The 70,492-nt window shown below is 37.9% G+C and overlaps 6 protein-coding genes, 1 long non-coding RNA gene and 1 pseudogene across 11 annotated transcripts; 7 read left to right on the top strand and 1 right to left on the bottom strand.

Moving 5' to 3' along the window:
- The first annotated feature begins 255 nt into the window (after positions 1-255).
- LOC131781547 (uncharacterized) lies at positions 256-7,600 on the top strand. Its single transcript, XM_059098219.2, has 7 exons — positions 256-760; positions 2,980-3,215; positions 3,523-3,649; positions 3,752-4,052; positions 4,706-4,745; positions 5,116-5,203; positions 5,891-7,600. The coding sequence occupies exons 1-7, from the start codon at positions 433-435 to the stop codon at positions 6,859-6,861; spliced, it is 2,091 nt and encodes a 696-aa protein (XP_058954202.2). The 5' UTR covers positions 256-432; the 3' UTR covers positions 6,862-7,600.
- Positions 7,601-10,096: 2,496 nt separating this feature from the next.
- LOC131781515 (uncharacterized) lies at positions 10,097-15,748 on the top strand. 3 transcript variants are annotated; one of them, XM_066158690.1, is made up of 8 exons: positions 10,097-10,621; positions 11,265-11,491; positions 12,247-12,370; positions 12,863-13,152; positions 13,264-13,412; positions 13,607-13,646; positions 13,712-13,817; positions 14,095-15,748. In XM_066158690.1, the coding sequence occupies exons 1-8, from the start codon at positions 10,321-10,323 to the stop codon at positions 14,862-14,864; spliced, it is 2,007 nt and encodes a 668-aa protein (XP_066014787.1). In that variant the 5' UTR covers positions 10,097-10,320; the 3' UTR covers positions 14,865-15,748. The 3 variants fall into 3 exon arrangements, with proteins under 3 accessions (XP_066014787.1, XP_066014786.1, XP_058954166.2); XM_066158689.1 differs by having other exon boundaries at positions 11,262-11,491; XM_059098183.2 differs by having other exon boundaries at positions 10,099-10,621; positions 11,262-11,491; positions 13,730-13,817.
- Positions 15,749-17,922: 2,174 nt separating this feature from the next.
- On the top strand, positions 17,923-23,926 carry LOC131781493 (uncharacterized). Its single transcript, XM_066174606.1, has 8 exons — positions 17,923-18,353; positions 19,315-19,547; positions 20,238-20,361; positions 20,822-20,964; positions 21,075-21,223; positions 21,437-21,476; positions 21,550-21,637; positions 21,922-23,926. Exons 1-8 carry the CDS (start codon positions 18,077-18,079, stop codon positions 22,458-22,460), a joined length of 1,593 nt encoding a protein of 530 aa, XP_066030703.1. The 5' UTR covers positions 17,923-18,076; the 3' UTR covers positions 22,461-23,926.
- Positions 23,927-25,727: 1,801 nt separating this feature from the next.
- Positions 25,728-29,933, top strand: LOC136276967 (uncharacterized). Its single transcript, XM_066158489.1, has 6 exons — positions 25,728-25,925; positions 26,453-26,582; positions 27,411-27,546; positions 27,673-27,712; positions 27,783-27,864; positions 28,815-29,933. Exons 1-6 carry the CDS (start codon positions 25,764-25,766, stop codon positions 29,483-29,485), a joined length of 1,221 nt encoding a protein of 406 aa, XP_066014586.1. The 5' UTR covers positions 25,728-25,763; the 3' UTR covers positions 29,486-29,933.
- An 884-nt stretch (positions 29,934-30,817) lies between these two features.
- On the top strand, positions 30,818-36,451 carry LOC131781468 (uncharacterized). The gene is made up of 8 exons (XM_059098123.2): positions 30,818-31,145; positions 31,898-32,136; positions 32,818-32,950; positions 33,666-33,868; positions 34,620-34,762; positions 35,075-35,114; positions 35,221-35,314; positions 35,802-36,451. The coding sequence occupies exons 1-8, from the start codon at positions 30,818-30,820 to the stop codon at positions 36,449-36,451; spliced, it is 1,830 nt and encodes a 609-aa protein (XP_058954106.2).
- Positions 36,452-38,385: 1,934 nt separating this feature from the next.
- Positions 38,386-49,096, top strand: LOC131781557 (uncharacterized; annotated as a pseudogene).
- Positions 49,097-50,743: 1,647 nt separating this feature from the next.
- LOC131781542 (uncharacterized) lies at positions 50,744-52,648 on the bottom strand. The gene is made up of 2 exons (XR_009339965.2): positions 52,387-52,648; positions 50,744-50,999 (listed from the first exon to the last, which is right to left on the bottom strand). It is a non-coding gene; the product is annotated as an uncharacterized lncRNA (long non-coding RNA).
- Positions 52,649-61,794: 9,146 nt separating this feature from the next.
- Positions 61,795-70,121, top strand: LOC136276736 (uncharacterized). Of its 3 annotated transcripts, none has more exons than XM_066158571.1 (9): positions 61,795-62,271; positions 65,788-65,999; positions 66,605-66,758; positions 67,165-67,238; positions 67,465-67,509; positions 67,884-68,077; positions 68,559-68,602; positions 69,238-69,357; positions 69,606-70,121. In XM_066158571.1, the coding sequence occupies exons 1-9, from the start codon at positions 61,923-61,925 to the stop codon at positions 69,890-69,892; spliced, it is 1,479 nt and encodes a 492-aa protein (XP_066014668.1). In that variant the 5' UTR covers positions 61,795-61,922; the 3' UTR covers positions 69,893-70,121. The 3 variants fall into 3 exon arrangements, with proteins under 3 accessions (XP_066014668.1, XP_058954224.2, XP_058954223.2); XM_059098241.2 differs by having other exon boundaries at positions 65,752-65,999; positions 68,571-68,602; XM_059098240.2 differs by having other exon boundaries at positions 65,752-65,999.
- Positions 70,122-70,492: the final 371 nt, after the last annotated feature.

Here is a 70,492-nt window from a genome sequence, read left to right as displayed (position 1 = left end):
TATCCGTGGCCGCAGGTATTATGTGGTCAATCATTTTTCCTAAGAGTGTTTTCACTTTTATAAAGATAAAAGCGAAGAGATACCAATGGAAATATTGGCCGCCATATTCTGTCAGAGAGCTGTCAATATAACGAAAACACTTGGTAGTACAAGAGCTTGAAGTACTATTTACCGAAAATGGTAATCGGAGTTTGTGTTTACAACCTGTATTAGCTGGTCACCAAGCGGATGCGGTCACTATGTTATTCTAAGATAATGTGTATAATGCCGTAAACGCAACTCGTTAATTCTCGAAGCGACACGAGCGACATAAATAATACGACGTAATTGTTTCAGAGCCCGCTCCTCACAAAGTCTTGTGAAAATCTCCTCCTCGTCCTTTAGGTAATAGCAAAAGCTAAGACTGGTTTACTCTCTATCAGAGAGAATAGCATGTTGCGCAAAATGGAAATATTTTGGACCGAATTGATCATAACGACTTTGATTTCTTTGAGCGTAACTGCGATATCAGAAGAGTTTAAGATTTTCAGGAAACGTCCGGATGGAGAAGATGGGTGGTTAGACGGTAGAGATACGTTTATCATTCCTCCATCGCAGTGTCAAAGTGGACACATGACAAATTGTCGTCGATTCCGCGCCGATTTAAAGACGCCTATTGTCGATCGATGCGCTTGTGTATGCCCACGTGATAGAGCGACGTTTTTATTCCATAATGGTAAATGGGAATGCTTGGACAACAGTCAAGTCCGAAGATTGTTTGGTGAGTATCTTGCCGCAAGATCAGTTCGTTAATTAAGCAATTAATTCGACTACCGTGCCGAAAAGCTCCCTAACGCAGCACAAATTCGATCATCCGTTTATGAGAACCAAAAGTTAATGACCCGACAGTGTAATAGTTTTTTTTATTAATTTTTCACATCAATGTCATTTTTTAGATGATCTTTTCGTTGTTTCCATCAGCAATCATCAGTTTTCGGTTCTGTTACCCCCTTTGGTTTTTGCTTTTCCCGTTTCGGATATTCATTTTTCGGTGTTATAATCGAGACTTAAAAAAAATTTTTTTTAGATTTTTGTTATTCGCTTGTCAATTCACATGCCTCCTCATTTTGATCCTAACCTTTGGCGGTTTTTTTTCTCTTGAGCCCTCGTTTTCCAGTTTAACGGGTCTATTCGACTGAAATTCACGTTCAGCTAAACGGCTTTTGAATGGTTCCAACCTTCCTCTCTTTAAAGATGTCTTACTGACGTACAATTAAAAAATTTCTTTTTATGATTTTCTGCATCCATTTGCCACGCTCAATGAAGGTAAAAATATTTTGCAGCACATCAATATCTTCTTTGGTAAGGGTAGTGATCAGTGAAAAGCAAAATCTACTGGCGGATTTCCTTGAGTACGCCCGAGTGTCATAAAACTCTTTAATGTTTGATATTGCCAAATAGTGTAATTTATCAAATTATTATATTACAGAAATTAGTTAATTGTGAGAACTTTGATAAGATTTTAAAATTCAAGCTAGAAGTTGGCAACATTATCGCCAAAGGAGAATCATTTCAACCCTTAAATGACGAGGAATTCAAGAAAGAGGAGACATTCATGCCACTGAGCTCAACATTGCTAGAACATTATAATTGATTCGAGATGGACCCTCAATAATCAGTAATAAATATTAGAGGATTATAAAAATTGCACAAATGAAATTACATGAAAAATATTAGTCATAAAAATCCCAACAATTTCAGTTCCAATGAATATAGATTTCCTTCTTAAAAGGTTCTAAGCAAAGTCATGCTATCATGAATTCTACGGATATTCCCGGTCGAGTCAATCCTTAAGAATAAACCCTTGAATTTTCGTCTCCTAATAACTCGAACCAAGCTCCCAACTCAACTTACGATTTCCCTTGTACAGCCGCCGTACTTTATACCAAAATTTTGTGAGGGCAACCCGAGCCCTGGGGAAATCAAACCTCGTGGTTACTCAAACCGATGTCTACCTCTGGTTTTCCGTCAAACATTACTGTAATTTTACCGTCGCTTACTTCGCGTGACCCTATCGCGGATTCAAGGAAAGCAAAATTCTTTTCCCCTTAGCTCATATCTGAACAATTTTACAACCAATAACTCAGTCGAACTATTTTTTGTCAATTTTTCAGAAGTCAGAAAAAGTTGAACTCTACTTTTCATTATCTAAATTCTTTTAGGAAGCACCGTGTACTTTTTTCGCCTTTTTTGCAATTAACCTCACACAACATAAACCAGTGATCATCTCCATATTTTACAAACATCCTTCGTGAACCCGACCTTCAAGGTTTACTGTCGTGATGCATCACTGAGGTCATCCAATACATTCCACTTGAGCTCGAGAGAGATTCAGAGATTGTAACTGCTTAGTAGTTCTAGAATTTCCGGCATTTCTGATTATAAGGTGCTAAGATTGATCGTATGATCACTACATATCTTATGTAATGTAAATGAAGAAAATTAACCAAATTGTGAAGGAAATCTACGATATCAATTAATTTCCAGCAAAAATTGGAATTTTTCTTAGTGAATCATCATGTCAAAACTTGGTAGAGGATCGCACAATTTTAAAAAATCAGTTTGTATCTATTTTTAAAGTAAAAATCATATGACGTTTCAATATGGCAGTAATTCTAAACAAGTGAGATGAGGTTAAAAGCAAAATTGTCCGCAGAAACTAAATTTAAAACGCAAAAATTAGATACCCATGAGCATCCATGGAGAAGTGAAATACAAGGCGCAGCAACATTCTTTTTACTAAAACGGCCTCAGTAAGACTTAACTAAATCAGAAAACCAACACTGAATTTTTGACCTTTGTTTTAGTTAACGTATTTGATTAACACAAAGAAACGGCACTAAACATATTACAGAGGCCCCTGGCAAAGAATCCTAATTCTCAATTTCATTCACGCCTGAGTTCAAGGAATCGATAAAGTATTATTTTTTTATTTAAAAGGATTTCGGAAGCCCCCGTTCGTCACTTTCGACGGAGAACCAGCTACCAGTCCGTTAGGGATGGTTAACGACACCGACAGTAGAAGATTGAGTTTGTCAAATGTGCAGAACTGCAAAGTAGACTCTGCAAATTCCTGGTCTCTTGGATGCTACGGTCCTGCAGCACAATTTAGAAACAAGCCCCCGTTTACAGTCGAACATGGATCGGATGTTACTGATTTTCCATTCTTTCTTTCGGTGAGACTAAAAAAAATTTCATATGTTGAGATAGGTCTTGGTATCCTAAAGAAAGCACTTAAGTAAGAGTTATCTTCCGAACCAAACGCCTAACTCTACCTTTAGACCAAAACTGATCAATCGAAAATTGACAAAGGATAGTTGCTTCTTGAATTCAACAGCCAAGATCATCAAAGTGAAACTAACCAATCAGTTTCCAAGAATCAGATTGACAACATTCCAATTAAGACACAGGTTTTCCTTTGTTTCGGAGGATGACTTTCGCTAAGGTTGTCGAGACAAAAGTATTTTTCTGTTTATGTCACAGGTTGGTGTCAATGGCGTGTCCAATAAATCTGAGTTCAAGGGAAAGATTATCAAGTTGGGTATCTTATGTAACACCCACACTAGCATAGTGAGGTCGCTGCTGTTCAAGTATGAAGGAAATATCAATTGTAAGTCCCGGCAGAATCCCTTTCAATTTGCACTATTTTTCAGCCTCAAGGAAATCAGTGATTTTCAATCCTAAAATATGTTTCTTTTTACAAAAAATTCAGGTAACAGCACACCACCCACTCTTCCACCTCCACCCACGACTGAACCACCGAGTACCACCACGAATACACAGCCACCACTTCAACCAACAAAACTTACAGTCAGCAAGGTAGCCAACATTTCTGGAGGGCGACCGACCGATCCCGAGGGTCCACCGACCGATCCCGAGGGTCCACCGAGAAGAGATCAGGAGCGGGATACACATGATGGACCCTCAGTGGGTCTCATCGCAGCATTCATCGTATCTGTTCTCTTACTTACGATTGTGATTGGTTTCTCGTATCTTGGATCCCGTCATTTCAGGTAAGCAATCTAGTCAGGAAGATTGTGTATGATAAGTCAAATAAAGGTGTATGGAAGTTTCGTTCCATTGCAAGTTCGTCCCTTACCAGTTCGCATCCATCTTTACCAATTCGCCCCCCTAAATCTCCAGCTCGTTTCCTGGCATAGGTTGAGGCGAAGTTACTACATTTTATGGCCAAAAATTTTTGAGATAGGGGCGATCTGGAATCCTTCAGGCACCCTGTAAATTTCTTTTTTATAAATTCTACTCGAAACTTGAGATATTTTTAACACCTATTGCCTAAGAGTTTAACGCAGATCCGAAGTCGTAGGTAAAAATTCCCAATCATCGTCTAATATCTTGAGGACCTCGTGAGAGTGCAATAAGTTATCATTAAAACACTACGGCATCTTATAAATGTCCTTAATTTGCGACGCTGTATTCTAGGATCGAGCCTCGACTTATCAAAACATTTCTTCATCAATTTTGCATTTTGCATCTTAGATATAATTTTTGCTAATCCGAAAATGCAAGCTACAACGTTATATTCAAACTACGCTTAGACTACTTTTGGTCTTTAAGTATACAGAGTCACTGTATGCAAACTGTATTTAAAAAGGAGACTGATTTTTAGATACCCCTACACAATAGCATAATTTTTTTTTGTCTACAGAAAGAAGCCTCAGTTGAGACCAAAAAATGGAGGGAAAGAAGTAAGTTCTTTTTCTCCTGGGTAAGGGATACTAGTTTTTTCCTCAAACCAATGGAAGTAGTACTCCTGCATAAAAGTCAAAATTAAGTTCCGCCTAAATCTAACCCTTACAGAAAACCAGTCCCTGTGCAGCTTGAGATCTTCTAACCCTTAAGAGATGATCGCTTTTCTGAACAGCGAACAAATTGGAACTTCCATGATTTAAATGATGATATCACATGATCTAAACACAATACTGTGCTTTTGTTTCCATTCGAACGGTCTTAGGGTTACCCATGACACAAAAATCCGCGATTTACAGGCTTAACGAAGCAAGACGTTCTTGTTATACAGTCAGAATTGTCTAATATTTTTCATTACATGCATCATAGGACGCAGAAACAGCAAGGCATCGAGCCAGTTCCGCATATGAAGCAGATGATGAGAACGGATACAAGGCGCTTGGAATAAGAGGGCCTCGTAAGTAAATAACCATACTTATGAACCAGCATATAATTACAACCGAAACTTAACAGCAGGAATATAAAATCACGGTAACGCCACGAAATCTACGATGACAACAGGGCCCAATGCTTTACAAAGATAATTTGGTTTTATCACCTGAGTTTCATTATGTAATTGGCCACCATAAAGAGTTTCTAAAGCATACGCCTCTAACCTAAACCCTTCGTCAGAATGACGAAATCATCACGGTTGCCAATTTGCATTATCAACTCAGTAGATAGAACCAAACTCTCTTTTATAACTCCCCACCAACTCAGCAACACGTTTTTTTTACAAACGCAACCCCTCTATACTTTAACAGGAAACTGAATCATTTACAAAATAAATAACAGAGGTTAGTGACTCCGAAAGTTACAGCTACAGCTAGAGTTTGAATTGACAACGGTAGTCAAATTGACAGTGAGACTAAGGGGTTCAATGGATGATCTCTAACCAAATCGTGTTTCGAATAATAAACGAGCCGACATTTGTGAATTTTAGAGCAGTAAAATACATTCATATTTAATTGTGAGAAGTGTCACTCTTGATCATTTGACACCGTGGTGTGCTAAGATTAGCTAAGGTTGCATGAGTCGCTGCCTTTGTTGAAAAGATCCGACATATCTTGTTTTGCTTACTTCAACAAAACATTTCCATTTTTAGCAATTTACACATCAAACTATCAATCGCCGAATCCTAATAAGGCTCCACATACAACTATTGGTGACCTCGGTGGAAGACGTGTATATGCTTCCTCAAGCACGGCTGAGGAAAACAATATGCATGACCACGGAGGTAAAAAGACATCAGTACCCACTTTGGACACTAAAGATGTAGTCTACAAGGACCCTGATTTGGACCCTAATCTCAGGAGAGAACAGAGTGGTCCTGTTAGAATAAATCAACTCGTATACAATTGTATGGAGGACCTAAAGGCAAGGAGAGGAAATAACATGGACCCAGATTCTGGTCTTGAACAAGATCCGGACTACAAGGACCCTGATTACAGGGATCCTGACTACAGGGACCCTGACTTGGACCCCGATCTCAGGGACAAAAAGAGAGGTCCTGTTAGTGTAAATCAACTTGTATACAGTTGTGTGGAAGAGCTTAAAGTCGCGGTAGCGAAAGGACATAAACACAATGACGAAAATGATGCTCAACGAGAGCATCATGGCTTGGATGGACGTAGTCTTAATCACTCAGCGAGACCCAGTCAAAATGGTACCACGCCTCGAGATGGTAGCGATGAACTTTACCGTAATCTTTCAGCGAAACCTACTCAAAATGGTACCACGTCCCAAAATGGTCGTGTTTTGAGTAAACGCTATTTTGATCGTTCTTCGAGAGCCAGCGAATATGGTTCCATGTCCAGGGATGGTCATCACAATGGTTTGGATGGATATCATCTTGATCGTGTTGCAAGACCCAGTAAATACGGTTCCATGTCTTCGGATAAGAAAGTCTACAATTACACTTTAGAAAAGTATCTTCCACCACCAGTTCTACATGAACTTGAAGATTATGAAACGATGCACCCACAAGTCTCCAGTGCATTAGAAGAGGATGAAGAGGAGGAATCCAGACAAAATGGCCATACTTATGACGCAGCTTACGGCACCACAAAGTTCTAAGAAGCTGTGATTTCAATGACCAATCAGAGCAAAAAAAAGCATCACAAGAAGCCAATAAAAAAATTCACTAAAAAAGCAAGGTTACCACCGAATACCCTGTTCACGCGAGCTACAGACAGAGCCGTAATTGGTGTAACTCTTGAATCGGATTAGTTGAGAAGATGGTGCGAGTTTTGTCTAAACCAATCAATGTGAGACCATTGTAATCCTAGATCACAATCGTTGGCAATTTGAAAATTGTGCCTTTGATCTCAGTCGACCAAATGGCGGATAGATGGCCAGACAATTACAAGTCAACAACGTAACTATATTATTATTTTCTCAGTAGGTTTGTACTGAAAGAGATTATCTATAAAGTCGAGTGAAAGTTTCATAACCTGAAAGATATCCCATCTTGATAACCATAGTCAATCCAGTTGAGATTTTTTTTTGCTTCGAAAGAATCTAACTGTCATGCGAAGTCAGTTTTGTGGTTTTTTTAGTAGGAGGAGGACTATAGAAAAGTATGTCAGTCAGTCGGTTTACTTCATTTGCTTCAGTCTTCGTGTGTGTTAAAAGTTCTTTCTTGAGTCCGTACCAGAAATAGTTCAAGTATACATTGAAACAAAGTCTTTTTTACAGCGTGGAATTCTACGAATTTTCGGTCGCATTTATCTCATTGAGAAGTGTATCAGTTTTATCATAATGTTCGCATGCTTCATATTGAAGTTATTCAATAAAAAAAGTGGCAGCTGAAAATCGTTGCTAATCTCACCTGATTGTTCCTAACTTGTGACTCAAACAGTAGCTCTGGGGATTCATGATTTCTTTTGTCTCGAACTGACTGGCAGCCCCACCTCACACATGTCCCTTCTGAATACCACTTTGGGCCAATTCTTTTAAAATCACGAAATAGACCTAAACGTAAAAAGTTCTTAGTTTTTAATGGCCAACATAATGACCAGCTCCTAGTAGCCTAGTTGGTAAAGCGCTGCACCGGTATCGTAGAGGTCATGGGTTCAAATCCCGTATGGGCCTGAATTTTTTTCAGGCCTTATTTCAACTACTAGTTCAGTAGTGTTCATAACTGCGAGTATCAATTTTATATTCGTTTCTTAGTTTTAGTAGCAAAAGACGAGTATAATTCAAAATTGCACGTAGTTCTGGAAATGCTCTCTTTGAGAAAACAAACTGTTCAACACAATTATAGTTTAAAAATAATTTACACTGAGGATAAAATTAACAATAATAGGAATAACGCTAACCTTCTTATCTAAAAAGACTATTCCTGTTAATTGTATTATTCATTTTAGTTAAATTTGATGGTTTAGTCTAATCGTCAGAGAAGGACTGTTGTCGGTGGTGGTGACTGACGCCTCGATAACATGGGCGGAAGTCATCATCAAAGTCAAGTGAAGAGTTATTATCAGTCGAGTCGTATAATTCCGGCTCGTGTTGGCTAATTGGTCAGTTTAGTGGTGATATTTTGGTTACAGGACTCAAGTGTTCTGATTGGTCGGAAATTTTAGGTCGTTCCGTTTGATTTGTTTGTGGTTTAAATTGTTTGTGTGGTGCCGATAGTTGTTGACTCTTGCTGAGGGCAGTCCGTTTTGCGTCAGTAAACCAGCTTTCCAGAAAATTGAATTGAAAATATATAGTGCTGTAGGTTAGGCATTGCGAAGAGTCTCAGTCAATAATGTGGTTCGTAGAACGATAATGTTCAGCAATAGGATTGTTGATATCACCATTTCACGTCGCTCGCGAATGGTTTCTACCAGTCTATCTAAGGTAGGAGGTCTGACAGTCCGAGCACTTGATCTTGTAAACCGCTGACTGGTTGTCCTTCGCTTCGTCCTTGTCTGTAAAGTTGGTTAATAACTGACGTAGTGCAGTGATGTGTTTGTGGGTGACACTGATATCGAAAGGTTGTGAGATCTTCTCAGGACTACCTTCTCTTTCTAGTTCTTCGGTTCGTCCTTGTCTGTGGCGTTGGTAAATATCTGAAGTAGTGCAGTGATGTTTTTATTTGTGGTCGACGCAGATATTGAAAGGTTGTAAGATCTTCTCGGGACTATCTTCCCTTTGTGTTCTTCGGTTCGTCTTTGTCTGTGGCGTTTGATTAATATCTGAAGTAGTGCAGTGATGTATTTGTGGGTAACACGGAAAGGTTGTAAGATCTTCTCGGGAATACCTTGACGTTGGTTAGTAAGTGACGTAGCGGAGTGATGTATTTGCGGGCGATGCAGATATTAAAGGATTGTAGTCTATCTCAGTACTACCCTCACACGGACGATAAGACCACGCTAACGAATATTACTTTCGGTGTGAAACGATTTACTGTAGGTACTTAATCATAAATTGTTTTTTTGTGCGTGATGTCGAATTTACTTCGTAATATAAAACTTCAAGAATTGTCAATTTGACCAGCTGATATTTATCTCTGTGCGACAAACCAATAAGCGTCTTCGTAAATGCATGGAATTTAAAGTAGGGAAAATTTAAAAATATAACGAATCTCGCTAATGATGAGATAGTTTTCTACCTCATGATGTTCCTTAGTGGCGCACATTTGTAATTGTCCCTGACTCAGTCCAAACTGATCCCAAAATTAAAGCAAAGCATATGATCAGATATGTTTTATTTTGCTCGCGTGTTCATCAAGCTATGGTGGTGTCACTTTCATTCACTGTTGATCAAATATCAGTTTTTTTTAAGTGTTCCGAGCGTAATACGTAACATCATTAATCATTATTGTCGGTGATGGCTTTATTTACTTCATGTCATAACATGATGAGGCAATAACGATGATACTCAGACTTCTTGTTCCCGTCAGATATATTACACTCTTCCCTCTTCTGAAGCGTGATATCTCTTAAAGTTATGATGCTAAATTAGTGTAAACCGAGCGGATTTAAATAAGTTGAACAATATCTCACAATATGTCTGGGCCTAAATCAGAGACGTCAATGGTTCTTTCTTTAGCAAAGAAGTTTTTCTTTGATTGAGCGGAAACATTTTCATTTTAACACAGAAACTAAGCTTTACAGAAAACAGGGCGACAAATGTATAAAAAGTACTGAACAGTTTACAATAAAAGCAACTTTGCTTTACCTACAAAATAAAAATTCTTTTGGGCTGCGGAATTCGACGTTTTAATGCGGTTACGCTTCCGCTCTATCATTGAAAACAAATTAACTGTACTATTCTTGAGCCATAAAAGGGAACACAGCAACCAATTGTTATTCAAATTCTTTTGGTAGAAGAAATGTCCACGGTTGAGTGAAGAACATTAGTTTCGAAACCTCATTCGAGAGTTGGTTTGACTTTCTTAACAGTGCTCTTGTTTTGGTGGCCAAGAGAACACAACCGGCTGGCCTTTTGCTTCCGGGAAGTACAAATATAAGAACTTCTTATCAACGTTAGTGTAATCAACTCTGTGGCACTTCGTGTTCTTTCCCGCGAGATTTAAAGATCTGAAACATGAAGATGCATAATATTCTGCCTCTGGTGAGTATGTTAACTTGTGTAACAGTTGTTACAATGACATCGGATATCGAGATTACCAGAAAAATTCCAGCTGGAAAAGAAGGATGGACGATTGGGAAAGATATGTTCAAGATTCCTTCATCTTTATGCGGCGAGATCTATAATTGCTCAAGCTTTGACGCCGAGGCGACAAGTGTTGCCTGCACTTGTTCATGCCCCAGCCATTCTGCAACTTTCATTTTTCACAACGAGACAAGGGGTTGTCAAAACAACGAGGACGTTCGTGCTCTATTGGGTGAGTGAACTGTTTAAAAATTTGTAAGTAATAAATTCTGAAAGACTAAGAGAAGATCCCTCTTCTAATTCTATGAAAAAGCTAGATTAAATGAGTTTCCGCTATGGCTTACAAACGTCATGGCAAGCGTCATAGCGTAACTTTTGCGGTAAACAACCCTATTAAATGTTAACCGCAAAAGATCAGTGGTAAAACTAACAGTATGCAAACAGGATTTCAAACTCTGGATCTTTCAATATTCCTGTCAATATTTATGTAAGGGCGAGGGATTCTGAAGACGTAACTACTTGACTACCTAGTCTTTAGTAACAATGCTTTATAGTTTACCCCCTCTCTCTGCCCTTCGTTTCCAATCTCAACATGCACCAATGCTGGAATACATGTAGTATTCATCATTAGAACAAAAATCAAAAGTTGACCCTCCTTTGTCCTGAGAAAATAAATTTCTTTGTTGAATGATAATTTATGTGATATTAAGATTTAGATCCCCTTCGATGACTGTTCATTTTGATTATCGTTCTTCATTTTTCTTAAAACCACAATCTCGCGACACCTGTAGTCCCCCACGAGGCTTTACAAGCCTATTAGTTACCTCTCTCTGTGTCCTTATCTAGTTCTAAACTATCGGTGACTTTGTTAGCAGGAGGGGACGAAAAGACACCAGTCTATTTCAAAAACGAGAATATCAAAAAAGAACTGCGTATATTGAAAGTCGACGACAAGAAGAAAGTAAAGTTAAATGAGGACAGCGGTAGTTGTAATGTAAATGCACAGTACTCCAGCTATTTCAGATGTGATGGCGCTGGAGATGACCTTCCCGCAAGCAACACATTCAGAATCATTCGGGGAGATGATGATTACTCTCTTAAGGTAAAAGAAAAATTGACTTATAGTTAATTCAAAAAGATTTATGAATCATCTTGCAGCCTTTCACACCCCGCGAACCACAGAGACTTATGATAATTAGATGACCAAGCACTTCTGTCAAGACCCTATAATTATGACACAATTCTAAAATTATAGGAGTATAAGAAGTCAACGACATCGCAACTTAAGCCTTACTCACTTTTGTATATGCAAATAACATGTTCCCTAATTAAAAGAGTACTATACTTTGTCAGATTTCGCAGCATTGACTGGGAAAAACCCTTTCCATGCCGCATTAATTTATAAGAGAGTTTTCCGGTTGAGAACCGGTAAAACAAAAGATGAAAGAGAACAGAAAGACCGATTAGTAAAAAACAACTAAAATAGCAACCCACTTGTTGTACGGCAAAAAAACCAAGGGCAACCAACATACGATTTGTTTTGCTTTTACCTCTGATTGCTTCGGTGATTGAAGCGAGATTAATTTACAGAACTGATCAGAGAGCACAGATGAACGATAACAATAGACTTCGAGAAAATAGAAGAAACTAAAAACAAAATGAACGAAGAACTTTGCAAAAATACTTGGCTTGTGTATAATTTCTTCGATATTTAAATACGACACATCTCATGTAAATATTGATAATTATTGACCGCACCTTTATTTTGCGTGTAGGTGATGAACACAGTAAGCGTACGTAGATTCCGTAAAGGGTAAAATAATGTTATTATTGACCGAATCTTTATGTTCCGTCTAGGTGACTGACACAACGAGCTTTGATTCCATATCGGGTAGAATCATTAAACTGACAATAAATTGCAAGAGAGGAAAAAAGACCAAGAGCTTCGTTTTGCTGTTTAAGTATGAAGGATATTTCAATTGTAAGTTTAAGTTGATATTCTGTATCTCCCGTACTTTGTTAGATTTTTTTATCCCCTTTTACTTTCTAAAAGTATTTAACTCGACAATGAATTTCAATGTGCTAAGAAAACGTGTACCAGAATTTTCAGAATGTGCTAAGGCCATGCAAAAACTGCGTACAATGTGGATTCTTACTGAATGTAGGTGTTTCTATTCACGCCAATCATGTCCTTTTCTTGTTACTTGAACGGAAATAAATTTTATCGCAAAAGGAGCAAGGTTTATCTCAGTGTGTTGGAACTTGCCTTAACTTAGTTTACGTGTAGAAACACACTTTATAAGGCTCATTTGAAATCATTATCTGATTCGGATATTTCATTCCTACTTCACATAATTCTGATGAGAAACCAGTCAGGCCTTCTCTTGTTAAAAGCGTCTCAGTGGTAAATGCAATGAGTCATATCGCTTGCACGCTTAAAAATATCCATGACCTCAACATATTTCCATTTAAGGTACCATACCAACACCAACATTACAGCCCACAGCCACAGCAGAGCCATTGGGTACATCTTCTCTTTCATCTCCATCACTGAAAACGAGTGCAAGAGAACATGCAGCTTCGACGGTCGCCCAAAGTTCACCATCGACTTCCCATGTTCCGTCGACTATTCCTTTTACTGTATCTATGGTTACTGATCCGTTAAGGACACCATCTTCTACACTGCCAACAACCTTCGGTGTTGGCGAAGCTTCACCAACTACTTTAGCAAAGCGGCCGACGACATCAGATTCACCATCTGAAGTAAGAGTACATTTGATCTGATTAAACCGATAGACAATGGGCTTTATCTTGTACGTGCGACTAAAACTTCTTAGGAGAGAAGTTGTAACATGTTGTGCTTATCGTCTACAGGATCCTGTTGTCGGCCGTCGCGATCCTGGCTTAGAACGAAGAACAGGTGGAAAATCATCCCCTATGGCCCTCATCGCGGGTGTAACCGTCGCCATCTTGGTTATTCTTGTCATTATTGCCGTCCTGGTCTATCGACACCGACATTCAGTGTAAGTTTTCTTTTAAGAGCCTTACCACTGAGTGAGCCGCGAGTTGATACACTGTCGCAGGTTTTCTGGCTCACTTCCAATTCGACCTCGTTCCCAGGGCACCCTTTCCCAACTTTACAGGAAACGCCCTTCAAACATATAGATCTTTGGCTATGGATGCATTTTTTTAAAGATGCCATATATTTTTTTGACAGGGATAAGTTCAACTCTGGTAAAGAAAGCGAAGAGAAAAAGGTACGTTTAAATTATATACTTTATTCTAGTTTGGCCTCTTACTGCTTTTCAAGCCTTAAACTCAGCTTTTATTGTTGTCTCAGAAAACAGCAACGAGAAGTCTGGACGGAGTTACATTGGATACACTGGATAACGAGGATCATTACAAAGCGCTTACGTTAAGAGAACCAGGTTAGTAAAAACCACCTTTCATCGTCAATTAAGTTTGTCCTAATCTGTGAACACTGCAGCAACCACTACTAATTTTTTTTTCGAAGTGTTTCATGATTATACTTAGCACTGGAATAGACAGAGAGCCATCCTTAAATGGATTAAAGAATCCTACAGGAATATGACAGGAATGTGACCGACCTATTAAGAGATCCATAACAAGAATGCTTCATTCTGTATACATCATAGAGAAATGAACTTATCTGACTATTATATCTTAAATGTTTTGTACCTTAAGCTGTTTATGCGTCAGGCTATCAAGTATCTGTTCGCGATGGAGAAGCACACTTAAGGAATTCCAGCAAAAATGATCATAACGAAGGACATTTCTACGCTCCTTTGAATATTTCTGAAGGGAAAAACATCAATGGTCACAAAAACAACCAGGAAAAAGTAATCAAGGACACGAGGCCTAAAATGAGTGGCCCCATCAGCGTACACCAACGTGTTTATGATCTAATGGAGGAACTAGTCGTGGACCCTTTGAAAGAACCTGTCGAGGGTGGTGGAAATTCCAGGAAAAATGATCACAACGAAGGACATTTCTACGCTCCTTTGAATATTTCTGAAGGAAAAAACATCAATGGTCACAAAAACAACCGGGAAAAAGTAATCAAGGATACAAGGCCTAAAATGAATGGCCCCATCAGCGTACACCAACGTGTTTATGATCTAATGGAGGAACTAGTCGTGGACCCTTTGAAAGAACCTGTCGAGGGTGGTGGAAATGGCACTGAACCAGTGTACAACGTTTTGGAGGGGTCATGTCTCGATGGGTCTCAAAGCCCCGCCTACTTTGGTATCACGTCAGACTCTACAGACGGGCTACATTACAACTACATTGACAAAGGCAATCATCCTATGAGCAACGTTTCAGAGCAAAAAGAATCAAGTTATTATGCTACAACGGGCTTAACAGAGCCTGTTTACAACACGTTAGAGGCACCGGTCACTGAAAATGATGGTGACCCCGTGTACAACGTTTTGAAGGCTCCTGAAGATGCATAAGGCCCTCACCATTGGAGTGCTTGGTTTAAAGTAGACCCAATCCATCATCACGTAAAATAAGCTAAACAACACAAGTGGCTTGGACATTAGCATCGAACCAGTTTACGATATTCTTGAAGAAGATCCAATCTGAAACCGCTTTGATTGGTGACAATGAATTAGCTCTGGGAGAAAAGAAAGACCTTTTGCCTCTAATGACGGCCACGTATTTTTGTAAAAAGCAGTAAGAATGGCATAGCCAGAATATGGGATCCTTTCTGACATAGTGGACATGTATGAGTCGAACAAATCTTGCCGATAATTAATCACCTATTTGGAATGAATTTCTATAAAAAGATAATTTGTAATATTGCATCTTCATTTTTATCGACTATTTCTAATAACCTTAACTAGAAATATTTCAATGGAATCCTTTCTGTGATATATCTGTGACTAATTTTGAAAATTTTAATCTCTATTATTAAGTGTAGGTTTTTGATTGAAGTGTATTTTACATTTAGAGGGCCACAAGTTTGTCAGTAATTTAATAATTGTTGAATATTATCCTTTTTAAATAAAGTCTCTTACTTACTTAACTACTTACTTAGGAACTAAACTATATTAGGCCACGAATCCGTAAAATGCCATAAAGTAAGCGTTAAGATCCTCTTTACGCGTGTTTACGAACTTCTTTACACTCTTGTAAAGAATGTCTTTACGCATTGGAAATGATAGTACGTAAATATCACGGAGAGAGACTAAAAACGTTATCTTTAAGTGCCTTGTAAAAAGGCGTATAGAGAATATTTACGATATTTTACGGCGACTGTAAAGCGATCAGAAAAGCGATCTTTACACGTTATTAAACTATCGTAAATGGGCAATATTTATATGCCCATCTGTCATTTTGCAGTTGTCTAAATTTTTTGGCAACATTCCCTTTTGCTAATCAGACCATAACAAATGTGAGCTCGTGACAACATCGACGTAATGCGCTATCTCAACGCGTATTGCCGAAAGTCGTATCGAGAACGTTTGCGATAGTTTACGCTTCTGTAAGACGATGCCGTACATGCCTTTCAAGGACTGACCCATATATAACAACACGTGTTTTATACATTGAAATTTATTTTATTGTCATAACTCTTTAACTTGATTTTGTAATTTTCACAGTAACGTAGCTAGAGGTTTATATACACGGGAAAGAACTGAAAAATACAAATATCATAAATATCAAAATTTTTACATAGATATACAAAATGTCCCATTGGTTTCGCAAAGCTTGTAGGCACATGGACCTTCGAGTTACCTTCCTTTGATTTCGTTTCCTTGCTGCCCGAGTTGTTCCCGGCGACAAGTTTACAGAAAGAGTCCGCTTTGTTTGAAAGCTCTTCGAACTTTAAGGCATTTTCTTCATCGCGCTGCCTCAATTGCTCTCTTAATGATTGGTTTTCTTTCAAAGAATTGTCCAGTAGCACAGTAAAACTGTAGCTCACGCTAATGTGGCCGGAAATTCTTGACATTTTTAAAAAAAAAGAGTCCACTGATCACTTCACACGCCAAAAGTAAAGCCAGGAGTAATCGCAAACGACGCCAAAAGGACGCTAATATTCGAGCCATGAATACAAATATTCATTGTGAACACGATCCTTCATCAAACAGCCTGATCGAACTTGTCGGAAGAATCGTCCGAATTAAAGATGTAATCTAGTGTCAACAACTGAGTTGAAAACGTAAATTAGCCACCGTAAAGAGTTAAAAGGCTGACGTTTCGAGCGTTAGCCCTTCATCAGAGCGATTGACGAAGGGCTAACGCTCGAAACGTCAGCCTTTTAACTCTTTACGGTAGCTAATTTACGTTTTTAACTCAGTTGTTAACACTAAATTACCTGTTATAATCTCCCGTTGATCTGTGGCAACTTCGTTTCTATGTATTTTCGTCCCCAGGAACTCTTCATCAAACGTCTCGAGAACTAAAACAATGCCAGAACGTTGACAGTCGGGTCTTAAAGTTCGACAAGCTTATTATTACAAACATTAGAGCATCACGCTTCCACACGTCATTGCAGTGTCCATTTTTGGGGAAAAAAAACATGATTGTCTCATCACGACAATTCCCTGATCATGAGTTTCAAGGCGCGTTAAAAAAAAAGGTAGGTTAACATATTTATGCGAACAGAAAGTTTAGAACCGGTGTAAAAGACAGAATACAGATGTAAAGACTGGTTGTGCGAAGGAAAAGTTAAGGGTCGTTGAGGAACACCAAAGATTCATAAAGAGAATTAACGGCGCGTAAAGATTGATTTTGCATAAAGAATGTTAAAGAATGTTAAAGGTTCGTAAAAGGACAATGAGTAAAGATGCGTAAAGAATATTAAAGACGCATAAAGTGCTAAAAGTGAAACTGGTCAGAATATCTCGGTAATTCTGCTGAAGATGAATGAGCCATAATTATTCCACTTCTTTGAGTATTTCTCCAAATAGAAAGTGGTTTATGATATTCATCTTGATCCTTATCCTTTACGAACATTTAATATCCTTTACGCAGTCTTTAGGCTTTCTCTGCAATGACGCATCTTTACGGAACGCGGAACTTGTCCGTAAAGAAATAGAGAATAATACATGGGCGCGCGTAAATATGGAATTTCTCTTCGAGTGTTCAACTGGATGGATTTGAAAGCAATAAATCATTCAGTAACTTAAGTCATTGCGTGCTTTTTTTCCACGGCTGTTACAAAGTTGCGCTTTCGTATCTTTCGCCACTTTAAATCTTTACATCAGAATGTCTATTCTCCATACTGTTCTCTATACATTTTCTTTGGCATTGACGATGAGAATTTTGACAAAAATCATGATTTTTAAGTTTGTTATCATTTCCTTAATTCTCTTGAGCCCAATGCTTGATTCAGCAGTGATACCTTAGGGAGAAATTAGATGCTAGTCACCCTCAGGGGTTAAAGGGTTAAAGAAAACGAAATAGCTGTATTTACTCTCGAACCTGACAGGAAGCACATCAGGCAATAATTATAGAAAGTCTTAAGCTTGAGGAAATGGTTTCAGTTGGGTGAAGAACTTTCAATGCATAACTTTGTTTAAGCTTTTTTTTTAATGATCGAGCGAACTGTCGTTTGATGATCGAGTTAACTCTTCTGCCTTGTAGGTTCACTCCCCGCAGAAAGTAGAAATACACCGCCTGGAACTTAAAAATAAAAAAAATAATAAAAAAAAGGAAGATGTTTAATTTACAGCTGTTGGTGGTTATTTCGATCTGGGAGACAGTCTTCATAATGGCAGTGGATCTCGAAATTACAAGAAATGGATGGTTGAAGGGAGATTCAATCAAAATTCTTTCATCGTCATGTGATGAGGGATTCAATTGCAAGAGACTTAACAACAAGGAAAAAAGTAATAGCAGTGACTGTTCCTGCTTATGCCCCAGAAATTCGACATTCATTTTATACAATAAGACTTGGGGTTGCCGAAGGAACAGGAGAGTTCGCACTTTATTAGGTGAGTAAAAAAGGTCACAACTTTTGTGGAATATCATACTGAAAAATCTTAAAAATTTCATTTTTAATTTGAAGGTAAACACTGAAGTTTAACTTCGGTATGCGTTTTGCATAAATTATGCGGAATAATAATCATTACAACCCTTGCTGCGATAAAGCGTAAGTGAAATTAACTTCGAGAAATCAAACTTATTTTATGAGGCCATCCTTAATTTTTGTTAATTAAGGAGGCTCCATAAGGTTTTGGTTCAATGTTGGTGCGCGCGCCAGCGTGGTGTTTTTCTAGGAGATTTATGTTTTCGCTTTTCAAGGTCACTAAAAGCTATCAAAAAAAGATAAGCAAGGTTCGGACTATCGTTTGTTCTAGTAAGCATTGACAAAATGATTTTCGTTATTAAACTAAAGCTCTACGAAAGGAAACAGTCGCCAGTGACAATTTGGCTTTGCCTTTGATTTTCATCAATTTACTTAAATGAAATCTTTCGATTTAAAATCCGAAAAAAATAGGGGTTACAAAGGCAGTTTCCTCGGTTTTGCAATTTTTTGTATGCTTCCTCTATCTTTTTTTTTATCAACAGGCACTAGGAAGGGCACAAATATGTTTAGCGGTCCAGCAAATTTTAGAACATTCCATCAAAGGAAACGCCATAAATCTTGCTCGAAATATCTCTATTTCCTTTGTCGCAAATCATTACGTAATGGAATAGGACTTCGTCAAGATCTATATCTGAGTAATTTAAATACTGTTGAGTAATTCAATAATTTTATTAGTTGAATGATTATTTATGTGATATTAAGATTTAGATCCCCTTCGATGACTTTTCATTCTGGTTAACGCTTTTCATTTCTCTTAAAGCCACAATCTTGCGACACCTCTTGTCCCCCAGGGGTTTTACAAGCCTATTAATTATCTCTCCCTGTAACCTTAACTAGTTCTTACTTATCAGTGACTTTGTTTTTAGGTGGGAGCAAAAAGACACCAGTCTACCTAAAAAACAATAATAGCACGAAAAAACTGCATATGTTGAAAGTCGGCCACAAGGGGAAAGTAAAGTTAGATGAGGACAGCGGTCGTAATTGTTCTTTGAAAACACAGTCGTTTAGCTATTTCAGATGTGATGGCAAGCCAGAAGTCATTCGTGCGGGCACCACATTCAAACTGAGTCTGGAAAATAATGATTCCTTACTTCTTGAGGTAAAAGAAAAATTGACTTATTGTTTCATCACAAAGATTTATAAATCATCCAGCGGTCTTTCATACCCTACGAACCACAGAATCTTAAAATAATTCGATGACCAAGCACTTCTGTCACGACAGAAGGTCAAACGACATCGCCACTTACGTCTGACTCACTTTTGTTTATGCAAATTACATGTCCCCTAATTAAAAAAGTATTATACTTCCTCAGATTTCGTAGGGTTGATTGGGAAAAAACCCTTTTCATGCCGCATTATTTTTTAAAGAGTTTTCCGGTTGAGAACCGGTAAAACAAAAGATGAAAGAGAACAGAAAGACCGTTTAGAATAAACAACTAAAAAAAGGAGCCCACTTATTGTGCGGCAACAAAACCAAGGGCAACCAACATACGATTTGTTTCACTTTTGCATCTGATTGCTTTGGTGATTGAAGCGAGTTTAATTTACGGAACCAATCAGAGAGCACAGATGAGCGATAAGAATAGATTCCGAAAAAATGGAAGAAATTTAAAATTAAAATGAACGAAGAACTTTGCAAAAATATTTGAATACGACTTATCTCATGTAAATATTGATAATTATTGACTGAACCTCTATGCTGAGTGAATGCGATGGACACAGCAAGCATAGATTCCGTAAAGGGTATAAAATAATGATATTATTAACCGCATCTTTATGTTCCATCTAGGTGATTAACACAACGAGCTTTGATTCCATAACGGGTAGAATCATTAAGGTGACAATAAATTGCAAGAAAGGAGAGAATACCAAGAGCTTCGTTTTGCTGTTTAAGTATGAAGGATTTTTCAATTGTAAGTTTAAGTTGATATTCTGTATCTCCCGTACTTTATAAAATTTTTTTATCCTCTTTTACTTTCTAAAAGTATTATCTTTAACTCGAAAACCTATACCAGAAATTTCAGAATGTGTTAAGGCCGGGTAAAAACTGTGTATTACATAGATTATTATTGAATGTAGGTGTTTCTTCTATTCACAAATATTCATGTACTAACGTTTTTCGTCACTTGAAAGAAAATAAATTTTCTCCCAAAAGGACCAAGGTTTATCTCAGTGTGTTGGAACTTGCCACAGCTTAGTTTGCAAGCAGTGGAGTCATTATCTGATTCGGATATTTCTTTACCACTTCACATAGCTTTGATGAGAAACCAATCAGGCCGTCTCTTATTAAAAGCGTCTCAGTGGTAAATACAATGATGTCATATCGCTCCCACGCTTGAAAATATCCATGACCTTGACATATTTATCTTAAAGGTACCAAGGTCGCCCAAGGTTCATCATCGACTTCCCAAGTTCCTTCGACTACTCCTTTTACCTCATCTGTGGTTACTGATCTGTCAAGGACACCATCGTCTACATTAGCAAAGCGACCGACGACATCAGATTCACCATCTAAAGTAAGAGTGCATTTAATCATTAAACACGATAGACAGTAGGCTTTCTTTTGTACGTGCGACTAAAACTTCACAGGAGAGAAATAGTAACATATTTTGCTAATCGTCTATAGGATCCTGTCGTCGCCCGTCGCGATCCTGGCCACGAACGAGGAACAGAAGGAAAATCATCCCCCGTGGTCCTCATCGCAGGTGTTACCGTCGCCATCTTGGTTATTCTTATCATTATTGCCGTCCTGGTCTATCGACACCGGCATTCAGGGTTAGTAGGTTCACCTTTTTTTAGAGGTTTACCACTGAGTGAGCCTCGAGTTGATACACCGTGGCCAGGTTTTCTAGCGCACGTCCAAATCGACCTAGTTCCCAGGGCACCCTTTCCCAATTTTCCAGGGAACGCCCTGGAAACGGGACCTACTTTTGAAGATCATTGGCCACTGAAGCAATTTTTTAAAGATGCCATCAATTCTTTTGACAGGGATAAGTCCAGCTCTGGTAAAGAAAGCAAAGAGAAAAAGGTACGTATAAATTAAAGACTTTGGTTTGGCCTCTTATCGCTTTTCAATCAACTTTAATTTTTTGTTGTCGTAGAAAACAGCGATGAGTAGTCTGGATGGAATTACACTGAATACACTGGGTAACGAGGATCATTACAAAGCGCTTACGTTAAGAGAACCAGGTGAGTAAAAATCGCCTTTCAACGCCAATTAATTCTGTCTCAATCTGTGAATACTGCAGCAACCACTTCTATTTTTTATCAAAGCGTTTCATGACTATTTTTGGTACTCGAATAGATAGAGAGTCATCCATAAATGCTTTGAGAAAAGGCTTTTGGATTAAAGAATCCTACAAGAATATGACTGATCGAGTGAAAAATCCATAACAGCAATGCTTATTCTGCATACACCATAAAATAGATGAATTATTTTGACTAATTATATCTTAAATGTTTTATACTTGTAGCTGTTTATGAATCAGTTCGCGATGGAGAAGCACACATGGGGAATTCCAGAAAAAATGATCATAGCGAAGGACATATCTACGCTCCTTTGAATATTTCTGAAGGAGAAAACATCTATGGTCACAGAAACAACCTGGAAATAGTAATTCAGGATACGATGCCTAAAATAAATGGCCCCATAAGCGTACATCATCGTGTTTATGATCTCATGGAGGAACTAGTCATGGACCCTTTAAAAGGACCTGTCGAGAATAGTGAAAATGGCTCTGAACCAGTGTACAACGTTTTGGAGGGGTCATGTCTCGATGGGCCTCAAAGCCCCGCCTACTTTGGTATCACGTCAGACTCTACAGACGGGCCACATTACAACTACATTGATAAAGGCAATCATCCTATGAGCAACGTTTCAGAGCAAAAAGAATCAAGTTTTTATGCCGCAACGGGCGTAACAGAGCCTGTTTACAACACGTTAGAGGCACCGGTCACTGAAAATGATGGTGACCCAGTGTACGACGTTTTGGAGGCTCCTGAAGATGCATAAGGCCCTCGCCATTGGAGTGCCATGTTTGTAGTAGACCCAATCCATCATAACGTAGAATAAGCTAAACTAAATATTTCAGATAACGCGGATGGCTTGAACATTAGCACGGAACTAGTTTACGATATTCTAGAAGAGATCCGATCTGAAACGCTTCGGTGGATGGCAAAAAACTTGGCTTCAGGAAAAAGGAAAGAACTTTTGCCTCTAATAACGCCACGTATTTGAATAAAAAGCAGTAAGAATGTCATAGTCGGAGTATAGGATCCCATCTGATCTCGTGGACATCTATGAGTCAAACGTAGCTACCAGTAATACCTATGTTACTTGCTTACTTGATCATACTGTGAGGAAAGGAAAGAGGAGTGACTTGATCATAAAATATAAACAAAAATCAGCTGGTTGACGCTGATTAGAAAAGATGCTAGAATGAAAAAGAGGCCCGATATTGGACCAACGTTCGTCGTAGGTACGTTTAAGCTAAACAACCCATCTAGATTACTGTCACAGTTTAGATTTATGGAGACGGCATTTTTAATGGAACCAAAGCAAAAAAAAAAAATGGCCCTCGACTTCAATGTCAACTGAGATAACTAATGGGGTAATATTGCTCGTTGTTTCCTTGCCGACCTTAATTCTCTTAAGCCCAATGCTTGATTCAGCAGTGATACCTCAGGGAGAAATTAGATGTTAGTCATCCTCAGGGTTAAAGGGTTAAAGAAAACGAAATAGCTGTATTTACTCTTGTACTCTTACAGGAAGCACATCAGCCAAAAATTATAGAAAGTCTTACGCTTGAGAAAATGGTTTCAGTCGGGTGAATAACTGTCACTGCATAACTTTGTTTAAACTTTTTTTTTTATGATCGAGCGCGCTGTCGTTTGGTGAACAAGATAACTCTTCTGCCTTCTAGGCTTATTCCTTGCAGAAAGTAGAAATACACCGCCTGGAACTTAAAAATCAAAAATACGAAGATGTTTAACTTACAGCTGTTGGCGTTTATTTCAATCTTGGAGACAGTCTTTACAATGACAGCGGATCTCGAAATTACCAGTAAAAGACGACCTGTTGACAACGTATGGAAGAAGGAGAGAGATTCGTTCAAAATTTCTTCATCGCTATGTAGTAAGAACTTTGTTAGTAAGACATTCAACGCTGAGGAGACAATTATGGCGATGGCTGTACCTGTTCATGCCCCGAATTATATGAACTTGGTTAAGACATCGATATAAAGTTTAGTATTCAAGACTGGGTAATAACACAATGTTAGACAGTGGTAAATCAAAGAAGATCTAACGGTCCGGAATTGAAAACAATAAATTCATCAATAACTGAAGCCATAGCGTGCTTTTTGGCCCACGGCTGATACAAAGTTGTGCTTTCGTTCTTTCAGCCTTTTTACCTTTACATCAGAATGTGTATTCTCCACACTGTTCTTTATACATTTCTTTTGGCACCGACGATAAGAATTTAGATAAAAATCAAGATATTTTAAGTTTGTGATCGTTTCCTTAATTCTCTTAAGCCCAATGCTTGATTCAGCAGTGATACCTCAGGGAGAAATTAGATGTTAGTCAGGGGTTAAAGGGTTAAAGAAAATGAAATAGCTGTATTTACTCTCGCACCCTGACAGGAAGCACATCAGGCAATAATAATAGAAAGTCTTACGCTTGAGAAAATGGTTTCGGTCGGGTGAACAACTGTCACTGCATAACTTTGTTTAAACTTTTTTTTTATGATCGAGCGCGCTGTCGTTTGGTGAACAAGATAACTCTTCTGCCTTCTAGGCTTATTCCTTGCAGAAAGTAGAAATACACCGCCTGGAACTTAAAAATAAAAAATACGTAGATGTTTAATTTACAGCTGCTAGTGTTTATTTCGATCTTGGAGACAGTCTTCACAATGACAGCGGATCTCGAAATTACCAGGAAGAGACGACCTGTTGACAACGGATGGATGAAGGGTAGAGATTCGTTCAAAATTTCTTCATCGTTATGTAGTAAGAAGTTTGATTGTAAGACATTCAACGCTGAGGAGGCAAATTATGGCGATAGCTGTACCTGTTCATGCCCCGGAAGGTTTTCGACTTTCATTCTTTACAACAAGACTTGGGGTTGCCGAGAGAACGAGAAAGTTCGTACTTTATTAGGTGAGTAAAATGCCACGACGGTTGTGAAACATTATTCTGAAAAATCTCTAAAATTTCATTTTCAATTTAAAGGTAAACACTGAAATATATCTTCTGCAAGGGAATTCGTCATGGTCATGGTATGTGTTATGCGTAAATCATGCGGAATAATAAGCACTACAACCTAACTGCGATAAAGTGTGAGTGAAATTAACCTCGAGAAATCAAACTTATTAAATGAGGCCATCTTTAATTTTTGTTAATAAAGGAGAAAATTTCCATGTTTTCACCTCTTGAGGTCACTTAGAGCCATCAAAAGGCAATGAGCAAGGTTCGAACTATCGTTTGTTGTAGTAAATGTTATCAAAATGATAAACTAAGGCTCCAAGAAGGGAGCAGTTGCCAGTGATAATTTGGCTCTGCCTTTGAATTTGAATTCTTAAATTTGCTTCGATGAAATCTCTCAAAATTTTCATGATTCGTGAAAATTTTCCTTCCGATCATTTAAAAGCCGAAAAAATAGGGGTTATAAAGGTAGTTTCCTCGCTATTGGCAATTTTGTGTTTTCCTCTATCTCAAATTTGGCGTTATGAATTTTTTTTTATCAACAGGCTTTAGGAAGGGCACAAATATGTTTAACAGTCCAGGAAATCTTAGGACATTCCATTGAAGGAAACGCGATAAAAATCTTTCTTGAAAGATCCCTATTTCCTTTGTCGCAAATCATTACGTAATGGAATTATAGCACTTCGTCAAGATCTATGTCTGAACATGCGTAAACTTTCGAATCAATCGCCTTTAGGCAATCTTTCCCACGGTGTTTTCTTTTCGGTTGATCTCTTTTTCAGCAGTAGAACGCCTATGAATATTACGGGTGTAGTTGCTGGAAACCTTAGATTCCATCACATAAAAACTGTATTGTGTTTAACTGTTTTTAACATACCTATTCAGATAACAATCGTGCGATCGTATCGATCCACCATGTTTGCTTTGCGAAGTTCGCATCCCGACCTCGCGCGATCAGAAAACCCTATAAGACCTCCTTTACTTCACTTACCTTTGTGTGGTAAACTCAGGGATTTCGAACTCTTTACCCACTCTTTGATCATCTGTCAACAGGAGGCAATACAAGTACGTTCTTCCGTTTTAAGGACGAGAATAAAAGAAACGAACTGCACATGTTGAACATGAACGAAGAAAGAAAATTAAAACTGAATCCCAACAAGCTCAACTGTACCCAAGAGTCCGCGAGGTATTTTAAATGTGGTGACAGCGAAGATGTATTGCCTGAAAGAAGCCCTTTTGCATTGATAGCCAAAGATAAAAATTATTTTATCAAGGTATGACTCCCCGCTAATTGTATTCCATGCTTCAATCCTTTTCTCACGAAAAACAGACAATGATAATAGTCATTACCGTAAACTGAACAACATGTCTTGTTCCTGTTTGGTCAATGGGTTTTTTTGAGAGTCATTCCACCAATCGAATCTAAACTACCAATTAAAACTAAGGGAGACTCAAAATAAGCCAATGAGAATGTAGAGTGAAACAACAAACTTTCCCGAAGCCCTGGAAAACGTGAGAGACCCTAAGCTACCCTCTCTGGTTGAGAGGGTAGCGTGAGTTTTAAAGACCCCTCACAAAGCTCCAAAATGAAGCAAAAGCAATGCAATTCCAAAATAATTCCAATACGTGATTGAAAAATTGCTTGAAACAAGTTGGAAATGAAAAACAGAATCTAGTTTGTGTTTCATTTACGCCGTAATAAAGATAAGCCAACGTGCAAATGGAATTAGAAGCATGTGCACTCTATGGTATCCTCAGCGCGATAGAACATAACCACAATGTTGCGTTAACTTGCGTTAAGGTAGAGGAAATGACAAGCAAAGACTTCTTGAAAGGAAGAATAATCAGGCTCAAGATAACTTGTACTAACGCACGGAGAGGCTTGGCTAGAAGCGGGGTGTTATTGTTCAAATATGAAGGATCCTTAAATTGTAAGTTTTTAAAATCTTCCATACAATATTCGGAGTTTGTGTTATACAAGAAATTGCTGAGGGTATTTAAGTCAAATGAAATACGCAGTGACATAGAGTAATGTTGTGTCAAGGTGTTCCCCCACTCGAATTTAGAAAAAATTCGAATTAATTTAATTAGTTATAAATCTTTCTCATATGAAGACATTTTCAATGCCGTCATAGTGACCACCTACATGAATATGGCGATTGCCGTATTTATGTAAGTCTTTATTTTCTTTGACAGATTTGATAATTTTTATTTTTTCTTCAAAAATAAATAATCATCAACCGAGTTTAAGGCCCGTACCGTAAGCCACGAGACCAAGTCTTTTTCGCTCTGATTTATGACCCAAGCGCGAAGGGCGTGGGCCATGTATCGTGGCGGTAAAAGCGAGGTTCCGTAACTTACAGTTCAGATCGAAAAATTGAGGCTAGTAAGATTTTTGTTTTATCTCTGGGTTCAAATACATAGGTGGAAATTCCAATTCAAATACACGTTTGAATTTAGTGGGCTGAACAGGGAAATACGTCCCGCTAAGTTGACCAATCATGGCACACGTACCAACTGGAATATGATGATATTTTTGTAGAACCAATTCTATTGCGCCACCAAATACTGTACACTGCATTTGGTTCTTTCAGAGTGATGTATGAGTCGCATATGACATCGATATCCTCATATATAAAAGCAGAACATTTCAAGGTTCCTTCGGGATACGAATTATGCCTTATTTTGCTGTTGGTGTCACTGAGATAAATTCCATGACCGCAAAACTATCAAGTCTTATCAGAATGTTTTCTTTCAAGGTTCTATAACAATTCCCTTTAACCCAAACACGGATGGAAAACTACCCTCCACGCCCCTCATCGCTGGTGTTACCACTGCCATTTTGGTACTCCTTGTCATTTCCTCCCTCTTGGTTTATCGACGCCAATATTTAAAGTAAGTGAGTCAAAATTTTAAAGGGTATAAAAGACAAAAAATGTCATTGTTGAAAGTCTCATGAACTGTAAAATTAATAGTTTTTGTTTTCAATTTTTTTCTTTATGTCATTTATGTCTTTGATAGGAGGGACCCTCATCCTAAGGGAGAGAGCCACGACAGACAGGTACCAATAAAGAAATTATTCTGGTTGAAAATTTTCTATTTTTTCACTCCTTATTCAAATTTTTTTTCAGGAAACAGAAACACCGTGCGCAGATCCGGAAAATGGAACTGATAATGAAAATGGTTTAACCGAACTTGCTTACAGGGAACCAGGTTAGTGAAGGCATCATCACTGATACGGTAATCGAAAAGTGCTTTGAATATCAAGAATGAAGAATATAACAACCGTTGTACATCTGTAATTTGGAAAAAAGCGTTTCGTGATTATACTTGTCTACTGGATTAAAACAAGAGAAATTATAACATAGCTAGTAAATTTGTCTCATCAAATTCGATTGCGCGAGCGTGCTTCATATTCCTATTGTGCACGCTCATGACGTCAGCAAACAAATCTCTCGAGAAAAAAATATTCCTTCGGGTTGAAAATGTTATAAAACAATTGGTTAATACGTCAGCTGTGCGTTCATCGAGATATGAAGCACTTGGGAAGTTTGGAGTGCACTCAAGAAGCTAGAGTTTACGCATCTTTCGTTTTCTCCAAACTTCCCGCGTGCTTCATATCTCGATGAACGCACGCTGACATATGAACCAATTGTTAAGTGTTAATGAAAATGTTGTGGCGAAAAGCTTATCGTTTGTCTCACGATGTAGAGACAAGCTATTGACCGTGGACTAATATCAGTATCTCGGCAACTGCCCACCTACCCCTCCCCTAACCCAGCAAAAGTCAATTGATAACAAGTTAGGGTTAATGTTGGATTCGGAGAAGGGGTAAGTGGGTAGTTGCTCAGATACTGATATTGATCCCCCGCGAATCAGCTCAACTGTGTTGATCGCGATGTTTCAACCGCAATATTGTCAGTGTTCGTCAGGCAACGAGGTCAAAAGTACACTGGTTCGTCATTATTGGTGTGATCTGGCGCGTCGTCGTCGGTGAAGAGAAATAAGTCGAAACATAGATGAGAAAGAGGAAAATGATCCTAAAATTAAGGAATTCAGCCGACTCGGGATCGATTGCGGGAAATGATCATGAAATAGTTTCATTTTCGATCTCTGCATTTTCTGGAAGCGTTGACCAATTTATTTTTTAAACTTTGTTTTAGCTGTTTTTGCATCAATCTATCAAGCTCCTGTTTACGATAGAGAGGCACATTTAAGCGATGAAACAGAAAATAATGATAGTTCTAACGGAGAACACATATACGCTTCCTTGAACATTTCTGAGGGACCAAGTGTATATGGCCATAGAGACGACCAGGATAATTGCCTCATGAGTAAAGATCAAGCTGTTTATGGTCTCATAGAGGAACTCAATGTTGCCCAACCGGTGCACAACAGTTTTGAGGAACCACGCCGTGACGTTTCTCACAGACCTGGCCAGTACGGCATTGTGTCTTCCGATGAACCAGTCCACAGCACTTTGGAAGAGACTGCCCACTGCTTTGACGACGGTACCCTGCCTACACAAAGAAATCTTGAGGTGCCATATCTTAAAGATGTGGAGGAATCGATTCAATATCGTACCACGGGTCCTAAAGAGCCCGTTTATAGCACATTGGAGGAACCTGTTGGTGATGATGACAATGACCCTGTATATAACACTTTAGAGGCTCCTGAAGGTGCAGAGGATCCTCTCCATCCTAGTGCTATGTCTACAGAAGAACCAATCCGTCATACCTTGGAACAATCCAATCCAAATATCTCAGAAAAAGCAGATGACTTGAAATTTACGACTGAGCCAGTTAACGACATTGTTGAAGAGGATACTTCCTAAAAACGTTTTTGTTGAAGTCGGTAGTCATGGCTCTAGAAAAAAAGCTCTCCTTGCTTCGTATGCCATGCTAGTACTCAAGTAAAAGAAAAGGGAATTATAAAAATCATTGCAGTCGGTACATAGAAAATTATCCGTTAGATAATGTTTATGAGTCGATCGTAGCTTCCAGTTATACTTTTGTTTCTTACTCGAGCAAAATCTAGAGTCTGAGAGTGTAAATAAACAGGCCAGCTATGTGCATGAAATGGCTTAGAAATAATAAGGAGGTCAGACTGAAAAAGAATAATTCCTTAAATATTTTAAAATTTGCACTGTTAGATTTGAAATGATTATTTTGGAAAATAGGGTGTTCATATCTCAAAGATGGTTAATTGGTTAAGCATTAAGAACGATCTGATAAGAAAATTAGAAAGATTAAGTAGCTTGTTAGAAATTTTCCCGTGGTGAGACGCAGCCCCGATAATAATATAGTTCTTGTAATATATAATAATCGGTTAAATAAAATTATCCAATACTACTTTTATCGACTTGTTTCAAGTATTCCTTGATTTCAAAGGAGAAATATTTAAACCTCTTTCAAAGTTTTATTTACCAAGATGACTAACCACAAACTATTTTGCGATATACTCTGTGATTGTTCTAGTTTTATCATTTCTCAGTCATTTTATCTAATTTTCAAAAGGCGGCATTTGTATTGCTGCAGAGGCACCAAAATAATCAGTTCTTAACTTCCTTAATTTTCTTAATAGCCAAGTTATTTTCGTATCAGTGATGATTGTAAATCAAATTAGGTCAACTTAGCTATATTAAAGCTACTTTAAGGTTAACACATATATCTCCCACAAAACAGTGAGGAACCAACTAGCGGTAAAAGAATTGTTTTGCTAACGCCGAATACAGGCATGTTCATGAGTCCTATTTAAAGTTCATTGGAACGATTACCTTTTCAGTTTTGCTTTGGTTCAAGTCTATTTGAGGAACAGCAACAAAGCAATTGCCGAAAGCCAACAGAGAAACAATATACAAACAATTGAGACGTCAACAAAGATGAGAGCACTTGGCGTGGTTCAATAGACCCGTAAATTCTGCACGCATTATGACATGATTTTACAATTCAGCCGAAGCAATTCAGTGGATATTTATAGTTGAACAAGACCATACGTCGAAGTGTAAGGGGGAAAAATTAACTTTATGAGAGGAAATGTTACACGTCAAGTGACTAAGGAAACGTCACACTGAGTTTTCTGACGTCGACAAGAAAAAAAGTTGAACCTTTTTACGATCAGATAAATTTCAAGATTTCAAGCAAACGGTGTTCATTAGTGAAGAAAGATGAAACTATTCAATATTACGAAAATCGTGATTATTGCGACCTCCTTTATTACCATTATAAAATCAACGGAGCTCGAGATCACCAGGGTAAGACCAAAAGGAAGGAATGGATGGACGCAAGGCAGAGATTTCTTTAAAATTCAACCATCCTTGTCTACTCAGTACGGTGGGAACAACACGACTGTGAATTGTGCAAAATTCAATGCTGACGAGATTAGTCATGGTGGCGACCAATTTACTTGTTTATGCTCCAACGAGAATGGCACATTAATACTCGAAAACGATGAATGGAGATGCCGACAAAATTCTCACGTTCGTAAACTGCTAGGTGAGTTCATAACAAAACGATTTTTTCGATTATTTCAGTAGAGATAATCTTAACTAAGATAGGTAATATATTTAAAGTTAGTAACTTCTCTAAAAACAAGTTTGAAATAACAGTTATGTAGTCAGCGGTATAATTCATACTTTTGTTTCAGCCTTATCATTCATTCTTCTTGATTCTTAAAATCTCTTTTTATTACTTTATTTACTTAGACTACGAACCAACACACCCTAATTCAAATTGTAGACAGTCTTTTCATTTTGTGTGATATAAATCTGCTCTGATGTTCATAAAAAGCCTAAAAATAGGAATAATTTATCATAACTATTCCACTAACAGTATTGGGTAACAGCTGCCCCTAATCGATAACAATTCTGAAAAACATCAATAGACCGTCTCCCTGTCCAAGACTCTCAAACGTAACTTATTTAACAAGAACTCAAAACCCTTTAAATTTTTTTAAATTTTATATTGTTGCAATGATAAAAAAAAATACTGCCACAATATATTGAATAAGGAACTTCAATGATTACGCCCCCGGATATGTTCTTCAACGAAATAATTGCAGCTTAATGAAGACTTTATTCCGGTTTTCCGAAATTTGTGGACGTTAGGATTGGTTTATTAGTCTTCATAAGCCTTGACACCCCGTCGTAACTATATTTCTCCTCTCGGTATAAAATTGCCACTCAGCTAATCTGTGTATTCAATAACTCAAATGTAAAAAATGCCCGCATTAATCTATTCTTTCGTAGGATACACACGACAGAATAACGTCCATTTCGAGAACGAGGGCCATGACGATGCATTACGCATGCTCACGAATAGTGAGTTCAGAAGAGTGAAAGTGTGGTGGTTTTGGTTTAATTGCGGTGTGGACAAATATAAATCTTGGTATATTGCATGCAACGGTTCTGAGATTCCATTAATGGGTGATCTGCAGCTGTTTACCATAGAGAGAGGATACCATCACAATTTTCCTTATTTTCTGAAGGTGCGAAGCGTGTGGTTTCCATAAAAGTCCTTATATTTCGCCTACCATGCGACATAAACGTAATTAGGTATATACGGATATATATATGGTCATCGTGCGAACTTGGGTTACCTGTGGTTTAATGCGTTAATATTAAAAATGACCACTTGATTTAGCGGTTACGTATTTGTGTGTTGTATCATCGTAGGCAGAACCAGCGTTTTTAAGTAATACATCTAGAGTAGTATTTTCGCGGCCAGAAATACGCTAAACGAACTTGATTGATGAAATAAAATAAGATCAAATTGAAATAGACCCTTCTCAATAGATCTTTCTATCTTCAATCTATCCGCCTTTAAGATTATAAAGCAACCCTGGCCTTACATATCAAACCTTTGCTGGAAGGTAATCTATATCGGGAAAGAAAGCCGCAATATTATTCATTATCAAAACGGCGTAGGCCTTCGATGGAAAGATGATCGAAGCAAAATGTATCGTCGCATGAAAATATTGTGCGTTACGCAACATTAACGCATTAGCTGTAGCCGGTAAGATTGAAAGGTTCTTGCATTGCACGAAATCTGGGGATCAAAGCTGATTAAACAACCTAATACTTGTTCCACCTAAGTGAAATCCCCTTTTTTTTACTGGTAGTCATATTTTAATCCACCTGTTATATTGCCTTTCTTTGTCTGTCTACAGGTGAACAGTGGCTCATCGAATGCTGATTTATTGAACGGAAGAATTATCAAGCTTGGTATTCAGTGCACTGATAATGCAAAAAATCCCCTGAGCACATTAATGCTGCTGTTTAAGTACGAGGGCAAAGTGAATTGTAAGCTCCGTTTTTCTTTTATTTACGTAGAAATATCATATACAGTGTAGTGCCCAAGAAAGTACAATTTCTTACTTAGTAACTCTATTTCTTAGCTTTCTTTTAAGCTTCAGTCGATTACAATAATTGCCTGGCGAGGGGTTCAATAGTACTAAATAATGAGTAACCCTCATAGTATCCTATTGTTCTCTCTCTGCATTACATCGGCGATGTCAGCCTGAGAAGGTATATGAATTCAGTCTAGTCCAAGTTTCTGAGGAAAACGGAGGCGGGATCTTGTCATTAGGAGGAAAATTGTCGTGGGTAATCTTAAACCAGCTAAAACGCTCAATATTGCAGTGGGCTGGCTGCACTACAATATTTTGATATTGTAGCAGTGCTTGCGGCAATATTTTTAATATCGCAATCTGCTTGCGGCAATATTTTAAATATTGGAGTGGGTTCGCTATAAACTGTTACCGTTTTACTTTTTTCGCTGCTCAGTTAATATTAAATAAAATTAAATAGGTGATTATTGAGGCTCACATCTGATTGAATATAAAGCTGTGAGACTCAGTAATTATCTGTTAAAGATCAACATCAGTCCACACTTAGAAGGTCAAATCAGCCCATATTTAAACGTACCTCAAAAATGTTAATCTAAGATAATCGCACAAGACTCACTCACATATACCAAATATATCTTTCTATTCTTGAATGTATGTGCTCTTTTTAGGTTCGTTATCAACACCAACCTCTCAACCTATGGTCTCAACCAAGTCTCTGCGAAACATTTTCACTTCAAAAACAGCGGCTACAAAAATAACGTCAACATCAAAGGCTAAAACTTTGAAAACGAATACTAAAGCAACCACAACATCAAAGTCAACAGTAACTACAACAGCAATACCTAAAAAGGACACGAAAGCTATACTAAAGGTGAGTAACTTGACATTGTCTCTAATCGCAAGTAGTCCTTGGGCTTATATAGCGAACGTATCCCACATTCTACTTCCTTTTCGACTTCCTTTTCGAGGGCGTAGCTTGAAGGGAGTGGGGGGGGGGAAGGGGGGGGGGGGTCTTGCGGTGCCCGTGACCCCCTTTTGAAGGCTTTTTTAAGTAACACATGGCATGGAGGTCGACATCAAAATTTGGTGAGTACCCTCTGTATGACACAGTTTGACCCCTCCCCCTTGTAAAATCCTGGCTACGCGGCTGCTTTTCGTTCTTTTTGTTTTTTTGTTTCTTACAGTACCCCCCTAAAAATGAAAAGCATTAATAAAGGAATCATCTTACTGACCTTTTGTCCATGGTCCGAAATGAATTGTTCGCTCCCTTTTTTGTTCATTACCCGTTGAAAAAATTACGTGAATGAGAAAATAAAAGAGGTACTTACAACACAAAATAAGCGAGGAAATTAAGAAAAAAAAGGGGGATGAAGTTATTTAGCGTGTACCAGAATCTCGGTCGGAAGAGACGAGCGAAAAAGCGAACGAGTAACAATCCATCATAAGCTTCGCCCTTGCGTTAGTTCTTGAGACCCGCTCCGCAAGCCAAAAGTACGAGAAATACATTGCCAGATTTAGTTCAGACTGGTCAATTTGAAAACAAATTTGGACGTATGAAAGTTTCAGATACGACTACGACGATTCGTTCCTTTGACAAGAGTTATTATCTATTTCCCCATCAGGCTACTGTCTATCCAAATCCTAGCCGTGAGCAGAGAATCGATAAAATTTCACCATCCATTACCCTCATCGCCGGTCTTAGTTCTTTAATTTTGGTTATTGTCTTCGTTATCGTCATATTGGTTTACCGGCGTTTCTATTCAGGGTAAGTTAATTATAATTACATGACGGATAGTATATCCGCTGGAAATTTCATACTCTGCTTTTTAGCTACACAGCAATGTCTATACCTTTTTGCGCAACAATTCTTCAACGGATCTAGCCTTTTCAAGAACCCTCATTCCAGAGGGAGTTAAGACATAGTAGTAGGGGTCCATGCGCGTTGCCACCGTGAGCGAAATTTGCGACACTGGATTGGATATTACTTTTTGCGAAAGATTCATCTACGATTCTTAGAAGAAGAAATGTGATTTCATCCTAGATAATTGTTTCAACTGCCAAAATATTTTTTCCACAGCATGAACCTCTGCGCGAAAAGCGAAACCGTCGAAAACAAGGCAAGTTTCTTTCGAATGCCTTCTGCAGAAATTTTTTTACAGTTAGCCGGATTGCATAGGTATTAAAAAGCTTTTCCTTATTTCGTCCTTACAACATTAATTGTAGGAAACAGCTGTAGAGAACGGTGAAACAAGCTTAGCGTACGAGCCGGAAATTGATGATGAAAACGTTTACAAAGAACTCGAGTTGAGAGAGCCAGGTAAATAACTGATTTCTTAATTTACAACAATTATGGCGACCGGAATAAAAACTTTCTGTTACGAAGCGACTAGCACTAGACACAATTATCAAAATAGAGAAACACAAAAGAACTCAACGCGCCTTAAAAAAGAACGACGTCAACTATAACAACAACAAGATCAATCGGGGACCAGTCGGTATTTACCGCTGGAAGGGGAGGGGGAGATTTTTGTGGGAGGATCACATGGTTTTCAGGGGAAACGGACAAGGGATCAGTCATCGACAACAGAGTATGAAGGGAGGACAAAAAAAATTGACGGCCAATAAAGGTCAATGAAGGGGAGGGGGGAATTATGAGAACATTAGAGAGCTTTACGTGAGGATCAGTTTAATTGTATTATCTTTAGCTGTCTTAAGACAGCTTTAAGAGCTAATATACTAACGGTCACCGGTTCAAAGCAGTTCATACCTCTGTTTGTGATGATTTTTTTCAACGTATCTTACAGCAGTCTATCAAATGCTAATTCAGTGCAGAGCTGCACAACCAGCTGCCGATGGTGATTTTCGTGAAAACCATGTGTACGAATCTGTAGACATTGTAAAGGAGCGAAACTTTTATGGACCTAAGAGCAACCAGAAAACAGCCCATAATGCCTCAGGAGCTTCAAATTATTACGATGCACCTGATATCAAGAGTTGGCCACGTGGTCCCTTTCGAATAGACTATTGCGACTACAGTGTCAGGGAGGTGCAATCCTCAGTCCCTTTCCAGGGATCTGTCGAGGGACCTGATGATTATCTTCAACCAGTGGACGATGTGTCGGTGAAACCTTACTCAGAAGTTGCTATAGGAAATGTCAACTATGGTTTTATGTCAACGAAAGGGACAGTTGAAAACGAATTAGAGGGATCTGCCAAACTTCACGGTGTGCAATCTGTGTACAACGTGTTAGAAGAACCGTATGCTGAAAGTGCAGAAGAACGAAGTTATTATGGCCCTTTGTCTTTAGCTATAGATGAGCCCATTTACAGCACTGTGGAAGAATCTCAGCTTTATGATATTCAAGTGAAAGATAATTCCGAAGGTACATACGAGCCAATCTACACTACTATTGAAGAAGAGTCTCGTGAAGGAAATATAAACAACACACAATAAATATGGTTGTTCACATATAGTATTTATAATAAATTATATTTTGAATGAATATGCATCAACAAGTTAAAATGGGGGAAGATATTGGAGGGTTCCTTGCTCCCAAGCATGGATTCGTTCTAAGGTATCTTTGATTAGTGAGGAGAGGGACCCAGGAATTGGGTGGGCAGCTTGTAATTCAGATGATAGTAGTGCATAACAGTTATCTGGAAGGCCTTTTTGAATGCCGAGTGCAACCTACTAAAATTTACGGATATTACACTTTACCACTGAGAATCAATTACCCACAAACATATTTGGCAGTGGAAATGAGCCTATTAATGGACACCAGAAGACGTCTTTCTTGTCTACTAATTGAGCTGTCTGTGGTCGGAAGCTGAAATACATCTACCGTGTAGAGAGTTATGACCATTATTCCATAATGCAAGAATCAATGATAAATGGCGAGGTTTCCTTAGTGGAACCAGTACTTTGACAATGTTAATAATGAAAAAACAGATGAATAAATGTGCAAATCATAATTATGCGCTAGCTTGATGGAGACAGCGTTAAATCATAGAGAACTCCATCGTTCAATTTAAATATAATTAATGGCTTAAACGACGTTCAAGTCGTAGTTTGGAGGAAAACAATTTAATCAATTAACCAAACTAGACGAATTTGTTTTGTCTATCAGACTCTGGAGGTCAGTTAGTGAATGTACATAAAATTACTATACCGCAGCTAATTTTAATGGCTGTATGTTGATTTAGCCTTGTCTTCAGCTAAAAACATGAAGAACGGTGTTTTAATTAATAAGAGCGACTAACCTAAATGATGATCAATGCCTTGTTGATTGTTACTTTGAACATCCCTTAAAAGGCTTAGCGCTCACAAACACTTTTCTGAAACTCAGTGAAGCTCAGTGAAATTTTCAAAGTTTGCTTTGAAAAAACAAGGCCCTCGCATCGGGCGAGTTTCAAGGGTCTTGTATCCACACCGTGAAAGTTGGCATCACGTAATTAATATTCTTCAATTTCTCAATTAACGTTCGTTAAAAAAAACTTGACAGAAATAACAACGATGAGTTCTGAATGGAAAATGCAGGCTACGCCAGCATTCATTTTGTCCCGGAATTGAATATAAAGGAAAGAATGTTTTAAAATCGCTTCTTTTAAACCATGTATATACAAAAAGGTCATGAAATATGACCTTGAAAAATACATCCCCTCTATAAAAATGATGGCGAAATGTTTGTACTACATACAATATAGCAAAGTTTAACTTACTCCTGCCTAATTCGGTGTATAAAAAAATCTAGAAAAGAGAAATCTCTCTCTTAGATTTAGGACAGCATTTATGCGCAAAGCACAAAAGTAAAAAGTAAAAGACAAAAAGAAAACACTTGATATTTTAAGTATTTCGGAAGGAACAAGTTGATGCGATACAAAGGAATAATTAGTTAGCGGTGCAATATGGTGATTCCTGCGAGTTTGGAACAACTATAATTAGAAATATTTGATCCCTGTAATCAAGAAGTGAGTCGTAGAAAAGAGCCCTTGTCGTTGGTTAATTAAAAGATCCCTCATTGTCCAAAAGCCATCAACAAGATAAGATCGAGGGTGAGAATATCATTCAATCAGGATTAATGGTCTTTGATAAAAATGAGATACTATAACTTATAGAGGTCTGTTAATATCTATATAAAATTAGTGGCTATAGTGCTGTTGAAAGATTTATTCAAAACATGACCACGGAATTTCTTAAGAACACATAAAAATTATTTGTTTTTTTTCACTAAAAAAACGAAAATTGTAACTAATTATCATTATTGCTTGTCAGTTGATATTATGGATCTTTTTGGTGTCATTTAAATGATGGTAGAGTCAAATGCCGATCTTTGTGTTTGTAAAGGAAAAATATCAGTTGTTTGATAGAGGTCGACTTGTTAAAACTCTCAAGAATTTTGTCTCCGCTTCAACAGATTTGCAATTCTACATCCACAAGTCTGCTATTAGCCGGGAGTCTGACATTGGGAAGTAACGCAGGGTAATTGGTAAGTAGAACTTGCACATTTTTGCCCAAGCATCACAAAGGGAACGGTTATCGAGGCTTAATTCGACTGGGAGTTCTCGATTTCGTGTATGAAAAAAGTTTGATGCAAACTTGAAACCGATATGCGTTTATACTTCCTAACAACAACATCATTTATATTATAGAACTTGACTGAGAGCACGGAGTCGCTTTGGACAAAAAGGAAGCAGTTTGATTCGGAACAAAGGTTTTCAACCTTCAGAAATGAAGACATTATGCTTGGCTCTGATATGTCAATGTTTCGTCACTTTTACATTGGAACAAAGCTTCGAGATTTTGAGGCGAAGCAATGGCAGAGACTCGTTTGATATTCCATCTTCAGTGTGTAATCCAAAAGGCCCAAATCCAGCCGTCAGTTGCAAAACATTGGGTGCTTTTAACCGGAGACGCAAAAAATGCTCCTGTTTGTGTCCTGGCAGGAATGCCACATTTATGTTTCACCAAAAAAAATGGTCTTGTCTCCCAAATGCACAAGGCAGAAGCCACTACTACCGGGGTAAGAAAATACAGTCAAACTATCTGGTACAAAATTGTTAGGTTCTTATAAATGAACTCAGAAACAAAGCTACTTTTTTAGAATAAGAGAAATGGTAAGTTTTGAACTCGGTGAAGAAATAAAGAAAGAAGTTTTTCGTCTTGTCACGAGCGTGGAGCAAAGAAAAAAATTATGAGTTCCCATGAGGAAACGAACCTCAGACCTTCGGATTCCGCGCTCCGATGCTCTACCACTGAGCCACAGACTCTAAGGTGAGCGAGGTCTATTACGAAGTTCATATGATACGCGTCCTGCATACTGCTAGGATCAGCAATTTCGATAGCGTCATGGGGACTCAGAATTTTTTCTTTGTCCCTCGCTCGTGACAAGACGAAAAACGTATTTCTCTGAAGCTACTTTTTGTGCACTATTGAAAAAAAAGGGTCGACAATGGAGACTTGGTGACTGGAATTGGGCTCATCAATCAATCTTTCATCAATTTTAAGGCATTTTAAAACCCCGCAGATTTTTTGCAATGTTGCTTAAACAAAAACTTTTTCGCTCAAAACCACTTTAAACTCTTTTCCCCATACCATTCCTTGTCGGTTAGCTTTTAATTTACTTATCTTCACAAAACCTATGGACGCGATTTCAAGGGAGCAAAAATTAACATTTTCATCATTTTTTCATTTTTTTTTTTTTCATACTGATATCTCGATGTCTGTGTGACTAAAGTTGTAAAATTCGTTTAAGAAGATGGTCCACAACATTCTTTAAAAAATTGACGATTACTTAAGCCAAATAACTGTCCGTCAAATCAAGTGAGGTATTTTTCTGTAAGGCGCTTGATTGTTGCGGCTTTTCTAAGGTTACTTGCAAATTCCAAATTGTCTTTGCCTCAAAAATTTTGTATTGACGTGAGCTGAGAAATATTTTCAAAACTCCCGTGACTTTTGAGCTTATTTTTGGTACAACGTAAGTATCTTAAAAAAAGGTTGCGCTTTTTAAGATTTGCTGGATTCTCTTTTTGCAACCGCAGAGTGCGTCACGAAAACAAATCTCTCCAGACATAAGGATTTCAATTGTAAACAAATTTCAAAGCTGTTGAGCGGCTCAATACAGCACGAAAAAATTATTTTCCTTAGAATGCTGCCTTTTTAAGACATGATGAGGTGTCTACTTAATTCATTTTTTCGAGGAACGAGGAGTAACACGCTATTCCTAGAGAACAATAATCGTGGAACCCAGATGATGGAAGTAACAAATTTGGCGCCATTCTGATTTATGACAAGCGGGGGCGAGTTGACCTTGAATTTTTTGTAAAACAGTACAATTTATAACGGGAGAGATTTTTTTTCTCAACAAAATTTCTAAAAGAAAATTTGTTAAAAGATAATCTATGACTTCGAAATACAGCACATTTCAGAGTTCTAGTTACAAGAGAAACCAAATTTCACAAAGTTGCTTCTGTATCATTTAGATTTTTTCAGCATTTTGATGAGACTAGGATGAATTTTACGAGAAAAACAAGAGTAATTATCAGTTATGTTCAATGGGAATTTCACTCAAAAAAAATGCTCTCGCCTCTTTAAAACTACCATCCCATGCTTTCTTGGGGAATAACGATTTGGTCCGATGCTAAGATCGATATCATGTTTTACTGCATGTCAATATCTGTGAGCCATTCTTGATGGTTAACACAATATTGATAACTTTTTAGCTCGTAATTCATCGCTGAAAAATGTTCTAACATTTCTAACTCTCTAGTGCTGTATTATTTGGCTCGTACGCCAGGAACTTACTTCAACTATGCAATAGTGTAAACTCGTAAACACCTTTTTTTAGAAAGCAAAATATAAATTGACGTAGACAAGCAGCATGGCGGATAAATCTTTATCAAGATGATCAATAGCCATAAATCACTTGATATTGGGTTCAAGTTTTGGTTTCGTTGTCATTGGAAATCGACAAAACAAAGTACACTCTTTCTTATATTAAATCTGAAAGAATATAAACCAAATAGTATCCACAAATGAATAATTGTGGCTACATCAAGCGAACCTCTTACATTAATAGTGTACATTAGCATTAACATTAGTGTTAATCTATGAGAACCATTTTTGCTTCTATCGTGCCATTTTCCCCTGTGCAAAAAGCCGCGAAACTGGAGGTACAAGTTCCAGATATATTGAACCAAGTTTCTAAAGTAGAAAAATCTGCTTTATGACATTGCGAAATACCCTTAGTCAGTATGATAAAAGTGGAGAGAGAAACGAGCAAATTAAGTACCTGCCAAATGAAACAAACAATTCTACACACTGCAATTGACCAACTGGATAGACAGATCCTTAAAAGTAGTGAAAATAAAACTACAAATATGACACTAGAGAATATATGACAATAAACGATTTCAGCCATGCACGCGTCGTATATAAAATTTTACAACGAGTGCTTCTGAATTCGAAAATGATTACATAATCAAGCTCTTGCAAGCATCAAGAAAAAAATAGTGCTGCACTTCATGAACAAAGGGCTAACGCTCGAGACATCATCTTTAGAAACTCTTATGGCGTATTTTCCATGACTATGAATTCAGTTCTCTGATAAGTTGAATCGTTAAGAATCGCAGTAACAGACCTACTTGAACACGAGAGATGGTAGTTCGTCAGTAATTAAGAAAGATGTAGGCGTTCGTTTTGTCATGCGTGTTGGAAAAAGAAAAGTGTGAGTGGGGTACGCAAATTCTCTAAGAATCAATCCAGTGGGAAGATGCTATTTGTGAAGCACAATCTATTGAGTGTGGTGATATAGAACGGCTTTAACGATGTAACCACTAAATTATACCTTAAAAAAACTCGAACAGATTTCTTATAAGCTTTTTTCATCAATTTTAGGATGCAGTTATACAGCAGCATTTACCCGGGAGAGTGGAGACCGCCGAATACCATCAATAGGAATTGGCGAAAGGAGAGACATGACTCTTCGGCCTGTATTTGGATTCTGGTCGCTTTGGACCTGCTCATTGAATATTCCCATGTCGTGGTTTGCGGATTGTTGGGATACAAGACACCGGTTGAGTCAATATTCCAATATCGTAACGAAACTGTTCAAAATTGGCCAGCAAAAACCCGCGAATCCTTATTATTTAAGGGTAAGCTCCTTTCTCCACCACTAATTTCATATTTGCTATGCAGCGTTCTCTAACTATCACGGCAACAAAGCCTCTGACTAAGACATTTCGGATGCATCAGTAAGAATTCAGTTGTGCCTGCGGCGTTTTTAGAGAATTTTGCTGAAAATATTGTGTTTTTTTTTATACTACAATATCCAAAGCTTTATTTAAACAATTTTATGACGGTATTGTGACCGAAAAAAGAATCATCTCTTCATTTCTGCGTCAATGAACCTAATTATGTCAGCAGATTTTATCTGCTGAAGAACTATTATTGATGGAGGATGTAGCAGAATCTTCCCAAAATGACCTCTATTACACAACAAGACTTTCGAGCATCCGAGCGGACACGGTTGCGGAAAGAATAATTTTTCATGATTTTTTTTTCAAGGTAACTACAACGTAGAACAGTTCTCAATTCAAACAAGGAACTTCCATAATAATTTTCACATAGTATTCATAGAAATTATGGAACTGAAAAGGAAAAGATAAAAAAGAGCCAGTGCTGACGCGGATATCCGAACAGTGACGAAAGTTCATGAGGATCTCAGTTGTGAGGCCCGGTGACCATATAAAACTATACTGAACCAGTCGGTGTTAATGGTCGAAAACCGAGGCGTTTTCAACTTTGACTGTCTGTTGCAAGCACAGGCAACAAATCCTAAAATACGTAACTGGTCTCCGAAAAACCAAGAGAGGCAGCTGAAAAGCGGTATTATCACGAGGTTCAACTTTAATTTTTTCTCCAAATATGTCAGTCGATCCAATATTTCTGCCTAATAAATATTGTGCGAATGAAACAATAAACTAATTTTTGTCACATTCGGCGGCAATCTCGGGATAATCCTGGCGTCCTTGTTGTGAGCGAGAATCCCGGTGCTATGCAGGTCAAAATCTTGGTGCCATCCTGGCTAAAATATTGGTGTTATTCCTTCCAGGATCCCGACGGAAATTCCGGTGCGATCCCGTGTCCAAAATGCCAGATCTACTTTTCAAACTTATGAAACACACTTTGAAAGCTGGCAAATAAATTAAACTTTGCTTTTTTCACGCAGGTAAATAGAAATGTGCCAGGTACCAACCTTTTCCAAGGAAAGATCATGAACTTCATGGTAGAGTGTACCTTGCAGATTGGACGCTCACTTCTACGAACACGGAGCTGTATGTTGTTCAAACTGGAAGGAAAGACCACATGTGTGTAAATAAGTATTTTTGCGTCCTGGAGAATTTTAAAACTCAACACTAAACTCAGGTTAAATGAGATGGAAAAAGTCGCCGGACGAGTCTCCTCTTTCAAGTCTTATTGTGCAAAATCTGTCAGCCAGTTTTGGAGACGGGGACTTGCTACTAAAGAAAAAAGACTAGTCATAGTCTACATTACTGTTTCCTAACGTAACGCGGATGGCTTGACAGTGACACTGACTGGGGAATTTTTCGATCTTGGACGTTCTTTCATGGAAACTTGCTTTTAGAAATGCGTTTCATTTCTTGGCAATTACAGGCTCTACCAAAGAAAATCCAAGGCGCGCAAAAGCTATAAAAGACTGTAAAATTGTTCCTATGATCTTTCGATGTTCATCCTATTGTTAGAGACATACTGGTGTTTGAGCCATCAATAACTAATCGAGTACATCTCTGTTCACAGGTCCCGTAATTAAACCAGTTATAACAAGTTCCTCCAGCATGCCATCGTTAACATCTTCTCCAGCATCGCTTACTTCGTCAAACGGCCTCTCTTCCACAGTTACGGCTTCCACACAGATCTCTCACGGAGTTACACCGACAACTATCGCCGTCCAATCTAGCATATCCGGAACTTCGCTCTTCCCAACAGCATCCGCTACCTACAGAATTATCTCTGAAAGTTCATTGAAGGCTTCGACTCTACAACCGACCATCTCTAAAATCCACCCACAAGTCTCCAATTCAAATTTACACGTTTCTGCAATGTCATCGACACCATCTCTTTCACAATCGATCGCCTCTGAAGCTTCTCCGGAAGTCCCCGAAACTCAGCCGACCATGTCCGAAATTGCACCGGCGCCACTTGATACCCGAGAAAGATCTGTAACAGAACCAGACTTTGAGGGGCCCAGTACCCAAGTGACCATCAAAACTATATCAGCATCAGCATCAGCATCAGCATCAGCATCAGTACCAGACACTCAGCGACTGTCGCCAAAATTGTACCCACGGAGCCTACAGCTCCAGTGACAGATCCAGAAACTGCACGGAAACTAGACCAAGTGGATCCAAATAACAACAATACTGCACAAAAAACCTTCCCCTCCAAAGTAAGAGAGTTAGAACAATTAATCATTTCCGCTTTGTTGTAGATGATCTACATGAAGTGACGTAGGTTTAGACTCACACCTTATCAATACAGAAAGTGAAACTGCAATTGGTGACAAGCTCTTTATACGTTTACGAAGAAAACCCTAAAAATAGTTAAACTGAGATATTGTACGCCTCTTCTTGTGTAGTACAAATCTACTTTTAACTGCATCACATGAGCTCGGAAATAAATTTAAACGAAGTGAAACAAAAAAGAAAAAGCATTCAGAAACTGCTATGATATGACTTCTCAGAATGGAGAAGATTAACATGGATTACAAATGAACACCAGGAAAATTTTGGCTTCTCAATATGGATCACAGTGAAACTTTCCTTTAAATCTTATTTTATGCCTTCTTTGGTACCCAGGCTCCACCCTCTATCGGAAGCAAGGATTTATCTTCCTCAGTTTTCATCACTGGCATAGCCGCTGCACTTGTATTTGCTGCCGTCATCGCTGTCATCATTGCCTATCGTCGCCACTACTCGAAGTAATTATAACCCAGCCATAACCCATACTACTGTTTAATGATGTTCGAGTGCTTTGTTTTTCTCATTTCATTCTGTCATTAAAATAGCACTCATTCCGAAATTCTTCATCCACAGTGGAAGGCGTCGCTCAAACTCTACAGAGACTGTCAGTGATAGGACAACGGTGAGATGTTAGGGACCTTTTACTGTCAAACTTCCTGAGAAGTCCTGTGCCAACGTGAATTGACCTATAATTTGAGAATTCAAGCTTGATTTGAAGTTGAAAAGGCGGTTTATTTTCCATCCCAAGTGCCATGGATTTGACTGTTGCTCTCTAACTTTCGATTTACTGTCATGTAGGCACGCACACTGCAAAGTTCGTGACGTACTTTGTCGGTTAAGGGATTGAAGAGTTTCACTGGTTCTCAATTTCATTTTCTAATCTCAAAATCTAAATTATATCGCAGGAAACAATAGTGATGAGCCCGCGAAGGAAAAGGTCACACCCATCAGATAAAGATAACAGCAACAACAATACGCTTGGATTTAAAAACCAAAGTAAGTCTGAAAAACAAAAAATATTTCGTTCACTGGAGATCATTCATTGGCCATAATGCTTTGATCAGTTTGAAATTAGGAGTAAACCTATGGGATTGCTGTCGAGCTTTGATCTGAATTAGTTCAGGGAGGGCGTGGGGTAGGGATTAGGCAAGGCATTTTCAGTTTCTGAACAGCGCAATTTTTTGGAAGCTCCTTCGATCTCTCTCGTAATTGTATCTTTAATTTTCAGCGCAACGGACGTCGACAAACAGTGTTCCAGCATGGCTAACCGACCTGTATCAATCTCATGTTAACGGTTCACTTGAGGAAGAAGACAGCACCAGCCATTTGTACGCCCCGCTTGACATTCCAACAATCGCGGCTGAATTTCATCCAGAACCTTTTTATCACGTTTTAGAAAAACCTGAGAAACCTCTTGACCATGCCTCAGAAAAAAATAGACATGATGCCAGTACACACTGCAACAAGAGAGAGCCATTTTACTATGTCCTAGAGGGACCTTATATCGATGATACAGAGAAACCTCCTCAGCGTGGTACCATTTCATTAGAGGAACCAATTTACTGTACCTTAGACGAAGTCTATCCACGTCGGTCCGGTTCGTCACATGGCACGGGCAAAAATGATTCAATATACAACGTTTTGGATAGGCGTTATTTTAAGAGCTCAAAAGTGCCTGATCATTATGTGTTCGTGTCCCCTAGAGGTGATATTTTGAACCGGTTAGAGACACTTCCTAAGGACGCTTCCTCAACTCCTTCTAATGATGGCCCTAGATGTGACTACATGGAGAGGCACAAGGTCCTGGACAAACGCTTCTTTGAAGAATCTGAGGTCGCTGATCATTACGTACAAATTTTCCCTTTCACACTTGATAACACGATAAGGCGTATCAATTCTAATTCTTCAAGAAAATCAAGTTTAGGTCGTCTGTCTACCAACGGACATTTAGAGGAATGCTATTTTCGAAGGTCAAATATTCCGTCTCAGTATGTCAACGTGCTGGATGTACAGGGTTTTAGCGCTTTGGAGAAATTAGGCTCAAGTCCAAATTCTTTAAGAAGAAATTCTTACGTTCATTCAACTCCCAATTCTTTGGAAAGACTTGACTGTGCCCTAAAAGGTTCAGATGAACCGGAGTACAGTTCCTGGAGAGAACTTTATCTTAGGGGCAACGTGGTTCTGAGCGAACGAGGTCCAAGCGCTTTGGAGGAATTAAACTCAAATCCAAATTCTTTACGAAAAACCGCTTGCCCCCATTCATCTCTGAATTCTTTGGAGAGACTTGATTGTGCCCTTAAAAGCCCAGATGAACCAGACTACTGTCTTATGATGGAAAATTATCTCAAGGGAAACGTAGCCCTGAGCAGGCAAGGTTTTAGTGCATTGGAAGAACTAAGGTCAAATCCAAACAGTTTAGGGAGAATCTCTTTCGTTCATTCAAATACAAACTCTTTGGAGAGACTTGGATACGCACTTGAATGTCCAGATGAACCAGATTACTGTCCTATGATGGAAAACTATTCAAGGGCCAAAGTAGCGCTAACTGGACAGGGTTTCAGCGCATTGGAAGAACTAAGCTCAAAACAAAGTTCTCTTAAAAGAACCATTTGCATTCAATCAAATCCAAACTCTCTGGAGAGACTTGATTCTGCCCTCGGAAGTCTAAGCGAACCAGAGTACCGTTTCATGGGTGAACGTTATCTTAGGAGCAAGAAAGCGCCGAATAGACAAGATTCTGGCGCATTGGGGGAACTAAGTTCAAATCCAAGTTCTTTAAGAAGACCCAAATGCGTTCATTCAGATCCGAATTCTTTGCATAGAGCTGATCCTGCCCTTAATTATACAAATGAACCAAATAACGGTTCTTCGATGGATTGTTACCCAGGGGACAACGCAACGCTGAACGAAGGAGGTCCTAGCGTATTGGAGAAATTAACCTCAAATCCAAATTCTTTGAGACGACTCGTTGAATTTCCAAATAAACCAAATTACAACTCTTCGATGGAACGTTATTTAAGTGAAAACGCACCGCTGAAAAGAGGAGGGTCTAGCGCATTAGAGGATTTAATAAGCTCAAACCCGAATTCTTTAGGTCGAACTGACCGCGTTCATTCAAAACGAAATTCTTTGGAGAGATCCGATTATGTCCTTGAATCTCCAGATGAACCAGAATATAAATCCTGGATGGAACTTAAAATGTATTTAAGGGGCAACATAGCGTTAAGAGAACAAGTTTCAAGCGCGTTGGAGGAATTACATGTAAATCCAAACTCTTTGGAAAACAACGATCAAAATTCTTTAAAGGGACCTGATCGCGCCCTCGAATGTCCAAATAAACCAGAATGCATTTCTGATATTTTTGTCACCAGAGGCGAGTCAGGCGACAGCACAGAAGATGTGGACTTGAACGCCTTAAAACCAACTGATAGTGAGGAAAGAAACCGTGCAAATTGTTACCAGGGAATCGCATTTCGCAGAGGTGCTGTAATGCGGAAAGATAATGCTAAAAAACGATCTGAGGAGCCTACTGACTGAATTCAAGACGGAAGTAAGGAGTGCTAAAGTGAATGGCGCCTTAGCTGGAAACCCAAGGAAGCTGATTGCATCGAAAAAATCGAGGCTGAGCACTGAGAAATTGAAACAGTCTGTACTATGGATTCTAGAAGAATCGGATAATCATTCATATAACTGAACAGGCTGCTTCAAAACGGTTCGAAGAGTGGCTTGCTTAGGGCTCAGTGGCAAGTGAGTCATTCTAGTAAACTAAGGTCGAAAGTTAAAAGTACCAAAGAGAGAAGCGTCTCAGCGAGAACTCTATGGAAACTGATCGCCAGAAAAAATCTTAACTGCGCAAAATTCTCGCAGTCCGTAAAATGAACTCCAAACGAAATCTTTCAAAATTGCTGGCATGCTGTCAAAGGGAAACGACCTTGAAATTACACAAGGGAACTGAAACGAATTAAAGAATTCGGTAGATCATCAGTATTTGGGAAACGCAAGACAAAAATCCAGACTAAATAGGAAATTTTAATTTAGTATTGGATCATGATTTATTTCCTCCTTGACTCAGTGAAAAATATGAAAGTGGTTACAAATTATGCGACATTATTATACATCATACCTGGTAGTTTAGCGAGTCCAGATTTCATCGTAGATTTATAAACGTGCCAACCACAGGCGCCCTTCTCTGCTCTCTTGGTGCAAGTGCATCTGGCCTCAGCGTGTCTGATTTTAGTGTACTAGGCATGTTAAAGTAAACCAGAAATTGGAGTGATCTCCATATTTTTCTACTTGGCACTCTCTTAGTCATTAGAGGTCATTGACCATTTAGTTATAACTCCCGAGAATAATCAAGACAAAATTTATCGTTATGAAATCAACACAACATCAAGCAGAAAAGTGATAACGATAAAGAAAAAATCAATTAGAGGATTATTAGTTGATCCGATACCAAATTCTCCAAACTAACATCATAAGAATTGTATAGCAGACAGTAAAGAGAATTACTATAGTGATATCATAAGAGTGCAATAGTTTATATCTGTTTTTTCGGCTCTAAATAAACCGCAATCATGGAAAATACAGCGTAAGTAACTGAGGGTTTTTTTCATTGTGCTTTACGGAGTGATGAGAAAGTCTTCATCTCAAACCCCTCGCGACTTAATCGCTCGACTCCACCGCATGACACTTCAAAGCGCACGCAAAACCTCTAGCTACGCAGGTACAGAAGCATTGCGCTGTTGGTCGTGTACAGTTTTGTCCACATTTCAGGTTAAGTCCACTCGCTTTTGGCCCATCTTGCGCGCTTACTGACGCTGGCATTTCAAGGGTGTTTACGTCAGTCTCTGGTTTTTATGAAAATACAATTCTAAATATATTTCTTGGTGTAGAGAGGCCTTTGCTCTTTGAGAGACAGATAAGAGTTACGTTGTTGTTTCGATTATGTAGGCATTCACCATTTTTCAGTTAAACACACAATTATATTTCAGATTCTTTAATCAGAATTTAAACAAGCCGGTTAAATGATTGATTCAAAACTGCTCTCTAACACAAAGCGTTGTATACACGCAAATATTGCTCCGGGAAGGAGGAATAATGATGTTGAGCATTTAAAAGCGGCAAGCAAAAAGTAAATATTGGCCTAGTAAATTCAAAGGTGATGTACACTCATACTAAAAAAGGTAAAAAATGATTTCTGCTCTCAAAATTATTAAGCCGGTTAATTTTTTAACGCTCGACAATTTAAACTTAAGCTACATGCGCTAAAAAAAACACAAATTAACCCTCGTGAAGGCAGTGTTTAGATTTAACAAGCTTGTCTTAATTATTTCATTATTCTGTAATAAATCGTTGTTGAAAGATCGATATAAAGAACGAAATTCTAAGTCTGAATGAAATCAGAGATTCACCTTTGTTCGGCTGTAAATGACGGTATGAAGCTCGAGTTGATCGCATGAAATTCTCCTCCTCAATGAACCGCTTCAATTGTTAAATCCGTGTGTTTACATAGTTCTTTACGTCTGAGGGAGGAATACGTCGTTTAGCTGTTGACAACACCTGTTCCGCTTCGTAGTGATTCTTAATGCCTCTAAATTTAAACCGAATTAAAAGCATCCGAGTTGTCGACGAGAATTCGTATTTTTTATCCAAAATACCCACGCTTTTTGCATGCATGCATAATAAATTGTGTTCATCGTTTCGGTGGAGTGGAGGACAGGGTGTGAGTATGCTTTGGAAAGCTTTTCTCTGTTTTCACTCTCGCTGAATAAAACTTCTCTCTTTCGGCACTTAGGCCGGTAACTTGGAGGAAGCCACTTTTCACCCTTACAGTTATTTTTGGCTTCTCAGAAAATGGCACCTTCATATAATGAGACCTTGAGGTCACAATTCAATTGTTTTTACAGCATTTTCTCAATATAGGGTTTGACGTTATGAACAAGGAGGAAATGACATAACTAAATTTTTCTGCACTTTGGTGCCGGGTACATTGAATAAGAAATTATTAAAATTGGCTTTTTCCATGTTCTGCCTTTGTCTTCCTTCCTTTGTTTCTATGAAAGAAAAAACCCTCACAGGCTTCTCAAAATTATCTTTTTATCTAGGGCTGTAGAAATCCGCTAAAAGGGCACAAACTGTATTTGTTATCTCGTACCTACTGACACTCAATGAGTTCGTAGGTTAAAACAACGAAGATGAACAGAAAGGATGCACTCAAAATAGTTTATTTTTGGCTTTCTCAGACTCTGCTAACAAGATTTTCATATCACTTTGGTCAATAACTTTAGTACATTCTTTCTATATAGAATGATGATTTTAAAAACAAAGAACAACAGGCCCAACTCCATAATTGGCAGGGTACCAAATCACATCTGATGCGTGGTTCATTCCTTGTCATTGTAAATGAGCTCCTTCTTGCAGTGCTCCCTGGCCGTTTGACAAAAAGCCCTTCCAGCCAGTTGGTGCTGAAAAAAAGGCGGCGAACGTGAAATCTTTTGTAATATTTAATTGAACCGCCGTCAAAAGCATATTAATGTGCGTAGAACATAAAATGAGTGGGAAAACGTCCACTCCTCCTCGCTAACTGTGCTTTCATTGATCTTCCCACATCCAAAACTGGATCGAAAAAACCGAAATTAGAACTGAATTTAATCTTCTTAAACGAAAAAAAAACTTCAACACAAAGCTTCGTCAGGTCTCTTTTTTTTTGTTTTTCAATCATTCCTAACTGATGTCAACCAATCTTAAAAGCCTTTTGAGTTCTTATCATCACCCCTAGGTGCTGATTTTTTGTAAAGTTTTCTTTTTGAGTTTCAATTAAACCAATTTACTTTCTCCTGCTCAATCTAATGACTTAAGGGTAATAGCATATACATGTTAGAGATTATCTTCACATATAAATAAAAAATGAATCATTAACGTAAATGAAGTCGTCAAAATCATCCTTTAGACTTCGAGAATTATTCATCGGGACTAAGTCTTCATGAACTTTTACCAGCTTAGAATAAATAAAACGGTCTTTTTTGTGAAGACAGTGAATAGCACTGTTTTTTTTGACGTCAGTTACAAAGTCAGACTGTTTGGTAAATGTAGGACAGCATCCAATTTTCATTCGCAGTGATATAATATAATTTGAAATTGAATTTCTCTCTAAATGACCCTTTTAATAAGTGATTACATTACTATAAAATTCTAATAAAAGTGTAAAATGATTGAAATCTTCGAATCCCATCAAATCAGATCGTTTCCTTCAAAATTTTGGTAAACCTTCTATTTTAAGTGGCGCTAATGGTGTTGACGATTCTCCAATTCTCATCCAAAATCAACGCTGTTGAAAATGTCTAGAGAACAGTTTACCATCTGGGTATCTCTTCTCGTTAGGCTTCTTCATCTTGAAAAAATATCTCGCTATATGAAGGAGCTAAAAGTCATTATAAATAAAAATTTAGGAAACGTCAGATAAAATTGTTTCGTGTTCAAAATAACTCATTTTTCTATAGCAAAAACTTATCAATGTCTTGTGATCTTTGATAATGATGATGTTAGCTTTCTTATTAACACAAAATTGCTTCTGTAAAAATATAAAACTCAACACCATCTACAACATTTATATTATTAACCATGCTTAGTCATATTGGAATTGCTCTAGGAGAAAAATCTTTTTCTGACTCACACTGTTCCTTACAGAAGCGATAGTGTCCATAAACGAAAACAAAAGGAAATGTTATCGATTTTATAATAAATAAAAAGAATTTACAATCGACTGTAACGTATACTGAAATAATCAATCCATATTAACCAGCAATACTCAATGTAAGCTTCAAACACTACTATTCATTTAAGAAAACCTACTTCGAGTGCTCGTCTTCCCTGTGTATGAGGAATGTTTCCTCCGCCTCCAGCTGTGAATCCTTCACTCTCTGGAAAGAACGACGCAGCAAGGACAAAGAGAGCAAAAACCAGGATTACTTTTGAGTTCATCTTGAATAACTAAAGTTAACGGAGTTCTTTATCGAAATATAATTCAAATGCGTTTCTTCTTGATAACCGAGCGGGTATGAGATGGATGACCGTGAAGAAGGCGTTTTTTAATGCCTCAAGAACAAAAGAAATCCTTGTGTAATTTCCGTATGACCGGAATGATGTTTAATGAAGTTATAATTGAAAATAAATTGCGGTTTTGACAGCTCTTGCAAACAATTTTTCTTTGAAGCACAAGACGAAATTTCCGGCTCGTCGAGATGTGAATACGAAGACACGCTTCAAAAACTTCTGCAGAGAACATCTTTACACAGAACCATTCTAATTTCCAAAGTTAGATTTAGAATTCACAGTTTGCAATAATAAAGTCTTTTAAAACGACAATGTTGCAGGTCTATTTTCTGAATATAATCTTTCCATTCTTTATAGCAGCCGGATTTTGGATAAAGAAAGCTTTCACGTTTGTTTATATTTTGCATGATTAAGATCATATCAATACAAGGTTCTGCCATCGCACGACACTTCCTTAACGTATGCGATAACTTCCTGATAACAATGTACACAATTCACCACGTGTTCCCAAACAACGCTGGCGGAATATTCCAAAAATATTCCTTTCTTATCGCTATGATAAGCTTAAATCAATCGACGCCGTATAAAGTCCATTAGAGGTGTACTCAACATACGCTTACATATGTCTCAGCGAAATGGAGCTCTTCATTTCTAGCACAATTACTGACGCGTTCTGCCTAGATTTCAGTGAAGATAAAGTAATAGAACTATTACTGAACTTGTGTCTAAGTGACAAAGACATGATTAATTACTGTTGCTCTCACATACTGTAGGTTCATTCACGTTAGATTCAAGCAAAAGCAAAGTTTTAGTAGGCGAGAAATCAGAAAACCCCTAATTGTGGATCATCATGTGATGATGTTCACTAGCAAAACCTTAGACAAAGTCTTATTAATAGAGCAATAACTGAAGATGAAAGAAAAGACTTGCGTGTTGGCAAGCTACAGGTTTTGTAGATATGACTAATATGTCTTGTCATAATTATTTGTTCAAGGTGTACAAGAAAATGGAATATAATTAATCGAACTGTATGTTAATATGATATTTTGGTTACAAATAGTCAAAACTTTTAGTCCTCTTTTCGACGAATGACATTAGATGGCATTTAGAGGGCGGAAAAGGTTGTCAGTGTTAGATTTCCCTACAAAATTGTGTTAATCGTTTATTTCAAGATATGCTTGTTTCAAAAGTATTTTGCGTCGGCTGTGTACTCCTTGGATGATTTTTTCAATTACTTGTGAGGTGAACTGTCGACATTGTGCAAACAATCGAGAAAATTGAACTCATTTGATTTTAATCATGATGCTGGATATTATCAAAGGGAGCATAATTTAAAAAAAAAAAAAATTGAAAAATCAAGTTCCAAGGCTTGAAATTTAAACCATGTTACTCCAAGAATCATTTTTTCTCTAATCATTCCACCCGAGCGACTGGTGGATAAAACGTTATTGGGTATACTTCTACTTCCATGTGGTGCTGTAGAATTAAATAACATGTTTGGAGAATTTTTTTTTGTGCGTAGAACTGAAATTATCGATCACTCTCGCGTTTCCAGACAGGGTCTATTTTGCGTAATAGAATGTTAAAGTTTAATTAGCGAGCTGTGGGTTTACTTAAATTTTGCCTCTGGCAATCGAAGTGGTAATTTTGCTGAGAATAATCGTTTTGCATGTAGTGTACTAAATAATGATGGTAAAACTTTACGCCTGAATTTCATACACAGGATGTGTCTAGTCACATCATCAAGAGGAAACGCATTTTTTTTCTTTCCGTGAAATTTAATAATACCAGGAATAATGCCGACTGTGACTGACAAATGTCCTCAACGGGGAAATTCAAGCACGTACAAGGAAGTTGTTATCTTACCTTGCGATGGATGACCGTAAAAATGAGAATACGAATTTTTAGTCAGAAGATTTCATTTGTTGCTATTATATGAAAAAAGGTAGCATATTTGTTCAAATGTTCTCGGGCTGTTTAAATTCAATAGAGAACTATATACTTTAATAAATCAAATTACACTGTGTTTTCTCTATTTAACTCTCCGTTACGCTATGCGAGTATGAATGTTCCAAACTTCGTACTCGTCACAGATTTTTCAAATTAAATGAATCGAAATCTACTGTTGCTCCAAAGATTTACCAAATTTGCCTAAATTTGAGATAAACTCTTCTTTTGGAAACCAGTGGCAATGATTTTAGCTGTAAATTTACTAGGATCAATCAAGGTGGGAAGAGTGACTTCAATATTATTCTTATTATAAACAAAAAGTTATACAATAAAACACTGATTTCTCATTATATCACATGGATTTAGCATGTTAGCCTCTGAAATATTTCTCACAGTTCTCATCCTTTGGTAATATTCAGTGCGCGCTTACAATAATGTCAGTAACTTTGTTTTCATAGATATACTTATATATATATCTTTAAATGGAAAACAGCAAAAAAGACAGGCTGATCCTGAGAATGCAAAACTCTGAGAGACAGCTTGTTACGTGCAGCTTGATATACCTTCATTTCTACCGGTACTTTAACAAGGATAACAAGGATATGCATATACCAGGCTGAAGGGAGGGGTACGAGCCAGATCTCAGAATTTTGAAGTGGACCGAAACTTAGTTTATCCTTATGAAGCATGAGCTCAGTCAACAAAGGCTTACATTACACAATTTCCAGTCACTGGCCTGTTTGCAACGTTTTGTGCACTTGTAAGATGAGTGGCAAAAAAGACTCCGTTTTTCGTTTCTTTACAAGACTACAGCATTTAACTCCCAAATAATGGATATATCCCTTCTACACAAGCGACGCAAAAGAACAATTTCGAGATAGGCTTACACCACATTCGGATTAGAGCACACTTTTTATCCTCTTTGATCGCGGGCGTATCTTCTTTGAGAGAGTTTTAAACTGACAGAACTTCAGTCACAACAGAATTAGCAAATAGTTTCCATGTTTTCGTGCATCTGTTCAGTAATATATCACAGGGCATGTCAAAATGTGTTGGGAACAAAAACGTTGTCACTGATGTTCTTACCACATTTTGACGTCTTCTGTGATTTATTACTTAACAGACCCACTGTAAAATGGAATCTAGCCTGCAGTGCCGGCGTCTTATTAGTGCGAGCTAACGTTATAAACTCGCGATCGTTTATCCGACCGGTTATGCTTGATTTGGAGTTAGAGTGGACGGTGTGAGGTAAGGGGCGGGGAACATTGTTATTTTGCAAAACTCCGTTCACCCCTACCCTTTCCTTAGTTTTTGAGCGACGATTGCCCCCATAGTACAAATTTCTTTCTCTCCCCAGCCTTCTACTGCCGTTAAAATCAAAGATAACTAATGATGACGCACATAATTTTCGATAAGAAAATACTGAGCACTCACTCGCCAAATTACGCCTGCTCTGCAGGCTACATGAAATCTATTTGTTTTATATGAAAAAATGTAAAATGTTGTTCATGGTACGTGACATCATCAATGCGTCTATCTCTCGATAGATCCTTAGTAAAAACCAATCAAAATTCGTGCATAATTCAAGCTTATGATATCTAATGATAGGCAGACCTTGTCCAACGATAGAAGCAGGGTTATACGCCATCATGATGTGTGAAGTAACTGTTTAGTTATTTGTTATTTTGCAGGGATTATTGCACGTGCACTTTCTGGGAAATTTCAACAGAATTCTGAGCCTCACGTGGAAACTGCTTCAAGCCTCCTTTGATATTCAATTGTGAGCCTCTTGTTCAAAGTACTTAAAAATAATGATTATATTTTACATAAGATCGAGTCGTTTTATCATCATTGCCACAATCGTCTTCGTTTCGTAAAGGAACAATCTGACCAAAGTCTAACGCATACGACATTATATAAAATTGTTCACATGTCAATCTACATATCGGTCAATTTGGTTTTTAGAATAAGCATAATTTTACGAAATTGTTTCCTGTTATTTGATAACAAGAGTTGACTATAGCAATGGTTATAGCGACCTCACTGTTCTTCACGATGATGATCCTGAGTTGCGGTACAGTTCAAGAAATGTTTAAATTTAGCGAGAGTCGATATTTCCGAGTGACGACATTACACTACAATGTGACAGATCCAGCTCCAGACACCTTAATGCCTCTGTGAAAAATTGGAGGACAAGTGTTGGGTTTTTGGAAGTCCACTTTCAGCATGTTCAGCTGCATTCCCGTCAACTTTATTCGTCAGAAGTCAGGTACGAGTTTAACCTTTTCCTTACGTTGAGTTCAATTTCTCTTGGAATAAAACACCATATCATCACATATTGACACAAAACTGAAAGTCCTAATTTATAATTCCTTTTTTCATTTATTGGAAAACAGTAAATTTTTGTAGCCATTTAGTGTCCTAGCCTACAATAGGGTTTTTGAATCCCTAGTTTTCTGTGTAGCTTTCGATTCAAAGTACTCAACCGGTATGCAAGAGATTGTATACTACTGTTTAAAATTTCTTGGAGAATTTGTATCCTTATTTTATATATTATAGGTCCTCAGTTAATGGAGGTGAACTAAATAGCGGGTCTATCCTTTTTTTTTGTTCCACCTCCATAATGCAGTACACACCCGCTTATAATTATTTGTTGGTCTCCACTGACTGAGAGACTGTTAGGGGGCTACCTTTGTTAAAATAGTTTTTGCTTTTTTCATTCTTTACACCTTTCTTAATTTTTATAGTTTCATCTAAAAGGTTGGAGTATCAGTATCAATCCAGTCCAGTCCGGAGTTCAGTTGCGAGTCCGATCCATGTTTTTTTGATTTCCAGCAAAACCGGATATTATTTCCTCGCGTCGGATGACAGAGATGGTAACACTCCATATGGTTCATTCCCTGCCTTAAAATTATTTATTTATTATTCTGATTCTTTGAAAATTTTTCTTAATGTATAAGGGTTTTCTTCAGAAATCCGGCTAAGGCGTCAGTGTCAGACAAGTACAAGCCAGATTTCGACTTCGGATAACAGATATCATGTAACGCGACACCCAGCACACAAAAAGTCAAGGTGTTATAGTGACACCAAAAAAGTATAAATTCGTTTTCATGTCATGTAACTGAAGTGTAACTATACACCACAATGGTGCTGACTTATCACTGTTTTAGTGTACTTTAACTCTAAAAGAGCGTCTCTCTCTTACACTAAATTAGTGTAAAATGCGTTGCAGCTGTGCCAACACCGAGACGAGGTGATTTTACACTCTTATGAATTTTACTCTCAGTTGGTGTAAATCAGCACTTCCACTAGTATTATCAAACAACACCCTATGCGTTATGGGAACACTCTTAATAGTGAAATTAACTCCAAAGCTACGAAGACATTTGAATGCGATGGGGTTCTCTTGTTCTCACTTTTATTACTTTCAATCTCAAAATCACCAACGAAACATAAAAAATAAAATATTAAATTTAATAAAATAAATAAAAAATTGCAATAATTTTGTTGGCAGTCTTGCGCTATCATAAACTTTTAAAATGTATTTCTGCAAGAAGAGATACACATTTACACATTCTTTCGGATACTCCACATAACACACAAAATACAACAATAAAAAAGTAATCAACGCTTCTGTGTGCCCCCCATTTATCTTTATCAAGAGCTCCTGCTCCCCACTGATAAAGATATTGTCTGGGGAGCATAATTTCCCCTCAAATATGATGAAGGGAGGCATTCCTGTTCTTGCCTCCCCGGCAAAATAAGGAAACAAAACTACATCACTCACTTATTCTATCGTTAAGAAGTGCCAAAAGGAAGACTGAAGGCAGTCTTTTTATAGTGAATGCTTTGCCTGCTACTCTATACTCTATGTTGTTCATTTAAATCGTTCGCTTGTGGGACTTTTGGGTATAGTTATCGAGAAGACCGACGTTGCATATCTCAGGTCGTTCCCTTGCGTAGTTGTAAAAAAAAACATTTCAAGTTACTTGCGGAGATCCAGAAACTGAAGTTGATCTTATTTTGTCGCGGTTCCAGGTAGGGTTAAGTCGATTCCAAAAGCCTATTAAGGAATTGGCAAGCGTGTACCACAGATAGCACGCAAGAAGTCTGGAAAATTCATACAACCTGGCTACTTAACACCTTGTGCAAAACTACGCGTCCCGTCAGACTTAGGCCTCGATTGGAAATTGGCCAAAAATAAAGACAGAGGCGGAGTTTTCTATACTAATGTCTGAGCACTTTGGAGGATTCCCGCCGTCTGGCGGGACGCGTAATTAAGCACACAGTGGTAAAGGGCCCTTCCGCACTAGCTACAAGACGCTGACGAAATTTTTTTCTCTTCATCGAAAATCACATCAAAATTTGTCCTTGCTAAATTTCAAGTGTGCTGTACGTATCAGCACCCCCCGGGGAACCCCTATACACAAGAGGGCGTGGATGCGCGCTGGGAATTTCGAAAATGACCCCTACAAAATCATAAAAGGTACCTGAGTCTTATCCGTGTGGGAGTGGCAACAACCGTTGTCTACCCCTAAAAAGTACCAATTTAAACACAAAAAATCGAAAAATCCCCATATTTTTAAGCTGACAAAATCTTTCCTGCCTCGAGGCAGGACGGCTGTACTTTTTTTTGTTTTGTTCGTCTTAACATAATTTGGTAGGGATTAAAATAACTGTACGTCTGCATCTGTTAAACAGATTATTCAAGTGCATCCAGAATTCGATGTAGGCACTTCTAGTGCATTAAGTATTCTTTTGTGACAAAGCCAAAGATCTTGCGATGTCTACTGTTCAAGCCATTTTTTCTTTTCAAAGAGGCATCAGAGTTATTTTCATGTCAAATTTGCAGTAAACTGCATGCGTGTCATCCTTTGTTTTCAAGGTGTCCGACCAGGTATGACTGAAAATGTCACCTTGCTTTGATAGGAATCCTTTTGTTGTTGCTTCTTACTTCCTGAAATTATCGCTTGAAATTCGCTGGGTAATATATATATATATATATAAACAACGCGAGTAATACATATATATATCCAAATTCTTTATTATATAAAAAGTTGTGGGACCTGATAGCATCTAAGGGACGGACCATGAGACTTTTGATGCGGGGGAGGGGGAGGAGGGGAAGGTGTTGGGGTGTTGGGCAATAACCCCCGAAAAAGTCGAGCACAGGCTTAATGGAAGAAGACGCATAGTGCAATTGGCAAAAGGACCCCCCCAACCTTTCCAAAATGAGTTTCGTTCCGGAACGAAGTGAATTTCATACCGCGTTTACGTGCAAGATAATTTTTTTGTAAACTTTGTCCTGTTTACTAGGGATAGAATCCTAACGAACGAGACTTAATCAAACTGTTTTATTCCGCTCTCGTATTCGCTTATTTACATCGGGTGTGTAAAAAGCTACTCTGCAAAATTTGTAAGAAATCACTCTCTTATACGATATTCTCTATATTATGACTGGTTGTTGCCAAGTGCTGATTTAAAAGGTCATTCAAGGTTGCGTTGATTATGTGAACCGATCAATGTCCATAATGTTCACACTCATCATCTGACATGTGTCACGCACGAATCAAAGTCTCCGACAATTTAGCTTGTAAAAACAAGTATGCTTCCCTCGCTCCTAAAGAGGATTCATACAGATATAAATGTCATACCGCGTTTACTTTATACAGGTACAAAAGATCGTCCTGAATGAGTGTTTCCTTCTGGAATGAAGACCTCAATAAACGCATTCAGAAATGACTCGTTTCGAATATTTTTACTCTGGTATCATGTGGCAACCGGGATGAACTCGTTCTTGAACAAAACTCATTCTGATATTGCTTTGCTCTCCTGCCAGAACGCTATAAATTTCTTTAGCGTTGAAGCAACAACCCGCTTTGAACTGCTACGCTGTTACTGAAACAACGATTAGTGACCACAAAAATAACATATTGTTATATTGTCAATTCAACATAAACAAAAATATTCATACAGGATAAATATTTATTTGTGTTGTTATCAATTATTGCGTGACCAGCTTCTGATATAAATGTGATAAGGGAAAACACAAAGTAAAACTTGGGCTCTCGGCAAAAAGTAATACTCAAGCGTAATATAATAACCGAAACAGCTTATTGGTCTTAAAAAATCGAAAATAAACAACGTAAGAGTGTTATGTTAGATTTTTTTTACAAATTGTAGTGATTTATGCCTCGATATGCCAATAAACGGTGGCGACAAGTAGGTACATCATGTATATTTCATAGTCGCTAGCAAGTAAATTTTGCCGCACTTTGAGTTCGTCTCACGATCGAACAACACAAATACACAAGGAAATTTTTATAGTAACTTTATAACCATCCTTTTGTCTTTTAAAAGCTAGAAGCTCAGTAGATTCTGTGATATCGGTCATTGTTAAAACTGTCTTTGTTTTGATACTACTTTTCGACATAGGAAAAGTGTGTCGGACAAAAATATTCACCAAAAAATAAATATTTTTTTGCCTACTTCAATAATGATAGGGGATTAAGTTTAGATGATAAAACAAAGGATTATGCCAACAGAAATACCGGAGGTCAAGTAAATTCGTTACATGAGGTCACACAACTCGGGTAATATTCAGGGTAAAAATTTGCATATTTGAGCGGTCGAACGAAAATACTCATTTCTCAAAAACTAAAATATATTTTCACAAAAAAAACCACATCACAATTATTAGGACATATTGGGCTACAAAATATAAAAGTAGGAGAGAAAACGAATTTGGGCGACTTGCCGCTGTTTGTCTGATGCATGTTGACATTAGCTCTTAAGACATTTCACACTTGTTTGGTGTTATTTATAACACTGAATTGTACACACTTACACCACTCAGTGTGACTTTACAAACTGGTGTTTAACCCTTGCAGGGGATTTCTTTACATAGCGAAAGAGTGAAAAAACGCCAGAAAGGTGTTATACAGTACTTCGCTTACACTCAGTTGGTGTTACTTAACACTAACTTGGTGTAATTTGCTAATTACATCCGGTTGGTGTCTTGTCAACACCAATATGGTCTATAATTACACTGCCCTTAGTGTCGCCCTAACATCTTCACTTTTTCTGTTAGTGGATATCACTCATTGTAGTAATTATTTAACGACTGACTAAAATCGAAAACGAAGTAAAAGTTCTTTAAAGATAAGAGGTTCGAAGGAGTGTTACGCGTACATCCGCCTGAATCTGTTCAGATCATGCGCGAACCCCAAATAAGGAGTCATATGGCGTGCATGCTTGAGTGGTTGAAATCGAAAGCGAAGTAAAAGTTCTTTAGGGATGAGAGGTCCGAAGGAGTGCTACGCGTACATCCGCTTGAATCTGTTCAGTTCATGCGCGAACCCTAAATAAGGAGTCATACGGCGTGCATGCTTGAGTGGTTGAAGGAAATGAAGGAATCACGAGCGAAGTTCTTTATGGTAGTCTTTCTATCTTCCATCTATGTCTCTTTCCCAGAATCTATCCAGATCAACAGGTTTATTTCCCAGCCTAAAGACCCACAAACTTGGAAAAAGGTGTTTGACTGGTTTGTTGTTCCGTCGTCGGCTTGTTACCAAGGGAGAATTGGAACTGGTGGTAACTACTGCAACGAATCGTGCACAAAAGATGACTCTAAAGACCAGTACTTGTGTCGCTGTTCCCATAAATTTGCCACTGTCACGTATGTAAATAACACCTGGATGTGTCTGGAGAATAAGTTGGTGCGAAATAAACTCGGTGAGTATGATAAATATCGAAAAATGAGAACCGGTATTTTGTAATCCGAATGACAATGGAAATGGGAAGTACAGCCGGAAAACTTTCTCGTATGGCATGCGGATACCCTTGGGAATTAGATCAAAGTGCTCTGTGAGCAAACTCGTGAATTGACACATGATTTTTTAGATTATGTTTAATGTTATCTGGTTTAGGGAATTTTGTGGTTGATTGTCATATCTAGAGTACGAGCAGTAGTTCAGTGTTCGCTAATGTAGCAAAGAAACAAAATAACGTTGGGATAAGAAGGCATTACATTTGAAATGATTATGCTATTACATTTACAAGGGTGGATGATGTCATGTGTTTTAAACGTCTATCATTTTTGTTTCTGGTTCAAAAGAAAAGGTTGGAAGTAAATGTGGGTGAAAAATGAAATTTACTGTCTATCATTCTAAATATTAGAAAATCAAGGCAATACTGTCTTAATGAAAACATTAACGATTCCCTCTTTATCAAATGAGACAAACGGGAACGAGTTTTGAGTGATATAACTGAGCCAAGCCTGCCACCGTCGTTTTGGATCTCCGCCTGGGTAGATTTAAGTCACGTGCTAGGCAACGTATAATCAATAATAAGATAGAATTTCATTTCAGGCCTATTTACTGGGATACCTGTGGTAGCCCAGTCATAAAATGCCTTTGTTTTTTTGTCGTCTTTTTTTTTTTTTTTTTTTTTCCTCCGCCACAAAATGGAAAAATTGCGCAATAGTACCTAGATGTCATTGGGCTCTCAACACCATGACAACTAACTGTGATCCAATGAGGTGTTCACATGCTGATCACGCGTGTTATCTTGATGATGATTGACGTTGTCATGCACAGACAGGGCCGGGTCACATGACGAATCACGAGATTTTGCTTATAAAACTCTTTGGTCAGTTATTTTGTATTTCAACGTATTTGGATTGCGATCTCCTGGAGCATTATGGCGCAAACGCGCAAAATACTTACAGACGCATATACAAGTCGTATTAATCGCGGCTAATCCACACTGAAAGATGTTATTGAGCGGTAATTTTGGAACGGATTGAGTCGCGAACGCTTGAAAGCCATGAAAGCCTTGAATGCCTTGTATGCTAAGTATGCCAATGTCTTAGTTGAAAACGTTCACTTGTTGTAAAAAGCAAAATCTGAAACCAAACTGCATATACTCTATGCAATCTATTGAACAACACTACTACCGTGAGACTGAAGACAACTATAATGGATGCAAACTGCTTGTGAAGAAAGACGACATGTTGGATTCACTTGATGGCAAGGAACGTAGCTACGATAACAGTACGATTGGTATTAATTTCACGATCAGAAAGGTGAATCTTATGTTTGTTTTCATTGTAGTTGTATGGATATTCTTTTTTAATAAATACGTGATCCAAAACCCTGTGTTTTTTTGTGTATAGTGTTATTATGTTAAATTGTTTACGCAATTGTCTTGTCACAGGCGGCCGAAGCTTACGTCTCGAGAAAAAGCCAACGATTAATTCATGAACGCGTCACGCATTGTGTGACACGGTGTTAAGTTACGAGAGGAACTGCACGTTATAAGGAATAGTATAGGGAACGAAGTATGGTTGATTTACAACGATACATATTTCGAAATATGAACATTTTTCTCGTAAAATCAGTAAAACTTACTCATACCCTGTGTATCCGTTGTATTTTCTGGCGATTTCTACCGTTTTAAGCTTGCTTTACCATCACTGTTATTCACGTCATCTACTTTTATGACGTTGGTAAAATCTATACAGACATCACACCAACCAACTCGCGTGCAAAGTAAGAAGACTATATTGAAGGCTTGAAATAATATTGCGATCGATTTTCATCAAGAAATGGGCCAGGAATATTCCACAATAGTGCAAATAATCGTGAAGGCGGTCGCAGAAAGCGATTGCGTGACGCTCGGTAAGCTGTAAAATGACATGTTATTATATACCAGACGTAAAAACTCTTCAAATTCTTAGTCTGCATTTTGTACCTAGTCTGCAGTCTATATTTTGTATCCGGTCTGCAGTCTGCTGTCTGCATTTTGTACTAACAGGTATCCGTGGCACCAATACAGTTTATTTTTGGTTACATTTATTCGCAAAACACACATAATCTACCACAAAATACCTGTGAGTGAGGTAATTCGACATTTTCGTTCTTTCCCATATTAATATTCTTCTCTCCTTTGGTAAGAATGTAGACATCACTCACAATGTTTCAAGTAATCCACCCACCCTACAAAAAAGTAACTCTTGCATGCATAGCATGCCTATGTTTTGAAATAGGTGTATGCCCTTGTCCAGACTTGAGCGCACTATTTCAGTATACTAGTCCGAATCCAGTACCATCCAGGTATCCCAGTTACCTTGCTCACAGGGTCTAGTTATCAATTTTGTGGTGTATAACTTTCGCATTTTAGCACGTTATATGTATGTTGAATCTTCAAATTGTCTTGAAACTTAAAAGAAAATTGTTCTTTAAAAATTCACTGAAAATCGGTAGCTAAAATTGTTTGTTTAGGTGTTATTTGATCTTCGTGTTAACTTGTAATTTCGTCAGTCGCCGGCATCTTTTGTTGCTTCACACAGGAAAATCACACGCGACGAAACGTAATGATCAATTTTGTCCTCAATCTCACGCCATAACAGAAAAAGCTTTTGAACATCTGTAAACTCCGAGCGCTTCGCAGTAAGTGATATTTTCAATGAATCTTCGGATTTTTTTCAGGTTCAAGGATTGTAAATTACAATTTTATGAAAAACGAAGGTTGTTCTGTAATTTCAGTGCGAATCCTTGCATGCCTGCCAGTCGCTGGCGCCGCTTGTTGAAACTAAAACGAAAAAAAAAACTCTTTTAAGATTATCATTGGCTTCTTTGTCACCCCACCACTAGTCTTGGCAACAAAGGTCGCCATTTCGTTCTTTTATTGCTCGCCAAAAACTATCAAATGCACTCAAAAGCCTAAAATCGAAAAAAAGTTTACAGGAATCCACCAATCGAGCGAGCGAGCGAGCGAGTACCATTCCCCACATCGTATCTACAACTCGCTCTTGCACATGCGCGCAATTTACGAGTTAAAAACGAGTCCGTTAGTAGAGCTTTCCTCCTTAGGAATTATTACCAACGACAAAGAAAATAGGATGGATGTCCGCTTACGGGAGAATACGCCATTGAAGGTTTAACCCTCCATTTCAAGTCAAAATGAGCAAGACGAGCTCTCTATGTCACGTATTTAAAATTTAAACAGGAATAAATTTAGTTTTTTCTATTTAAATTTAAAGAATGTGACCCTGATCCCAAGGAATTCTATGTCGCTATCTTTCAACTGGGGTAATGTATCTGTTTGCATGCATGGTTATCCCCTTGTTTCAAACAAAATTGAAAACCTTCTCAACGAATTGCATACACGTAGAGTTACAGTAACTTTCTTCTGTTTTACCTCGATGAACAGGATGTGCGAAGAACACCTTGTTTCATTATGAAAGAGAGTGGCATGGATTATACACTCTAAGCACTCAGCCGAGCTGGGGAAGAAAAACAGCATTATACAAGAAGGAGGCCTCCTGTGTTTTAAACACTAGTTCTTCCTGGGTCATTGGATGTCACGGGGAAAAGATTCCAGTTGACGAACTTACCAACAGAACAAAGAAAATCTTTGTCCTTGAATGGAGTAACAAGAGTAAAGCATACTATATAAAGGTGATTAAAATTTTAAAGTCAACCTCTGAAAGCCCTTTGAGATATCAGGGTTTTCTTTTTTTTATTCTTCTGCTTAAAGATTGACACTTAAGAAATTTAAGAGAGAGCTCGTACTCGTGATCCCTCCCCAACCTTTTGTAGAAAGTAATCGCTGATAATACCACAAAAATAAAAAAAAAACTTGTATGCTTCCAGATCCTAGTGGCAATGTAACTTAGTTTGACACACTCCTTTTAAAAGTCGCGAAGTCAATCGATAATTGTTAGCTTTAGCTGGGCAATATGACTGATTCACAGAACTGTTTATTTGAATCCAACATGCCATTAAGACTCTAAACAAATAGAGTGCGACTTTGTTTACTCTGTTAGTTGCACACGATGAAAGGAGCAATATGATTCTTGTATTTGTAATAACTATGATCCATGGATAGCCCAGGATTTTCCGATTTTTTATATAAATTATTATAGGAGTTCAATCAGATTTGTCGATCTGAATACTTAAAGAGAAAAGTATCCACGACCAAATGAGTTCTCGTCTTCATAATCCTAGGCAATTTCCTTTGTTAAATGAGAAACATAGATTTTGCTTTTTTTTCTAACCAACAGGTGGTTGACCCAATAGCCATTTTGCAGGGAAGAATAATAAATCTAGGAGTAAGTTGCTCCCAGCCTCCTTCTGGCATCAAAGAAGGCTGCCTGCTCTTCAAACTGGAAGGAAATATCACCTGTAACCTCACGTTTGGAAGACCGGAATTACAGGGTAAAACTTTTCTTACTGCGTCAGACCGCCCATGTTGTTGGGTTACTTTGCATAGAATGTCTGTTTTTATAACGGTTGAAGTTCAGCAGATTACAAATACTTTCAGACGAATTGCTTAGAAAAATTTTGCACGCTTCTCAAAACTTTCACGCTGGTTAGCATCTTACCAAGTGGATGATTTTATTCTGCTTCCGTTCACCAGGTCCTCTGTGTCAACTTTTTAGAAGTAAAAATATATATTCTTTCATTTTCTCAACTGGGTTAGAATGCATCAAAGCCCAGCCTAAACCGTAGATTCTGTTCGGTATGATGAACGCCTTTACCGAAGTCATCCTTGACATTAGGAATGGGTCTGGTGAACAGACGTAGATGAACGTATCTCTTAACCGATCTGGTTGATTTTCAGATCCCGTAAAGTGCTTGTTGGGGTCAACACCTATTCCTGCAACTTCATCGTTACTGTATTCATCACCTTCTGCGGTACGATTACCTTAGATACACTTTAGATAGGTACAATAGCAAACTTTTTATATCATCATAATCTTGATTTAGAAGTGGAAAGTGTGAGCGTGATCTAAACGTATTTAACATCGCGTTGGGCTGTTGGAAAATTCTAGTTTACAGTATTTGAAGTTACCGACACCATTTAAGTTATTCTGAGATTCTTAAAACGATATTTATCCATTCTAATTGTTTATCTCGACAGAGCCCTATAGCGACGGGCACTGAGGAGACAATTTCCCTAACCCAGGTATGAGCATCTCAACATACCCTTGCGTATGAGAGCAAATTTGTAAGTTGATTAAGATGCAACTGAGATTGTCTTGTAAAGTTTAGAAAAACAAGAAACATGTAATCATGCCTATTAGTAGGCTCCTCAAACTCATAAAGTTTGAATATATTGTACGGTTAGAGGAGAATTTTCATAACCAAAGGGTCTTGTAATTGAATAACGATTTGTATTTTAAGATTTAGAGGCTTTATATTGGAGGGGCGTGTACTTGGAATGTCACATTGTATTGCTGACGAGAAATTGCATTACCAATGAGGATAGCGCAGAACAGGACATCTATTTAGCAAATTAACCAACAACAAGTAACTTTTAATTGTGATCATGGTTTCTAGCTGACAACTTCAGAGACAGAATCAACCACCAGCAAAGGGGCTAAAGACACAGGGACTAAAGACACAGGGACTAAAGACACAGGGACTAAAGACACAGGGACAAATAGTGCCGTGATTGGCATCACTGTGGGGTGTGCAGTTGTGTGTGTTATCTCTCTTAGCGCTCTAGTTTTATTTTGCAAGCGAAGGAAATCGTAAGTGTTATATATGTATTGCTTTTACTCTTGACTCATCATCTCCGGCTATAGGCCATCATGTGGTGCAAAAAATAAGTAACATTTGAGGCAAATATTGTTTAAAAAGAATATGGGAAGCACTCATCAAAAATTACAAAAAGGCTTGGCTAATATGAGCATTTTGACTAGTCAGAATTGGTGCATGTGGTAATCAGATTTAATCGGTCAAATGAAAGTTTGACTTCCTGAAAGTATCTTCACATGATTTAATTTATTCATTCCCTGTGATATCATGATTGAGACATCTATGTCTAAACTATTGATAATCACAACTGTTTTTGATCCAATGTTGACCAAGATTTATTGTGTGCATTTTTTCGTATTTATCCATAAATTTGCTTCTAACTCAAATTGTTTTTAAATTAGTTCCATGATTACAAAAATAGAAGCATTGGTTTTACTATTAAACTACGTGTTCTTAGTATATTGTATATTTGAGTTCCTCACACAGAAAAAACAGACAGCAAGAAACAAAGCCAGCAGGTGATTTAACACTTCTTTCATTACAAAATACGCACAGAACGATTTATTAGGCTGTAAACTTGAATAGAAAATTAAGTCCATTAAGTATTTTAATCAGCGCTTAGGATGAAGTGCCCGACTGTGCCCAACATCCTAAATGCACAAGCAGCATAGGAGTATGTGTATTTTAAAAGAAGGTTTCATCTTGATTGATTTAGAAACATAGTAGACTGAATGAGATTACAAGTTTTGCTGGATACTGAAAGCAAAGCAAATTGGGAAAAGGTAAAAGGAACTGAAACAAGGCCATGCATGGGACAAATAACTCAGTTTCTTGAAATGGATGAGAGAGTTTGAGACTGAGAGAGTTGCATCATTATGGGTCTCAAATGCGTAATTAAGGTATTTTTTGCAGCTCTAACACTTAGACTGGCCGAAGATTGCATTTTGTTACTACTGATAGTGATTGTTATTAACTGAACAAAATCATTAAATTAACGATAATTGTCTTTGAAACACTATGGTAACTTTTTTTGAAAGAATAATGCGAGTCTAAATTCCATAACGATAATTCCATAGAATCATATATCATTGAAATAGCTTATGACAAAATTCTATTTTTTGTATTGGTTTATAAATATGGTGTTTGATCTCAGTTGGAAACCCAGTGGCTGAAATTCACGATCAAATTCCAATTGGAAGACTAATGGAGCACGTCTCAGCCTGCGCTGAACAAGACAGTCAATCGGCATACCAAGGACTTATTAACATTTGTGGTAAGTTAGCAAAGAAGAACTGAGATCGTTTTTGAGTGGTCTCTATTAGAAAAAAGTTGTGATCACACCTGGGACCGAGGAGATTCACAGGTATGACATGATGGCTTCATTATAGAAAGGATTAAAACCAGTTGGAAAACTTTAAAAGAGTCACTGGATCAACTTTTGATTGGTATACATAATCAATCAAGGTCATTTCCGATGGAAAACTTAAATAATACTTTATATTTTTTCAATGTCCACACCAGGACAAGGTAATGTTGGAGCTGGTCACAGTACTGCTGACGATAACTCTGGTAACTGCCATCTTTACCAAAGTTTGGACAAGAACACAGCTGTTACAGCTGCACCAGATTACCAGAATGTGCAAACACTATTTGCAGCATCAGATTACCAAAATGTGCAGACCCTGGAAGGTGATGTACCATGTGCATCAGTGCATATCCTTGGGTCTCAAACAGAATCTGCATATGAGCCCCTCAAGGGGTCTGAAACGCAAAATTTCTACGAGCCCCTCAATGAAAGAAGCAACTGAATTGCCACGGGTCTTGAGGTGAAGAAAGAGAAGCTATATTTGGTTAAATGTTGATTTGAATCAGTTGCGTTAGATTTTTGATAAAACACAATGTGTCGAATAGGGATAGTGGAAAACTGTTAAAAGTTTGTTTGATATGATTTTTATTTTAACAGAAGTTAAATCATTTCTTAGATATATTATATAGTTTAAAACGTGTACTGTCGTGCGTAATTAAAAAAAAACAATATTTTACTGAAACATTTTATTGATGAGTGATACTGGTTATTACACCATATATATAGCACATAACAATCTTTCTAGAACTTCCCTATGGCTTAAATTGCTCAAGGCCTCATACCACAGCACTTAAGGCGAGTGCTAAGATTGCTGGCCATGCTTCCTGATACCCTTGATATGGTTTAGTCAGAGATGCACTCGAAATATGAACTGTAAATTCTAGTGGAACTAAGCAGTGCTTAACGTTGGAGCTCTTTAATCATCTTGAATCATCTTTAATCATCATCCGTTACAACTTGCGCAGATAGATAACAATCCTTACAGACTTGTCGCAGTTAAAATACTTGAAAGTAAGCTCAAGGAGAAGAAGGGGTTCGAGGG

The sequence above is a fragment of the Pocillopora verrucosa genome, chromosome 11 (assembly GCF_036669915.1).
Source record: "Pocillopora verrucosa isolate sample1 chromosome 11, ASM3666991v2, whole genome shotgun sequence".
NCBI lineage: Eukaryota > Metazoa > Cnidaria > Anthozoa > Scleractinia > Pocilloporidae > Pocillopora > Pocillopora verrucosa.
This window is presented reverse-complemented; position numbering and strand designations above follow the sequence as displayed.

Coding starts and splice junctions, on each gene's coding strand:
- LOC131781547 (XM_059098219.2), top strand. CDS start 433: ATGTTGCGCAAAATGGAAATATTTTGGACCGAATTGATCATAACGACT. Junction 3,650..3,751: donor GTATGAAGGAAATATCAATT/GTAAGTCCCGGC, acceptor CAAAAAATTCAG/GTAACAGCACACCACCCACT. Junction 5,204..5,890: donor GCTTGGAATAAGAGGGCCTC/GTAAGTAAATAA, acceptor TTCCATTTTTAG/CAATTTACACATCAAACTAT.
- LOC131781515 (XM_066158689.1), top strand. CDS start 10,321: ATGAAGATGCATAATATTCTGCCTCTGGTGAGTATGTTAACTTGTGTA. Junction 13,153..13,263: donor CATCAGATTCACCATCTGAA/GTAAGAGTACAT, acceptor TATCGTCTACAG/GATCCTGTTGTCGGCCGTCG. Junction 13,818..14,094: donor GCTTACGTTAAGAGAACCAG/GTTAGTAAAAAC, acceptor TTGTACCTTAAG/CTGTTTATGCGTCAGGCTAT.
- LOC131781493 (XM_066174606.1), top strand. CDS start 18,077: ATGTTTAATTTACAGCTGTTGGTGGTTATTTCGATCTGGGAGACAGTC. Junction 21,224..21,436: donor TATCGACACCGGCATTCAGG/GTTAGTAGGTTC, acceptor TTCTTTTGACAG/GGATAAGTCCAGCTCTGGTA. Junction 21,477..21,549: donor AAGAAAGCAAAGAGAAAAAG/GTACGTATAAAT, acceptor TTGTTGTCGTAG/AAAACAGCGATGAGTAGTCT.
- LOC136276967 (XM_066158489.1), top strand. CDS start 25,764: ATGTTGAACATGAACGAAGAAAGAAAATTAAAACTGAATCCCAACAAG. Junction 26,583..27,410: donor ATATGAAGGATCCTTAAATT/GTAAGTTTTTAA, acceptor TTTTCTTTCAAG/GTTCTATAACAATTCCCTTT. Junction 27,865..28,814: donor ACTTGCTTACAGGGAACCAG/GTTAGTGAAGGC, acceptor ACTTTGTTTTAG/CTGTTTTTGCATCAATCTAT.
- LOC131781468 (XM_059098123.2), top strand. CDS start 30,818: ATGAAACTATTCAATATTACGAAAATCGTGATTATTGCGACCTCCTTT. Junction 32,137..32,817: donor ATTTTCCTTATTTTCTGAAG/GTGCGAAGCGTG, acceptor GTCTGTCTACAG/GTGAACAGTGGCTCATCGAA. Junction 33,869..34,619: donor ACACGAAAGCTATACTAAAG/GTGAGTAACTTG, acceptor TTTCCCCATCAG/GCTACTGTCTATCCAAATCC.
- LOC136276736 (XM_059098240.2), top strand. CDS start 61,923: ATGCTTGAGTGGTTGAAGGAAATGAAGGAATCACGAGCGAAGTTCTTT. Junction 66,759..67,164: donor TGGAAGACCGGAATTACAGG/GTAAAACTTTTC, acceptor GTTGATTTTCAG/ATCCCGTAAAGTGCTTGTTG. Junction 67,510..67,883: donor AGACAATTTCCCTAACCCAG/GTATGAGCATCT, acceptor CATGGTTTCTAG/CTGACAACTTCAGAGACAGA.